We start from the raw sequence: 72089 nt of genomic DNA on the forward strand, positions 1-72089 counted from the left end.
GGGCCACTGCCAGAGATCATGACCCACTGAAGTTGAGGAAGTGCCCAGGAATTTTCCTTTTACCAAGTTTCTAGGGCATTCTAATGTAGGAGGCCCTTTGGCACTTGGAGAAGCAAATTTTTTTAACATACAAGGCATAGGATGAGGTCACAAATGGGTACAATGATGGAAAAGGCTTGTTTTATTTCTCAGGGAATTTTACACTAAAAAGGAGTATGGATTTTAACATTCATGATGAATGATCATGCTAATAGCTATTACATTATAGTAATGCCAGGCCTTATTCTAGATGACTTACCCGTTCAATGAACCTTCACAGTAGTACAATTGAGGGAACCAAGGTTCCCAAAGATTAAGTAACGTATCCAAGGATGGGAGCCCAGGCCTGCCGCACTCCATAGCCAGCCCTTATTTCCTGTCCTGTGTTATCTCATCACCTCTACGTAAGCAGTAATATAAGGCAACACGTGGTCAGTGTTGTGAGAATGACACACCCAAGCTGGTTTAATGAGCACAATGAAGAAGGAACTTACATTTATTAAGTATTTACTGAATGCCATGATCCACATTTCTAAAAATTTAATCTTCATCACTCAGTGAGACACGAATTATTTCATTTTCACCTTCGGCTTCCCTCATATATAAAGAAGGCATAGTAAAATGCCTCGTCCCGCGGGGTTGTTAGGAGGGTTGAATAAAACAAGTGTTGTACGGTATCTAACATAGTACTTGACAGCAAGTTCTCAACAGATGTTAGCTTCTACTGTCTTCACTCTCACCATTCACTGTTGAGAAGTCTGAGGCTCAGAGAAGTTGGGACACTTGGTCAAGGTTACCTACGAGCAAAACCTGGGATCGAAACCCTTCTCTCTCCTGCTCGCCTTGACTTGCTCTGCCAGCACTCAGCCTCGGGGAGAGGAGAGTGCCCTTTCAGCCCTGATGACCTGGGAAAGCTCCGTGGATGAGGTGGCTCCAGGATCAGGCCTTGCAGGATGGGTAGAGAGTTTCAAGGGCAGAAATGATGGGAGGGCACTCCAGTAAGTTTTTGCCTGAGCTGTTTCACCTTACTGAAGTTATGTCTATAATTGAACAAAACCAAATCTCTCAAGACTCCAGACTTCAGAATGCCTGCCAAGACAAATTTCAGGCAGGTGAAAGAAAAATGTCCCTGGACTCCTTCAAGATACTCACGTGAAATGTGCAGAGAAAGCTTGTGTATTTGGAGGAGAAATAAAGACTGGACCACAAGATTGCTGCAGCAGATGGAACACGGTGTCCTCCAGCAGCAGCCACAGACCTGCTTCCTCACCAGCCGAGTGTTAACAGCAGCCTGCAGAGGCCACGGCCCCGAGGATGTGGCCCTGCTCCACGGGGCAGGGTGGAGGAATTTCTGCTGCCACAGGCATTTCTGGAGGAAATTCATAGGCTAAAAATGTAGCTTCTGAGTCCTTGGAGTTACACCCACAGATTTTAAATTGCTTATCGATGAATTGTCCTTTCTGTGCAATTCGCCATGGACGAAAGTCAGAGCCCACTGAAGCCTGTTTCTCCGCAGTAACATCGGGGCCCAAGTGAGCAGAAAGGGCTTCCCCAAACTCATCCAGCTTGAGGCAGAGGCAGAGTTAGAGCCTGATCTCCTGGCTCCCTGGCCTGTGTTCCTTTCCCATCACAGCTCTGTCAGCTGCAGGGTTTCCCTACAGAAGCACAGCATACCACGACAGTCTTGCCCCCAAGGATACCCTAGAAGGAAAGCGGCTTTACGGAATTCCTTTTATGCCTCCTCAGAAATCCCCTTTACCTTTTCTCCCTCTATGGGAAAACCTCTTTTATTTTTTCATCTATCCAAGAGCTCTTCAGTTCAACCAGTTTGTTCATTTATTTGTCGCTTTGACCAACAGTCACGAAGCACCTAGCACTGACTGCGGAGGAAGCAGTGAGCAAAGGGCATGACAACTTCCACCTCAACTGAGGTTCCACTTGAGGGGCTGGGGAGGGACAGTCTAAACACGATAAATGGATCATTGGAAATAAGTGCTAAGGAGGAAATAAAGAGAAAGGTGGATAGGAAGTTGAGGGGGGCATGCTTGGGTTAGTGAGGCCAGTGAAGGATTTACTGAGAAGATGACATCAGGGAAGAGTGGTACTCTAGGCAAAGAGAGCATCAGAGCAAGGGCTGAGGTGATGGGTACCCTGCACGTTGGAGGAACAAAGGAGCAGAGTGGCAGAGTGGGGACTGTGGCTTTTCTCTGAGTGAAGCGAGTGAGAAGGGATGTCATTGGGGAGTTTTGAGAAGAAGAGCACCTTGATGTGCCTTAAGTTTCACCGAGTCAGTTTTATTATTGTGTAGAGATGAGACTGAAGGGGGCCAGGGCAGCGGCAGGACGCCAGCCAGGATGCTGTTGAGATTACTAAGAGTTCTTGAATCGACTATAGCTGCTTGGTTTTTGCTGTTACTTTTGAGATCCTGTAAAGGCTAACGATTGGTCTGTTTCCTCTGCTCTATAAATTTTTCTCCCTGGGCGTGAAACAAACTCTGCTCCATATGCCCACTGCTGCACGTCCCCACTAATTCCGAACAATGACAGCTCTGACACAAAGAACCACAGGTAAAGCTGAGTTGACAGAGTGGCAAATACTTCACACTGCTTCTCTCAACACCCACTCCGGTCTCCTTCTCATGTGTCTTCCTGTAATTCAGAGGCTGGAAAAATGGAAACTATGAAGACATTTTCCAGACTTCCTTATAGCTACAGTTTCCAAGGTGCTTTGAGTTCCACCAAGGAGAGACACTGTTGCAAGACTTGGAGGCAGAAGTGAGCAAAGGGAGGTGGTGAGCAAGCACAGAAATACGGGCTCTTCTGGGAATACATGATGAAGGAGGTCACAGGTTTCTTTGGGGAGAGCTGCATTCTACTGTCACAGGCGCCAAGTGCTGAGCAGTAAGGCAATGGCAGGGAGGCCCCCAAAATACCTTTTGTCTTGGTTGCACTGTCCTTGGCTAGTATTCTCAAGCCCTCCTAGAAATTCTGTAAGCTTTCAATATCCTGTATAAGCCTTTCTGACTGAATGAGTCCAAGATGGCTGCTGAAGATCCAGCCATCAAATCTTAGTTTCAGGCTTCAGGAAGGAGGTGGAAGCAAAAACAATTTCGTCAGTGTTCTGCCCCAATTGCAAAGAGACTTACTGGAAATCTCTCACAGAAACTTTCTCTTACACCTCTTAGTCATAAAAACTTAGTCACATGGCCACACAATTTCATGAGGGTTAGGAAATGTAGAGTTTAGCTGGACGCATTTCCATCTCAAAAACAAAGGCTTTCTGTTAGTAAAGAAGAAGAGGGAAAAAAAGGTATTAGGTATTTAAACTCACTAAGACTTTGGGTACCCAAGTCAGCTGGCAGTCCCTGTCACAAAGGGTATGAATCCTTTTAGAGTTCTTGATACATATTGTTAAATAGCTTTTCAGAAAAGTTTATGCTCTCCTCATCATAGAAAATGAAAAATTTAACATGGGGAAACAATTAAATGTACGTGTCCAAATGTTTAACTGTGGCCATAAAATTGTCTCTTTGTATCAATATAATTTTTCCACAACTATCTGAGTGCCTAAAATATGCCAGAGAGGGAAGAACTGGGAAGAAAGCATGGGACAAACATGCAAAGATCCTCATTCTCAAGAGAACCTGGCTGCAAAATGTGTCACAAGAGAGACCGTGCTATCCTTCATATGGTGTTCTTAGGGTTGGCCAGTTCAATATCAGGGATTGTTGATGAAAATCGTGATTTAGGTTTTGGAATGGTTGATCTGAAGCATTCCTTTTGACATAGATTATTTAAATATAGAGTCTGTGGTCTGTTGAAGGCACTGAGAACTTCTGACGATAAAGTTACATTGCCAGCACGTACTAGCTCATAGTGCGATGCTTGTCTTACTGTTCTCCAAGGCGTGCTGTGTTTAGGGATGGGGAAAGGACGGATCACAGTGAAACAGGCTTGTTTAAGAAAGTGATCCAGTTAGTGAGGTACAGGAAATTAAAAGTGCGTGCGGATACGTGCAGCATGTCTGAAAGCAACAAGACATGAGAGTGTGGAGGGACCTGTGAGGGGTGCACTATGCAGGGTCGAGGATGGGTCATGGTGGCAGGAGAAGAAACATGGTAAGTAGTAGACTTGATCGTGACACGGTATAGAAGAGTTGCAAGTTCATCCTATTGGAAATGGGAATCATTAAAAACCTGGGAGAAGGACATGGTGTTATCAAAGCAAATAAAAGGAGAGAGGAAGAGCTATTAGCATGGTACCTGGCACTTAGGAAACCCACATTAAAATGCTAACTCCAATGATACTTATTATTATTCCTTGATTAGGAGCATCACTCTGGCAGCAGTGTGGAGGATGGGCAGAGGGGGGCAAGATTAATAAGGAGGCTTTTGACAGTTGACAGTGGTGAAAAGAAGGTGGAGAAAAGGGATATTCAGGAGAAAAACAAAAAGACTCACTGGGAGATAAGGTGGAAAGAATCTGGGATTCCTACATGGGAGCCTGGGTGTACGGTGGGACCATTCACTCATAAAGGACACGCGGGCGAAGGAATCCATTTGCAGGGGAGAGGTAAGGCGTTTTGATGACATCCAGATAATCATGTCCTCCTATGTTCCAATCTTCTAGTCCCAGCTACAACACTGATGTCATGCCATTTAAGGGACCTGCTGGATTCAGCATCTCTGGTGGAACAAATGGGGAACAAGAGCACTTGTCACCTCACTCTTTTCTTGCAAACTGGGCATTATTTCTTAGTGGCTTTCACACCTCTTAGCTAATGTCCTAGAGGAAAAAGGACATTTGCTTGGGTTCCTTTCAAGTGGTAGTCATGTCAAGATGCTCAGCAAAAACAAGGTTTATGATTTATTTTTGCTCTGAGCATGTCAAGAATGGCAGGTGAGAGAGTGGAACAACAGTGAAGGCTCTCCCTGAGCCTCCGTGGTGGACAGCAAGGTGGGCCTGGAGGAGCTCCATGTGCCCGCCTGCCTGGACCATTTAAAGTCAGAGCTGAGCAAGGTGCCAAGGGCTCAAGGATATATATATATATATATATATATATATATATATATGCTAGGTATTTTGGAAAAGTGGGGATGGATTTAGAAATTAAGTACACATTATTAAATTCTGTTTTACCTGCAGCCCAGTTATTTTTAGGTCCAGCATAATTGCTTTCAGACCTTGAGCCTGCTGAGTTGGTGATTTTGTTTGGCTCTGCAGAGTCACTGAAACTCAACTCCAAGCCCAGGGGTAACAGTGCCCTACCTCCTCCAGCGCCTGGGAGGGTCGCAAGTGGAGCCCACACCAAAGAGAAGGGAGATGAATATTTTGGTACCTCTCTGAGTCTGTCCCTGACTTAGCCAGGTCACCTGATTAAGTTCAACCCAATCCCATCCTCTTCCCTTGCCCCCATCCCCAGGTAACAGCTTTTAGTGTCCTTTAGAAATATCTGCATACCAGGTAGTATACATATAGTGAGCCATCTGGATTGGAATTTCATTTCTGTTCATTGGGAGCCCAAGTTAACTTGATCCCTCTGAGCCTTCAGCATCTTCATGTGTAAAATAGGCTAATAGTAGTAGGATTTATCTCATAGGATTGTTGTAAGATTGATTAATGTAACACCATGCATATAAAAGTCACAGCACACTGCCTTGCATTGCAGTGTATAAACAATACAGATGGTGAGACAGATCCAAAAATGCATGTTCAATATGGTCAGGGCATCGAGACACACAGGTTTCCAATAACAAAGCACTGAATCTTAACTAAAGACTTTTAAGCAAAGCTAGTGTTCCAAACAAAGCAATGACTTTGGTCTGTCATCTACAGTCTTTCTGTGAGGGGGGAAACAAGGCATAATTATTTTTACAGCAGTTCCCATCAATTATTTTCAAAATACATAAAATCTGATGTTTTCATCAGGGAAATCAATTTGTGCATTCTGGGGTCTTGTCTCCAGCAGTGACAATTAAAGCTGGAGACACCACTGAGCCCTGCCTCTATCTTTCCGGAAATCTTCCTGTTCATGGGTTAATTCCTCGTTATTCCCTGAAGATTAGACCTGTAAAAACTTTAGGACTTAACACAGGAGGTTCAGTTACCTTTTTTATTATTCACTTATCTTATGTTCCCATGTTATTATACTAGAAGAATTTTAACCACCAAAACACCATCTAAAACCATGTAAATGTAATTTGCAAGAAAACTTCTGATGGGTCCCTTTGGGCCTGTTTGATATAAGCTTAGTAACAGAATGTATTTTAAGTAAGTCTATTTTTCTGGCTAAAATTTTGCATTTGCTCCGTGTTTATATAAGAATGTGTTTGCTCTCTCCTGGGGATTGGACTTCAACCTCTCTATTTCCTCTGGGGTGTAGCTCTGAAATGGACCAGTGGTTTTGATGACTTCCCGAAGCTCTTGCTTCTGGAACACACAATCTTGAGAGACAAAAGCAGGGCAAAAGGCAAGAGAAAAATGCCTTGCGAACACTGTTTTTTGATACTAAGGATCTAAGGAGTTGGGAGCAGCAGTACCAAGAGAGTGTAGCAGATGTGGTAAGACATAGAAATTAAATACCCTTTTTCATGAGCAAATGATGTTCTTAAGATGAACAGAGCATGTCACACACAGGAAGGACTCCAGCCTTTCCCCTTTCCAGTTCATCCTTCACTCTACTAGACTTGCCCTTCTAAAATGCAGCCGTGATCAGGCCAGAGCTCTTCATAAAATCCCTTGGACTTTGTAATGAAGGCATTAGCTTGGCACATGAGCCTTTAATCTTGCGCCTTCTCAGCTTCACCTGCCATTGTCACTTCTCACACCCTCTCCGGCAGCCAAGACGAACTCCTTCCCCAAATTCACCAGGATTTGCTCTCTCCCAAGTCTTTGCACTGGCTGATTCTTTTGCTTGCTGAAACCCCACGCACTCGTCAAGGCTCAGCTTAAATACAGTCTTCTCAGGAAAGATTTCCAAATCCCTAAAGCTACCATCATCACTTTCTCTGCAACAGACCTCTGTTAAAGCTCCGGAAACACTTGTTAGTGATTTTTTTTTTTTTTTTTTGCATGTCCCTTTCCCCTGTTATATAGTGCTATCTTCAAAGGGTAGGAAACACATTTTACAAACTTTGTATATGCCAGTGCTTCAAAAATAGTGAATAAATTAAGGAATGAATGCCTGACCCAATCCAGCACAAGGATCCAATGATGGATCCAAGAGAAGAAAGGATGTTAAGCAGGGACACACCTTTTTCTTCTACATCTTCTGGATTATTCTCCAAGTTACTTTGTAGAGGGCATGCTGGGAGCAGATAGCAACAGATCCCCAGGGAAAGACTCTCTGTTCACAGTAAGGCAGGTTCACCTTGATAAGACGAAAAAAAAAAAAAAAAAAGGTTTCCAGGTTGCTGACTTTCTCCATCATGAAAATTCACCAAAGCGAGGACAGCATAATAAGGTAGCCTCCAAGAAAATGGAGGGGAACTGTGTGGGAGAAAACAGGGCACAGAGATTCCTTGGCAGAAAAATCACAGCTCTGTGGGCTGGGAAATTCTTCCACCTCAGAGTCATATGCTCTGGAATGTGTAAGGGGAAATAGTCTCAGTAGGGTCTTGACTCAGCAAGGCCTGGAATTGATGTTTGGGGCTGTACTGCAAGGTCCTGGGGCATTTAGAGTCACCGTGGTCCGAGCCGAGCTGCACACGCCGGCATGTACCAGTACAAGTCTTAAATCAGAACCACCCGTTACACCCCCTCCCCTCTCCCCGGCTCCGAGTCCTGGCCCCCGCCCTCCCCCTTCACTGCAGGCTCATTAAGGCCTTTCCCAGTGCAGAGACGCTGAATTTGGGGGACTGGTGGAGTGTTTGATATTTTCCACTCTGCGTGTCAAGGGCATTTACAGTCGGCGTCAGAATGTTATGTCGGTCTGAGGAGGCACTTTGAAGTGTTTGTGGTAGAGGCCACATGTGCAGGCAAGATGTGCCTCCTCCCCATCCCTGAGGTTCCTGCTCAGCTCTTTCCCAGCATCATGTGACAATGAACAACATCGCTTAACCCTTTACTTCTTGGCGTAGCTGGCTCTGATTACTATGATTACTGTTATTTGAAAAGGTACTTCGTCTTCTGCCTCCATCTCAGCTTTGGAGATGGTTTGGAGACCCCTCTCCTTGTCTCCTGGTCACCCCTTACCAGAACCTTTTGGTGGCTGTTTCTGCTACCACTTTGCGTGAACTTATGCATAGAAATGTGTTTCCCAAGAGTATACACAGAGCAAATGCATACCTTCTAATTCTGCAGAGATGGTAAAAGCCACGGGATTCCTGGCACTATGCCGCCCACCCAGAGCCAATTCAGGGATGCTCAACTGCTGGGAGCCCCCAAACAGAGCCGTAGTTTTTTCACTTGACTAAATGATAACTCACAGGTAACCCTTTAAAAGTCACTCGGCCTATTCCATGAAAGTCGGGGGATCTGAATCCTTGAAAGAAAAAAAAAAAGAGACTTTGAGAGGAAACTAACCTACGTGTCTTATGTGGTTTGGCTCATGCAACGGAGCAGGCCTGAGATTGATGACCTCCAAGGCGCCTTTCAACTCTGAGGTTCAGCGACGCTCAGCTCTCAGCGAGCCCGGAGAGGTCTTGGGTTTGGCAGGATGGGCTGGGTGGAGACAGAGGGCTCCTCTCAGAGATAAGAGGCTTCAGTCTCTCTTGGGATCAGTTCATATTCACAAAGCGCTTGGCAATCGGGTGGGAACAAAAGAGCTTTAATGAATATAAGCCACTTTCAGACACCCAAAGATTGAGACCTCTTGGCAAAGGTGCTTTGGGCTTTACTCCATCCACCTAGAATGCTCTCTGGAGGTGTTTATTAGAGATGAAATTATTCTCTGCAGTAATAGTACTGTGCTTCTTTATCTTAATTTAGGGATCTGAAGAAAGGAAGAGATATGCCTTCCTATTGGACTATTAAGTATTGGACCATTAAAACCCTGATAGCAGTTCCAACGTGCCAGGCAGTGCTTTAGGCAATGACGTGCTAGGTCAAGCATTATCCCATTTAAGGCTCATAATACTCCTACAAGTAAGGACTATTATTCACATCTGAGAAAAAGACAAGTTAATAATGTGCCCAAGGTCATACAGGAAAATGGAGGATGTAGGATACGGACCCAGAATTTCCTGACTTCAATTAATATCTGTATTATTATCCTCTATAGCATAATTGTGCCTGTACAAGGTCAGAGCCAGTGACCTTTTCATCTCCTTGGACAGCTCCGACGATGTTCCTTAGCTCACATTTTCCTAGCTCTGAGTCAGGGGTGCTGAATGAAGGAATGAGTGAATGGCACTTAACAAGCCTGGGAAAGGCACTGAACCCTAAGGCAACATCTCTCAAGTTCTGCAGTGAAATCCGGCCCTGGGACATCTCCAACACAAACAGGACACTCTCCCAAAGCAACCAGGGATTCAAACCCTTTGGAGCCAGGAATCCGAGTTTCCCTGTCCAGAAATCCCTCCCAGATAGCTGGAACTCACAGGCTTCCTACACATCTTTCTTCTTATGCCACAGGCCCTGAGCTTCTCCGGCCTGCCAACAATTAGGCACAAAGAAAGCAGATTGACGAGAACACCAATTTACATAGTTTGTTAGAATAATTTTGCTGTTTGTATTTGCTCGGGATGGGGTCAAGGTCTTTCCTAACAAATAGGGCGTTTTGCAGTCCTGTAAAGAGCCTTACTGAAGCGAGAAGAATGAAGTGGCCAAAAGGAGAGAGTTAATAGTGTTTTGTTGCAAAGTTTTATCTTGCAAGTTGTTCCCAGCAGTGCTGCTGGCATGGGATTAAGGTAGAGGTGCGCAATGTTTGTTTGTTTGTTTGTTCACGTTGGTTGGAATGAGAAACCTTTCCAATCACTATGTCCTGAAAGTAAAATGTTTGATGTGCAATAATGTCCAAGACATGTGACCCCTAAAAAGCTGACTTGGCCCAATGCTTGAACCATGAATTCGATCAAGAAATGCTCCTTGAATCCTCTCCATGCCTTTGACAGTGGAGCCCCCAATCCAGCCGTTCCCTTATAAGGCTTCTGCCTTTCTATGCCTCTCTCTCCTTAACAGAGCTAATTAATTTTGTCTCCAGTGTACCAGAAAGAAAGAGATATGTTTTTCTGTTGCTGAATGGATTACTCCAAGTATTTTTATTTGTTTTAGAGTTGAGTTGGCAGCTGATTCTCACAGGAGAGGCGATTGGCAGTTAAATCAATTTTAAATTAGGCATTTATCATGATTCAGCCTACTCATAAACCTAAAAAAAAAGAAAACAAAAACCAAAAAAAACTTAAAGGTCAAAGCTACAAAACTAACAGGGCTAAGATCTGCTTGTTTTTCAAATTAATGAAGACAGTTGGTGGTCCTTTGCCTGCTCGTCCGTATCACTACCAAGAATTTAACTTTGTCTTTGTTCTTTTTTGTCCTTCATCTTCCCTGCACTTTTCTATTTGTGTCTTCTCTTTCTTCCTCTGGCTTCTATTTTCCCCTTGCTCACTGACTCATATCTTTCCTTGTTTACATCCTCTGACTTTTTCTCACTCAACAGTATCTGCTTCAGGCTTGAAGGCGGATGGGAAGCCAGTGGGAGATAAAGCGCGCTGTACCAGAGAATGTTCCTGTCACATCTCAACCTGCAGCGTCTTGGTCATTCACTTTCAAGTCAGAAAACTCCCCATGAGCTTTTACCTGAACACCCACCTTTCCTTTGCTGTTTGTTTCCCTCTTCATCTTCATTGTTTTTCTCCTTTTTCCTCTTTTTCTGCTTTTTACATTTCCTCTGCTTCCTCTCCAGAAGGAATAAAAATAGCTATTAGTCACTGAGTACCGAATATATGCTAAATATAATATTGAGCCCCTTAAATTATGTCATGGAATCATAGCTGGAATTTTAAAAGGTAAGTGATTCTCTTACCATTGTACAGGTGAGGGATCGAGTGCCTTGCCCCAGCCCGCCTCTTTCTGCCCCAGTCCATGCTGTCTTTGCAGTCTCCATTCTCCCTTCTCTCACTGACCTCAGGTCTCAGCCCCTGGGGGACCTGAGTTTTCAGGTGAAGGTCTGAATATTTAAGACTTGAGACCTTGATACTGGGCTCAAGTTTCTTCTGGGTATGGTTTTGGCGAGATTGTACCAAGGTCAATGGGAGAGTAATGTAGGAAGGAATCCTTTAGTTCTCTTTTATCAATTGCTATTTATTTAGATAATTTTTCATCCTTCTTTTAAACGCATTTGTTTTTATCATGGCATTTTAATTTTATCTTAGGGTGTAACTCACTGAAAATGAAACTAAAAATACTTTTCATTAGGAAAATGTTCAGTTAAAAAAAAATTAGCCCACATGAAAGACTTAAGCATCATAATTATCATTGAAAACCCCTTTTATTGCCAGAAATGCAAATGAGGCCATGAATAAGAACCAACTAGCACTTTATGCCCTAAAGAGTTTTTTTTTTTTTTTTAAATAATGATCATTTCAAGTTTAAAGGCATTAGGGCAAACACTGTAGAATATGGCAAAGATTAAATCTTAGATCTAGGAAATAGTTCAGCAATCTCCTTTGTTTTCATCTTGAGGTTTCAGGGAGCAACAAAAATGTCTAAACAAAGGATTATCTATTCAATCCCCTTTAACAAAATTTATGTTGATAATAGCTGTACTCCTACAGATTTGGTGATGACTTTGCTTATTATAATGTGATATTTTGCAAAAACTGAATGGTATGTTTAGTTCCCTTCCTAGCTTGAGGCTAGTTATGTTCTATGATTTCAATGCTGATAAAGAGAACTTAAACAGGAAAATGAAATTCAAATTTTCCAAAGGATCTCAAATATTTAATATTTATTTTTTCTTTTATTATTTTGGTGAGTCAACTGAATGTGCATGAAAAATTTTTTAAAAATTTATTTTATAAACAACGGAAAAATCAATTTATACTTCCCAATTTGGCTCTGAATCTTTTTTGCTAGTTCTACCAAGGTCAGCTAATTCAAGGATGGTTCATTTTAAGGGTTCTACCTAATACAATATGTATTTGTGGCTTGTTTTAATTGAATCATCCATGAGGGTTCTCCTGACTACTTGGGAGAAATGCACATCCCTAACTGTTTGATATGTCCTCCCCTGAACAAAAGTTATGAACAAGAAAAGAGACATATATATGGGGAAATTTTCACCCTTACTATTAACCAAAGCGATACAACTTAAAGCAGCAATCAATTACTTTTCTTTCTAAATAATCAACCATAAAATTTGAATTCAAATTCCCTGTGCTTGCAAGGGATCTATATCAAGTTTCCTTAAAGGCTTGGATATGGTTCTGAGTTACTACATTCCCCATCTGTCTGTTTGTCCATCCTGCACCATCACCACACTCTCTAAGACAATTTTTTTTAGTAAAAGTTTCTGAATGATAAATTCTTTGTTTTTGCCTGAAAACATTTTATTGTGGTTTCACTCTTGCATGAATAATTTGGCTAGTATATAGAATGTTAGGTAGAATCAGTTTTCATTAGTACTCTGAACATGTTACTGCATTTTCTTCTGACCTGTGTTGTTGATGTTGAAGCCTTTCTTCTCACTTTGATGGCTGTTGCTTTGTAGATCATGCCGTCTTTATCTGGATGTTTTAAAGATTTGGTCTTTGTCTTTGATGTTCTGCAAATTCACCACAGTATGTGCAAGTGTGATTTATTTTTATTTGTGTGTTGGAAGTTATTGTGAAGTTTACAACTGAGGATTTGTTTCATTCATTCATTCTAGAAAATTTTGAAACGCTGTCTCTTTTATTATATTTTCTCTCCACCATTTTCTTATTATTTACTTCCAGCACTCCAATCAAATAAATGCTGGACCTTCACATTCTATCATCCACGTTTCTTATCTTCCTTTTTATACATATGGTATTTTGTCCCATTAATTATCGATCTGTGCTGTATTTTGGAAATATTCTTATTTCTTGTGTGCTCTAATTTCTCTTTAAATATTTCTTATCTATTGTTTAAACTATCACCAAGTTTCAATTTCAGTCACTTTTTAAAAACAGTTCCTGAAATGAGCCATGTTTTTTCAAATATGTAAATTTCTTTTCATGATGTTTTACTCATTTATTTGACCTTTATTTCTTTCCAAATGCTTTTAGCATAATCATTTTATAATTCATATTTTTATTCAATTAACTCAGTTCTTGGGGATTCTAAGCTTGCTGTTTGTCATATTTGCTAACTTTTGCTCATCGAAGATTGTTTCTTTAAATGTTTTATAATTTTTTATAGGAATGTATCTTTATTTTTAATTTTTTACAGATCTTTCTCATTTTTTAGGAATGTATCTTTAAATAGGGTAATTTTTTTTTCTATGAGAATCTTTGTATCTGTAGATAGAATTTCAGAGTAGTTTTATGTTTGCATCTGCCAAGTGACCAAAGAGTATAGACAAATTTTACTATCTCAATCACTTGCCCAAAAGAGTACCATATTTATAAATTATCAGGAGAGACTCCATTCTCTAAAAAATAGTGGCATATAAGCTTCTTTGCTATGTTGTATATCTATGGTAGATTTTTTTTTACAGTCTGTCCTTTAATTAAAAATACGATGCATTGGGATTAAAGATCTGTGTAGATGGTCTTTGTTTTAACTTCCTGCCTTACATTGAACCCAAGGCATCATCTATGTCTCTATAAGATCAATAGAAACTATGTCCTTTATTTAATTAAAGATGCATTCCATACACACATATTCTACCATTTTTTCTCGCCCACTGGTTTTCAGTCTCCCTTCTGATTCAGGCACCTATGGATTGTTTATTCTCAACCATGACTTCAAAAGAACACTTGCTCTATTTTATCTAGCATTTCTCCATTTTTGTATTAGATGGGTTCATAGATTATACAATCCATCAATTTACTAGAACTGTAAGTATATTATTCAATGCATATATTTTGAGAAATGACAAGAAATGTCATGAATTACATTTTATATTGACTTGAAAAACAAAGCAAAAGCGTCAAAATTTCCTGGACTACTTGGTTCTGGCTGTACTTATCTTTTATAAAAGTCAGGCAGACATAATTAAGCCACTTGATTCACCACTGTTTAAAATGTTTCAAGAGTTTGGATTAATCACTATGAAGATATTTTCTAGGCTATCAAACTGAATCCCACTCCATGTTGAGACCACAAGGGTACATAGTTTGAATTTTAAGATCTTCTACTTAGAAAATTGTGTAATCTTGGACAAGCAACTTAAATTAGAAACAAACTCATATTTATCCCAAAGGGTTGTTGAGAGAGATAAATGAAATGAATAAGTAATGCACTTAGAGCAGAGCCTGGTCAAAGTAAGCACTGAGTAAAATTAAGTGACGATACTAATGCTCTTAAAAATAATATTGGAGTAGTATTTGGTCATCAGATCCCAGATGATCCTGAAACACCACCTACATTTGGTTTAAGAAAGGATATTCTATGGCACCAATTTTTTTACACATTTTTGTAGAAATCCTGGCCGTCATGGTGAAGAATAAGAAAATCAAACTCCTTGCTTTGTCATCTTTTCTAAGGCCAGGCTAAATCCCCAAATCATTATGTATGTAACCCTGGAGTATTTCTTAGTGTTTAAATTAATTGATATAAGGGTTAAACACTGAGAACAGCACTTGGTCCTTTGTGGGCATGTGTCATTTCCTTTCTGTCTTCATTATTATGCTTCTTGTCACAAATCTAGATTTGTTACCAGATTGATCTGTATCTTCAGTTAGGTAAGGAGAAGGAAGTCAGTAAATAAATTCAAGCTACTCAAAACTAATCACTGTGAGTTATTTGATCATAAAGACGCCCTTTCACGGAGAAATTATGCTGATCCTCCAGAAAGCGGTCACCACATTTTCTTGGCCATGCTACATACGGCACATTTGGGAATTGTTCACATAAAAGCCTTGGCTACTAGCTTTGTCCAGCGGCCTGGAATTGATTCTGATATTGGAAGGATTATAAACCAGTATTGTACATGCCAGGCTACTCAGCATAACTGAGCAAATACACCTACTCTTCCAGAGGCAAGACTAAAATTCTTGGGTAATAACCCATATTGATTTTTATATTTTATCTCATGGATAATATTGAGGGCAGTAGAGTTCACCTGAAAATACTTTGTTAAGTCCTCACTTTTATCTCACGTATGATGGTGCAACTAGAATATCTGTCTGCCAGTTTTTTGCAGTAGTAAACTCTAGAACATTTGTGAAGGGAATAATGAAAATTGGATGGGTGTCATGTCCGATATTAAACCTCACTGTCCTTGAAAAAACAATAAGGCCAAAAGAATGCTGTGTACAGTATGCAGTTTCAGATCCAGCGATAAATGTTTTGGAATCTTTTCTGCACAGAGTCCGAAAACATTATATTACCTAAAAGTTTTAAATATTTTTATGCCTTCTGGAAAGTGGAGGTTTGACATAAAGTTTGAGGCAGTGCATCCTTTTGACCTGGGCTAATTTTCCCAAAAAAGATTTACTTGAGCAAACAAAGAGCAAATCTTGCCTGGAATGAAGATGTTTGAGTCAGTGTGACTCTAAGGAGTTAAATTACTTTCCTCAGTAATGAAAAAGTTTGGAATTAGTGGAGACAACAATGTATTTCTGGAAATTATTTTCTTTACAGGAGTATTTCTTTCCTAAGTAGTATTAGATTATAGTGTTTAGTCTTAGAGTCATGAATGTGTGTTTATGTTTTTAAACTGTCCTTTCCACATTGCTGGCTATGAGTGACCAAGCCTGAAGCAAATTAATAAAAAAAAAAATCAACTTATACTTTATTACCAGTAGGCTGCCTTGCTTTTTGGAGGAACTTAGCATGAGCAACTTCTCCAACTATGTCAACTAACACCGGATAAGATTTGATATATATCACTCTCTATTCTAACCTTTATATCATTTATCCCACCCTTCTATTTCTTAGTACTTCCCCTGACTCTTCCTCTTTTTAAGATAACATGAGCTTTTATAACACCCAAAGTGACAGAAATTTACAACAGTAAGTCTTAAAGAGGTGTTCCTAAACACTGGCCAGTTCTTCTCCAAGATGTGATTCAAGGTTCTGGGATCCCTTCATCTTGTCACTCAGTGATCTTCATCGTGTAGCTTCCAAGCTACCACTTTCATCTGCATCACACTTTGCAAAGAAAAAAGTCATGGAGGTTGAAGCACAGGAAATTTCTCTGGCCAGACATTGAGGTAGTGTACATCACTTCCACTCGGATTCCATTGGTTAAAAACCAATCATAAGACATAGATTTAATGGAGGCTGGAAAACATACTCTAAGTGCATGCCTCAGAAGAAAAGTAAATGGGTTTGGCTAACAGCTGGCCAGTGTTAAGTCACACTGTCATTGTTTCTTCATCAATCAATTTTTTTTTTTTATTGTTGGAAGTTTATTGCTGTCCTTGGGAGGCTACAGTTCTCCTCATGTCTAGCTGAGGGAGGTAGAGGATTTTTCAGATCTAGAAGTCAGAAGAATTAACTTGCATGCAGAAGTTTCTTATAACTATAGTCTCCCATTGTAGATCAAGACCAAAAGGCACAAAGAAAGAAGGGGCAGCATACTCTTCACCACATGTTCACAGTGGAATAAAGAAGGGAGACAGATTGGGGTTTCTAAAGCCCAACCTGGACTTGGCGTTTGATCGCTAACTCACGGGGCATGATAAATAGACTCAAAAATAGGGCCAGTTGAATCATTACAAACAAACCTCAATTATCTCCATGTAGACTGACATGATCACTTATAATACTTACAAACTAATGAAAAATTTATTCTGGATTTCTGTTTATGTCTACTCTATTCTTGGATAATTTTTTTTCCTGCAAAAGTCAGTTTTCATAATGATATGGAGCTGGACCAATGAGGCTTCCTGTCAATATAATCAAGCTCATTGGGGCTGGGTCACATACATTTCACAGCACAGACAAGCTACTTAAAGCATCACAGTGTTGAAGATTCAGAGCCTGGAGGTGCATCCCACTAGTGCTACCTGACATGGACTTTTCAACTGCACCTTCTGATGACTCTCAGGAGCTACAAAATGAAAGAGGAAGTATGCCCTTACTTTCCTGCAAAGGCAGGACCTGGACTTTTTACACACATTACTAGTGTATGAAGACAGATATTAAAATATTTTAAATGACTGAGAGAGATGAATCTGTCTATCTGAGCAGTGACTTAATGCTTATCTTCTTAAATGTAACAAAGCGCGTTGACAGGCTCTGTGAAGAGGTGGGGGAGGAACAGTGATGAATAAGTAGCCTACGTAACCTTAGTGGTGTTGTGGGAGGAGGTAAGAAATATATATACGTCTACAAAGGTTCAGTTGTGCAGAATGAATAAATTCAGGAGATCAAATGTACACACATGGTGACTATAGTTAGTATTGTACTGTATACTTGAAATTTGCTAAGCATTGATCTTAAAAAAAATCACAACTATGTGAGGTAGTGGATATGTTAATTAATTTGATTGCGGTAATCATCTCACAATGTATACATTGTACATCTTAAATATATGTAATTTTTATTTGTCAATTTTACATCAAAAAAGCTGGAAAAAAGAAATATATACTTCTAACTAAAATATAGGGCATGATAGTGGTGCTGGAAGCAGAAATATTAACAGGGTATACTGGCAGTGGAGAAGATGAATGGATTAATTCTGATTAGAGGATATCTAAGAGGGCCCATAGGAGAAGTGATATTTGAGTTGGGACTTGAAGGAAGATTGGATTACAGATGGTGGTGATGATGCAAAAAAACTTACGTGAGCAAAGGTGTAGAAATAAGCAGGTTCATACACTTGGGGACTAGAGAGCAAATTGTTTTCATGGAAGCAATTCAGTTATTTTTCAGTAAATATTTACCTATCATGTGCCTATTATGTGTCAGATACTATTACAGGCACTTCAGATGCATCAATGAACAAAACAGATTAAAACAAAAGGAAAAAAACCAAAAACCCTGAGTTGGATCCTTAATGAGTATGAAGATCATAGAGAATATAAGAGAAAATAAGAAGATAAGAGTACAAAGGTTGAAGCCAGTATATCGAGGACCTTGAGTCCTTTGCTAATAAGCCAAAGAGTCTAAGTTTAGAATAAAAAATTGGAAATCCTTGCATACATGTGAGAACAAAAGCCCTGGGGTCATAAGAGGGAGAGGGGAGACCCAAGGAGAGAATTTTGAGGAACGTCAATAATAAATGAGGAGGGTAAGGGAAGAGCTGATAGAGTACGAAAAAGGAATTGTCAGAACTTAAAGTCCCTGAAAGAAGGGACAATATCTGTCTTTTCATCACTGGACCGCCAGTGTCCAGCAGCGTACTCTCAGCATAGTTGGCGCACAGTATTCTTTCAAATGAACGCATTATTGAAAGAACCTGGGAGACAGCATTACAGATCTCAGAGCATGGGAACCACTTTAAGAAGTGAGCAGAAAAATCTTCCTAAATATTAAATCAGATAAGTAACTATGCTGGTTATTCTGTTTGCTCCTCACATCCCTCAAATCAATTATCCACCCTTCTCTGCCCTGCTCTCTATCTCCTAGAAAATTGACCTCTACAAACTGCAAATTAAACCCTTTGAATGTGCTGTTTCCTACTGTGACAATGAGTGTTGAAGTAATTAAAAACTTTAAAGAGATGATTCATGATCTTTAGGAATACTGTAAATAAATGGGGAATTTGGGTGGGGAATCTGAATCCAGTTAGGGTAAGTCAATCAGTCAATAGGAAGTCGGAAAACTGGAGCTAGATAGAGGAGAATTTCTTTACAGTAATATGAGTGTGAATAGAAAGAAAAAAATATCATAATGCGAAGAAAAAAGGACAAGGGAGGCTGGGTTTTTTTCAAGGATGGTAAAGAATTCATATATAAACATGTTCAATGGATTGAGCCAATAGAAGAAGAAAAAATAAAAATTTAAGTCTCAGAGATGATAATTAATAGAACACTAGTCCAGAGAAATAAGACCAAAGAAGACTGGTTAAAACCTATGAAAGAAACAGGAACTTTTTCTGGGACAGGAAAAAAAAAATGTGAAGTTGGTGAAAGACAGAGATGGAACTGGTGATAAAAAAGATGAAAGCTAAGATTATATCTGAAGGTCCCTCTTTTCTGTGCAACACATCACATAATAAAGTTTGCTAAGATGGTTTTAAAAGACTGAGATTTGAGAGAAATGGAAAAGGAGGATAAGTTGAAATGTTGTGGAGTTTAATTTTATTCTATAAAATGGCGTTGGGTAAGAGATGATGACAACTCAGCTTTTCTACCCTTGATCTTGCAACAGTGAGTTGGACAGGTTAGAGAAAAAGAAAGGCTCCATTTTAGTGGAGATTGCAATGGTCTAGGGCAAGAGTTACTGAGAGTCTGACCTGGGCAGCGAAAAGTAAGGCTGATGAGGATGCTGCAGAGTTGATTTGTGCGTATATTGGCTGTTGTGTGCACAATAGTGTAGAAAACATACTTTCTAACTTCAAGGAGCACACAGGCTGGCTGGGAAGCATAGATGTGTCACAAAGGCTACAGGAAAGGGAAGACGGTTGAACCAAGAGTCAGACCAGATTCTCATTCCTACATGCCACTAACTCAGTGTCAGATCCTGGGTAATTTTTTTCCCCATTTGCACTTCAGCTTCCTTGTTTAACCAATGAAGGAGGTAAAAACTGGTGGTCTCTTTGGTTTCTAAAAACCATTCTCGAATAAAAGGAATGAGGGCTCCTTGGAGAAACACCATGCTAGAGCTGGGGCAGGCAAAATAGCAGATAAGCCTGGAGCAGCTTGTGGTACCAAAAAAGGAAGAAAGTGCTCAACAGATAAATAGATGGGAACATGCCAAAGCGACGCAGAAACCAACCAAAAGGAACTACCAATGGCCAGATCTGGAGGAATTTGATCAACAAAATAAATAACATAGTATGAAATTATAACCCAAAATGTAAAATAAATAGACATGAATACTTGATATAAATGATTAATTGAATTTTAAAAATTGAAGAGAAGAGTCAAATCTTCCTTACACAAGAATTCTAAATAATATGTGTAGATGGTGCCAACTCCAAGAGGTGAAGCTTGACTCTGACCATATACCTTGAGAATGGCCTGGGTTTTGTGACTCACTCCCAACGAATAGAATAAGGAAAAGGTAAACAGTAACTTTATACTGGAGAAACCTGCAAAACAGGACATTAACCAAGTGATAAACATTAATATCACAATAACGGCATGTGGTTATATGTACTCTCAATATGATGTGGTAAGACGAGCATTTCATCTCTGTGATCTGATCTTCTTCCCTCAAACCCACAACTCCAGTCTACTCAGGAGAAAGACATCAGGCAAACTCAGACTGGAGGACATTCTACGGGATCCCTTGCAAATGCCCTATAAAGACTGTCAAAGTCATTTTTTAATAAAAGAAAATACTGAGAAGTGGTCATAGATCAGAGGAGACGGGAGACATGACAAGTAAATGCAATGTGTTTTCCTGGATTGAATCCTGGAACCAAAGAGGAACTTAATGGAAAAACAGATGAAATTCAAATAGAGTCTGGAGTTTAGTTAATTAAAAAAAAATTGATGGCCTCTATAAAGTCTTTTCCAGCTGGTAGCTATAAGAATAGCATTTATTATCTAATTGCTTCATAACTGTGCTCATATTGCTTACAAAGTGCCAAGAACGCAAGAGGTAAGGGAACCATTAAAGCAGGATGGAAGGCTTTAATCAACGTTTTTTTTTTCTCTTCTAACTTCCTGTAGTTGTGTGTCTCAGTGATATAAAGTGTGGTTAGGGCAAAGCAATTTTTGAGGCAATAAAGTAGTGTTTTGGTGAAAGTCTCTTGTCTTTTAGTTTCCCAAACCAGCACTCACTCTCTCCCCTAGTAAGCACAGCCTTGAGTGAACCAGCAGGTTTCCATCTTTTTGCAACCCTGGGTGTTTGAGTCTCCTAAGCTGCGCCATCACAAGGAAGTGCGCTAGGAAACTGTTGCTATGGTGACGGTTTTGGTGGCAGGGCTAACTTTGGCTCATTGGATTTTCCTGGACAGTTGCTTTACCTGAACAAAGTTTATGGAGCCCCAATGTGAAATCATGCTGGCTCTGATTCACGACATTTTCCTGAGACTTTATTATGTTTCTTTTTTCTAAATAAGCAATTTCAGGTCAGGTAAAAATGTGAGTAAATCATGCCTGGTTCTCGTTCCAGATGTATCAATTTCTGTTCATTCCCTTTTTCCCCCTTTCATGGCTTTGGAGCAATAAAAATAAGCAATGCCTCCACTCTGGAGCCTTTCTGAGTATGCAATATATAAACAGTATGCCGTGCAGGGAGCAGTATTTCCCTACCTTGGTTATTACTGACCGTAGCGTTTTCTCTGGCAATTATCTGAAACAGAGCAAGATCGTGGAGTAACGATTTTGGCACACTCAAGACCCTGGGAGGATCAAAGAGGCTGATGTGACAGTTCATGAAACAAGGAGGAAGCAAACCGTCCCCCACTGCCAACACTAACACAGCCTTGTGCTTGAGAGTCTGGGAGAGCCCAGTTGCCAAGTGTCTGCCTGCATTTTCTTTGAGGGGGCCAGGCCCAGAGCAGGTCAGGAAAATTATGGCTTTTATCAAGCAGACACTGTGACTCTCTTTGAGGATGGCCAACATCTCAGTCACTGCTGGTAACTGCAACACATGTGGTCTTTTCAAGAGAGGACATGAATATTTTCATTAACTGGGAAAGAAGGTACCCACATGAGACTTCATTTATTTGGAATATTAGGGTAAGGCTGAAAGAGCTGAGATGTTTGTAAAGAAATTAAGAGTGAGGGCTCTGGGTTTTCATCCTGGCCCTTCCACACACCCTTCCTTATAATTTGAGCAAATTCCCTAATCTCTCTTCCTCAGTTCCCTCAACCAGTAAAGTGAAAATAATAATAGTATCCAAGCCACAGGATTGTCCTGGCAATTTATACATGTGAAATATTTGTAACATTTCTGGCACATGGTAAATCCTCAATAAATGTCAGTTGCTACTATTATTTTGATTTTAATCATCACTATTCAGAAAAAAAGTAATCAGGTTTTGTGATATCCTATAAGCTGCCTTTTCAGATTCTTTATACCCCAAATATTCGCCAAGGGTTTAACATGTACTGGGCATTGTGCTAAGCACTGTGGTCAATTCAGGCACCACCGAATCCAGCTCTCTGCTGTCAAGAATTTATTTTCGGGTGAAAGAGATAAGAAAAGTGTGCCCAAAGAACTATTTTACATGATACAAAATTTTCCCGTCTGGTGGGGGCACTGATTATAAAGTCCTTCGGGATTTCAGAAAAAGAAGTGACCCATCACTAGCCTAGTGAGCGGGATGGGGCACTCTTTATGGAGGAGGTGGCACATTTGGCCAGAACTTGAATTACAAGTGAAATTGTTTGTTTTAATTGTGGGTATTGGCGTGGGTGTGGGTGGCAGGCAGGTGAAGGGCAGGATGGGGAGGACTCAAGGCACATGAAATGACAGAGAGAAGATGCTGACGCGGTACTTGAGACACAGGAGACTGATGTCCAAATCCAAGGCTTATGCCAGGTGTTCCTGGGAGAGAGGAATCCACAAAGGTAGAAACGGCAGTCAGTGGAGGTCCTTGAATAGAGTTGGCCAAAGAAGTTTGCGTTTTTATTTCCTTAAGAAATTGGAGAATATGAAAACAAATATATGTATGTTCCTATATGACTGAAGAATTGTGCTGTACACCAGAAATCAACACAACCTTGTAAATTGACTACACTTTAATAAAAATATTTTTTTTAAAAAAAATTGTACCTCTTTAGGAATCAATTGGTAGTGCTATGAAGTTTGGATTAGAGGTGTGCACTAGCAACTGACTCTGAAAGAATATCCTACCGTATTATTAACCCTTTCCCACACAACACAGAAAGATCCATCACTTATTGCTGTTTCCAACGCAAGTTTTTTAAATTAAAAATATAACAAAATATCTTAACAAAACTCTGGTTCCTCAAAGATTATGTGTTATGAATTTTACAATTACAGAGAACTTTTACCGAAGGTTTTATAGCACATGTTATAATTAATCTCAATGATTTTCATGACAAATGGGATTTGCCAACTGAGATTTCACTTTTAAGAGGGGTCTCCTTTCCACAGGCCCATGTGCTTTATTAATACAGTGCCAGCACTTGGGTCTATGTAGCTACATATAAAATAATTCTTACACAGCAGTTTTGATCAAAAGACCAAGTTATTTCAATTATGTAAATACTAGAAGAAACTTCAACAAAAATAAGTTTTTCAAATATTTGTTGAAATTAAATTCAAAACTACTCCAAACGTAAGTCACAAATTCTGCAAATAGAACATTTTTTAAGAGGCCCAAGTGTATCTGTATGATCTTTCGGACACTAAGCAACTTGAATTTGGGGTCCATTCTTTTCTGTTTTAAAAGCTGTTTTGAAAAGCCCTTCCCATATTTCCACTCTCCCTCCTTCCTTTTCCTTCTTTCCATCACTCATCTCTTCTCTGCAAGATACCATACCAGATGCTTCCATGTTAGTGTCCACCAGCCCAGGCGTTAGCTTGTTCTTCCAATTAAGGCTTCACTGTCAATGATGATGGGGAAAAATCCTAAATCAAGCACCACGCCAGTTGTTTTATGAAGTTCTCTTATAAAAGCTCACTCTTTGATTGGAGAGGCACTACTGCAAGGCTTTTCAGGAAATTCTCCAGGCACTCTTTGAGACCCTTATAATCTGCCTTTTCATTGCATGCAGCCCCTCCAAGCAGAGGCTGTAGGGAACTGTGACTTTTGAGGTCAATTAGGAGTTTTTAGAACTGGATTCTGGTTGTAATTCCTGTACAACCTGAAGGTAAGCCAGTAACTCAACCTATCTGACCCTTGGTTTCCTAAACTAATATTTTATTATGATTTTGCTACATGTGGCAAGATAATTAAGGCACATATATGTTCAAAGCATTTCAGGCTCCTTCAATGAAAGAATTGTATGGAATATTAAATAAAAATAGCAGAATTGGCAATAATGCCAAGATGGGAGGAAACTGTGGGGACTGAATTCACTTCATCCTCCACAGAGATTTTCCACATCCTTAAAGGAGCTATGAATGAATAATTTTTTTAATAGACAATGAGTGACTGGCATGTAGACCATTAAAGAAGAGTGATACAATTCTGTGCACCCAATTAGTTAATTAGAAAGAGTGTTTCATAGCAGAAAAGTAATACCTAAAAATTATCAGGAGATAATGTGGTCTGGTGGAGAGAACACTGACCTCTTTGCACAGCTATGAGACATTGAACTTTTTTTTTTTTTTGAAGTACAGTCAGTTACAATGTGTCAATTTCTGGTGTACAGCACAATGAGACATTGAACTTCTATGACCTCAGTTTCCACAGCTATAAATCGAGGAAGTTAGAATGCAAGATCTATTAGATCCTTTCCAATACAAAACGTCTAGAACTCTTGAAACTTCTTTAATGATAACCTCCAGTGTAAATTTCCAACCACTAATTTGAAAGTTCTTAGAATTTAAAATAGTCCTAACTTCTCCTGATCATCTGTTCTAGCCCACTCCAAAACACATACCTTTTGATGGATTAGCCAGAGAACATAGTGTTTTCCCAGGGTTCTTTGTTCTGAGCAGAATTATGCTCCAGTTAGACTTCCGCTGGTTTACTTATTCCACACTTTACTGAAGTTTGGCATCCAATTTCTTAATGAAACATTGCACCACGGTTGAAAACTCCAGGTCATTTATTACCTTAGTTCCTCTCAAGTTTATTCCCAAAGAATGAGAATCTGAGAGCAGCTGAAAGAAACAATTCTTAAGCTGAACTCTTCTTTCCCATAGGTGGCTGAACTCAAGTTCAGGACTCTGGTCATCTTGTCTGTTATCAGAGGAATATATGGCCAGGGTCAAGTCTATTACAGTTCTCAAATATCACCCCTACCTGTAGTTAGGTTCAATGAGGTTGAAATGAATAAAAGGGGCTGAATAATACTTTTTTCATGGGGTTGGTGTGAGGTTTTAAGATAATATATGTAAAGCACTTAATCTAGGGGAGTGTTGAGACCTCATTACACCCATTCCTCACTCTAAACCCTTTGCCAAAAGAAACCTGCAGTTCCCCATGATTATTATGCTTTCTGTTGTCACTGAGTCACTGCATGTGCTGCTTCCTTTGCCTGTTCCAACACCCCATTCCATTTCCCTATTCAATTTTAATTTCAAAGTGTGTTCATAAATTCAACAAATATTTACTGGGCACCTGTACTATACTATACATACTATATCCAAGGCACTGCCTTGGATATTGTGAAAGTATCACCATGTGTCTCCCTAACCTGTCTTGTAATTACCAGCATGCTCCTCTTTATCTTCACTGGACTGTTTGCTCCCTGGGAGTGAGGACCATGCCTTTCATGAAAACACAGTACTTTTTGCCACTTGCAACAACATGGATGGACTTGGAGGGTATTATGCTAAGTGAAATAAGTCAGGCAGAGAAAGACAAATACTGTATGATATCACTTATGTGTGGAATCTAAAAAATAAAACAAATATATATAACAAAACAGAAACAGACTCACAGATACAGAGAACAAACTAGTGGTTAGCAGTGGTGGGAGGGGCAACATAGGGGTACAAAGATATGTTGTACAACACAGGGAATATACGCAATATTCTACAATAACTATAAGTGGAGTATAATCTTTAAGAATTGTGAATCATTGTGTTGTACACTTGTAACTTATACAATATTGCAGGTGAACTGTACTTTGAGAAAAGAAATAAACACAGTAACATCCAAATGTCTGGTACAAAGTAGGTGCTCAATGTTGAACAAATAAAATATTGAGCAACTAAAAATTAAGAAGAACTGAGAACAACTGGAAACAGGAAAGGGATAAAATGTTAGTCATATTGTCAGACCATTCATTGTAACAGCATCACAGGGAGAAGAGAATTTTCAGTTCCTGATCAACTGAACCCTAGAAACTTTTTTGTTGGTTCGTATTCTCAAAAAAACACAACTCCCTGAAAGGAGAGTTAGACATCTGTTTGATTCCAGGCACACGTTTTAATTTCCCCTTCCTCTAAACTTCTGCGTCTTTTCCCGAAGGGAAAAACATTCTTTACGATGTTGGTACAGAAGCGGACAGAGCAGCTGAGAAAAAAGAATGGGACAGTCTCAAAGGAGCTGAGGTGTAGACTGACTGCCTTTCAAAATTGATTTTGAAGAGACCAGTGAAGAGGGTGCCACTTGTGAAAGAGGAGCATGAAAAGAATATTATAGTAAGAAAAGGAAACTTAAAGACCAGGAAGAAACAAAGCTGTTAAGAAAGAAGCACTGTGGAGGAAAGACATTGACAGTCAAAGGCCATGAAAGCAGGAGAAGCAATACAAGTAGTAAATGCGATGATTATAAGTCACTCATCAAGTTGCTTCATTTGACTTAGCGGCTCTGTAAGCTCTGTTAGGGAGGTGTTTATTCCTCCCATTTCATAAATAGGGAAACGAGGGCTCAGAGACCTGCCTAAAAACTACGTAGCCCATAATCAGAGTTCTCTGATTTATGGTCTAAGAATTTTCCCACAGAAAGGAGAAAGATAAGAGCAAAAATCAAGGAATAAAGAGCAAGTAGTGCTCACTGAATGTTTGTTGACTGAATGGGAAACAGACATAGGACAGGAAACGGAAGTTGGAGATACAAACTTCAGCTTCCATGAGGACTGTTTCTACTGTATAGCACAGGGAAATATATACAAGATCTAGTGGTAGCTCACAAAAAATAAACGTGACAATGAATATATGTATGTTCATGTGTAACTGAAAAATTGTGCTCTACGCTGGAATTTGACACAACATTGTAAAATGAGTATAACTCAACAAAAAAAAATGTTTTAAAAAAAATGGGGACTGTTTCTCAGGAGTCACTAAGCTTTTGGCTCCTGGCACCCACGGTTATCAGCGTGATGTAACTAAGAGGAAGAAATGACTATCCTGAGTTTATAAATTAAGAAATTAATGAACAGTAAGTCATTAAGTTGAGAACAGTACCAGTCAGGGTCCAAGCAGGAAACAGAGGATACACTCCAAGGGAGAAAAGCATTTAATGACGGGACTATGTATAGAGATGGAGGCTGGGAGAATAACTCAGGAACTGGCCACAGTGGGAAGCGGTATCTCCTGTTGACCTGAGGGTCAAGGAGAGGGAGCCCCGGACCCCACTGAGAGCTGCAGCCGTGAAAGAGGGCTGCTCGTCGGGAGTCGAGGTCCTTGAATCGCCGACAGAAGAACACAGCCATGGTAGCGATGGTGACGAGAGGGAGGCGGTGCCAAACATCTTCTCCAAAAAGCTAAAATCAAGAAATAAGAACGAGAATAAGAGGAAGAGAAGAGGGAATGTACTTCTCCTACAGGATGTAAAAAAGGAAGAGAAAGCATTTTTAAAGGTGTGTGAATTTAGGAAATGGATTCTATGTATTATTCATAGAATTTGTACATATCCACACGTGTATACATATATGCTTTGTTTGCTTATCTTTTAAATTTTTACCCACTCATTCTCATCAATAGTAATAAGCGTCTTACGGTGGCATTTGGAACTCCTGGGGTTAATACGACAATAGTACAAGACCCCTGCTCCAAAGGAAATCACATTCTGCAGGGGAAGAAGACATGCAAGTGCTCAACATGAGCCACAACAACAATACCCCAACACGGCGGTGCGGTGCGTTGTAAAAGAAGTCCACACGCAACCCCACGATGCGAACAGCAAGCGCAGCTCTGCCAGTGGGGGAGGAGGGAGGGATGGCTGGCGAGGGCTTGAGAATGGGGTGACTTCCGAGCTGCATTTGGAAGAAGTGGCTTTGGAAGCAGGCCACTGAAGTGAAGGCATTCCAAGCAAAGAGAGTAGCCTGTGCCCAGGGACAGAACTCAAAAGGACCTGATGATGTGGGGGGCCGGAATGATTCGGCAAGGCTTGCGTTCAGGTGTGTGAGATCACGCTAGGGACCATTAACCTTATTCTACACATGGTGGCAAGCCACTGGAGGTTTTAAAGCAAGAAAGTGATGTGGTTAGATACATAAACTAGTAGGACCATTACTGAAATATTGCTTCCAGTTTAGAGAACGGAAATGAAGTGATGAAAGGGGGAAAAAAAAGAACAGTCAGGCAGGAGTTTATTTCCACTGAATTTCGATTTTTTAGGAGTCAGGCTTTTACGGGTTTATTATATTTCCTTGATAGAAAAAAAAAAAGGCCATTTTTATCTGAGATAAGAAGAGAAAGTCAAAGCGAAAGGTGGAATTTATTTTCACGTTGGTGTCTTTGGCTTTGCAGGCATCTTGGAGCAGGAGAAGGAGATCTTCTGCTCAGGCACTGACCTGGGTAGAACCTCAACATTTAGAGAATTTCCCTTTTGCCTCCCTTCACAATGTGGCCAGCTCACCAATGAAAGAGAAATGGGAAGGAAGCCTCATCCTCTACCCCGTGCACCACTGCCTGAGAAATGGAGCTGAGAACTTGAGAGGCAACCCAGAGTCCCAGCTTCTCTTCATTGTTCCCGACAACAGATGGAAAGAGGCAAACCCTCACCATCTGTGGTCAGTGCTGATGCTCGACTAGGAACCTCATACTCGGTAGCTACAGATTTACCTAATCATTCATCTTAACATGACACTGGGTTCTGTTGCCTTTCACGAGAAAGGTCTTGGGAGGCCGTAAGCCTATGTGGTTGGGAAAAGAATGTAGCTGCGCTCAACGGGGAAGGAGAGGAGCTGCAGCTTTCCAACTTTCACAGCTTGTCCGCCTTTGGAAACTCTGCTGCAACGTGCTCTTGAAATCATTTGGGTGGGCCTTGTTTCTGAGGAAATAAAGAGGCCCCAGAACCTCCCAAGTGAGTGGAAGAATGATTTCCAGATAGTCAAGTGGAACAGCCTCTGGCTACATGAGCTGGATATGCTTGGCTGTCTTTCCATGTGGCTGGCCAGTGTCCTGAGGTTAGCAAACCAGAGGCAAATCTTTGGGGAGCGAAAAGATGTGTGCACGTGCCAGCATTTTTGACAAATGCTCGGTTAATTATTTTCTATGATTCTTCTCTTGAGACACAAACCGTGTACACCAGGCACCAAGAATTACCTCCTCCCACCATCCCACACCCCAGGGGAAACTTCCATAATTACACACATTTGGGCCAAGCGTCTACCCCACAGGAAATGGACAGATCAGCCCCTGCGGATGAAAGAATGATGCAGGGCATGGGAAAACAGAGGAATCTCTTGAGTGAGAAAGAAGATAAACTCACACAAGTAAAGCCAGAGGGTTTATATACCAGCATGAGAAACTCAGAATTTCTGATCAGGATACCAAGGAAAGGATGGTCAGAAAAGGCTTGGGTAAATTGAGGAGAACTTTGGATTGTTCCATAACTGGTAAATAATTTAGTATTTGGAAACCTCAGCATTCCAGGATGGAATTCAATTTGGGATTAGTTCCTGGAAATCGTGGCACGTAGAGTGGGTCCAAAAACAAATTATGCATATGTAGAAGTGAAACAGGGACTTCATCTGTAAAATCCATGAACTTCATGGCTATTTTCTTCCAGATCAAGCACTTTTACAAATTTGCCTTTTCCCCCCCTACGGAGTTTTCTAGTTACGCATAGCTCCTGCCATTTGTTCATCAAATATTTATAGTTGTTCACTGTGTAAGCTGCCTACGTACTTAGCTCTTGTTGAATTGGAAAGGTTTAGGAGATGCATCGCCTCTGAATGAAGGCTAATTGGATCAGAATCTTGCCTGTAACACAGTAGTGTTTCCTCTTCAAGCAATAGGCTGGCATGTTTAAAGGCCTCACTTCTACTGACACTACCTTAGAGACTGGCTTCAGTGAAAGATAACTCAGTTTTGATTTATTTTTGTCAAAGGCTTTGATTCAAGAGATTTATGCATTAGATATAAATTTTAACCTTTCTCTATACTCTTGTAAAGGTACTTCTTTGGTGCTTCCATTATAGGTCGATTTTATGAACAATGACAACAAATACCATGATAAATCAATTCCACAACAAAATCTGGACTCTCAATTAGTTCCAATAAGAACACAAAGCTGTTGAGTTACTGATTTAAGGATTAGTTATTCATTGTCTTTGAATCCAAAACTCTCAAAAAAAAAAAAAAAAAAAAGGAAACTTCCTTGAAAAGAAGTTGAATATAAAAGGCATTGGAATTATAAAGGTGAGAGAGGTAAGGATTGAGTAATTGGTTGTAAACATCTTGGGAAATCTGTAAATAAACTTCAACAAAATGTTAACTGAGCAACCTAGAAAACAAGAGAAGGAAATATCAACAATAAAAAACTAATCAAACATTTGCCACCAGGAAATAAATGAGTTAAATAAGAATTAGTACTGGTGAATTCAGATTTTAAAATTTGACCAAGACACTTAGTATCAGAGGTGGAATAGAGCAAAAAAAAGGCAAAAAAAAAAAAAAAAAAAAAAAAGTCTGAGAAGAAGGGGAGAAAAGGAGAGAAATGGACTGGTTTTTCCTTTACCAAAAAATAAAATAAAATAAAAGATAAAGAACTTATCTTGAGCAATCATATCGACTTCTTCTAGGAGGGAAAAAGGTGTTTTATTTTGTTTTAGGTTTTGTTTGTTGTTTTTTTTTAACTAGGAGACAGCTGGGTCTGTCTGAGATAGAAATAGTGACTAGAAAGGTTTGCTGGATGAAGGATCCCACCGCAGCTCTGAAATGAGTACAAGGCGATTTGCATACAGTGTGTACTTTAAGAAGCCGTAGTAAAACATTCTGGTATGCTTTGTTTGGGGAAAAAAAAAAACGGAAAAAAGCCCTCAATGGAGCCTCTTTCAGACATGTGTCATGGGCTTTTTGTTGCTGAACTCTTCCATATTAACAAACTAAATTGCTCTTCCTTTCATTCCTTTGCCCACAGGACAGACGAAATTCACCAAAGTCTTTACCACAGACATTCTCAGATGGTGCTAATAAAAAGAAGAAACCCACACCAGAATTGGTGGTCCACATTGTGAGAGTCGCTAAATACCATCACAAAGCAATAATTAGCCTACAGCGTGCTTGGTGGCGCAACGTTCTGAAATTCAAGTGTCAAGAACATATAGTTTCAATGATGTTGCTAACGGGAGCTCATGTTTTGTGTTGGGTGGTCTTTGGTTCTGCCTGGTGGTCTTGTTTTTGCTTGCTACGACAGCATTAATGGTTTCATGTAGTCCCCCATCCTACATGATATTCACTTGTCTCTCTTTAGTAATGCATGAGAAGTCATAAAATACAGACTACCCAGAAATGACACTGCAAGTATTCCAGACATTTTCTCTCTTGGTGGTGACAGTTCCAAATCAAGTTGGCTCACTACTTAAGTCAGAGCATTTTTCTAAGTGGTGGCTCAAAACGCAGACTTAGATCTGGAAAGTCAAACTGGGCTCTTCTTGCCTCTTCAATCGTTGCTTGTAATAAATATTCAACTGTTGGACCGCAGCTCGGAGTTTATGATAGATGATGCAGAATAGATTCCAACTCTCTCTTTCCCAGATGCAAAGAACTCATCTTTGGGTTAGAGAGACTTCACTACCTTTTAATAAGCATAGGAAGATCATTTTACAGGCTTTCTTGCCACACTCATTTAGAGTTTATTTCCCAAGATCCCACAAAGAGTAGGAAGAGAAGGTTCATAGCTGCACAGGATGCCAATATAACCTCTGTTCAGAGAGTCAGAGAGTCACATACCCCAAAATTCACCTAGGCAGCTATCCCAGTGTTAACTCTGAAAAGGGTAGCAGAACATTCTTCATCATAAGCTGACCCACAACTCGGTACTTATAGGACTATAGACCAAGAATTTTATCTCCATAGATTTTTGGAATTGTCTATTGGATTGGGTTTGGGGAGTCAGTCCTAGTCCCCATAAACCACCCATCCCAAAGGAATCTCCCTGCAAACCCTGTCAGTACTCACTGTCTCTAACCTTCACTGGCTATTTTAATACACTTGGCTTTGCATTGTGGTTAAATTTTCATAGTCATTCTTTTGTTGAATAAACACATATTGAGTTCCTACTAACACTTTTTAAGATCTAGGAAAAACTTCCAAAAAGAAGTGAAACCTGAGCTGGCCATTCTAGGTGTTTCCATCACATCCTGAAGGAATCTTTGGCACAGAGCCTGTCACATGCTTGAAGTTTTCTTCTTTGCCTGTCTCTCCTCCTTTGTTATAAGTTCCTTGAAATCGGATACCAGACATACTCATCTTCATATACTCAGTGCCTAGCACTGTGCCTGGTAGATAGCAAAGAATACAATTTATAATGAGGAGATTAAATTTGGTCCTTTTGGACTAAAGGAAGTGATAATAAGGATGAATCAGTCTTAATCCCTTGAGGTCTTTCTAATTTCGTACGTGGCTGGAACAGAGTAGATGCTCAATAAATGCTAGTTGGTTAGTCAATTCTCAGACAGTTACTTTTCTCCAAGTGGAAAGAAAAGGCTACCAAAGTGAATGTATGCCAGCAAAGCCAATGAGTGTTTAATTTCACTCTTTCTGGTGATATGAAACATTTCCTCCTCTCACTCAGGACCCCATGTACCTAAGAACAAGAAGGGATCTGAACATAGGAACTGTTTATACCACCAACCATAATATCTGAAGTCAAAAACTTGTACACATGTTCTTATACCAGGAGAGGATATTTGAAAATATGACCAAACATGGACCATCCAAGATGATTGGTTTTTAGTATGTTTGATCACCAAAAGAAATCAGAACACACTCGATCCTTTAAGAATTTCCAGTTGGACCTTCACAGTTGTGTGAGAAATTAAATATGAGCCCACTTTGAAACTGCATAACACATAATGCAAAGATTAGAGCTATAAATAGAATATGTATTTTTGCATTTAGAAAAACTACATTAACTAATTTGGTGAGTGTATACATGAGGAAATGATTTGGGGACTTTACTAATTTATGTACATTCCTCACTGGATAGCTTAAAGCATGAGATCTAATGTGAAGTCGAAGCCAAAAAGTACCAGAGAAGGAAATAAAGCAGATGGCAGAAGAGCACAGTGTCATAAGAGCAAAGGGATACAAGGAGGCAGTTCAGAGTTACGCAGTCTGAGAAAATTGGAAACTTATTCAACATCTATTCAACAGATTCATAACTGTGTGCCTCTGAGGTGCCAGGCATGGAGCTAAGAACTGTGGAAGACACCAAGATGAATAAAATCCAGCCTGATGAGGGAGAACTCACTCTAGGGGCAGTGTTGGAAGAGGAGCTGACAGAGAGAAAAAAATGACAACCACACATATAAATAGAACTGAAAGCAGAGGTGATCACGGCCAGAAGGGAAATTCAGATAAAGTGCTATGGGTGGGGGACGGTTAGTGAAAGGAAATATCTCTTCACTGAAGGACGCTTTTGGGTAATTTTATAAAGGAGATGATACTTAAGCCCGGCCTGAGACGGAAGGAATTCAAGAGGGCACTCCAAGTGGAATTAACAACATGAGAAATGCATGAAAGCAGGAAATGTGCTAGATCTGTTCAATGAGTATCAAGTGTCCCATTTGGTCTAAGGTTTAAGGTGTGCATAGGGACATAGTGAATAATAGGGCTGGTAAGGTGGACTGTGGCTAGATTATAGGCAGCCCTAAAGAGCAAGTGAAGGGATTTGGAATTTTTTCATCAGTCTTTGGGAGCTACTCAAGGGCTTATGAAAGTAGAGCTGTATTTTCAGAAGCTTACAAAGAGTAAGTTAGATGAAGAAGACTGGGGTTGGGACATAAATTTGGACCGGTATAAAACTTAAACACATCTTCAAAATGGAGGTTATGGCTAGAATGCCATGATACTACTAAATGTGACAAATACTGCTGCCTGGTGAAGACAGTGTGGTCAAATGTGTCATCAAAGACTTGGATGGGAGGCTCACATCAACTGGAACTGAGTTGGGGAATGACACCTGCGGGACTTCAAGGTCAGGTGTGAACAAATAGGCAGGATCAAGATGACCAATGGCTTTCATGGTTAAGTCATTTGCAGGGTCTCAGGATGGATGGAGGAAGATGTAAGTAGAAGATGTGAGTAGAGGAAAATGCCAGACATGTGGGGCATATTTTAGGACTGGGGTCCTTTCCAGTAAGGGTTACTCTGACCAGAGACTTTAGGCACATGTAGCCTATCAAGGGGAAGTGATTCAAACCTTTCCTTGAAAGTTCTGCCTTCAAGGTGGTCTTCCCAGCTCTTAAAGAGCCCATGAGTGTCCTTATTTTTTTGTATATATAGATATTTTTTTTTATTGAAGTGTATTCAGTTTACAATGTTGTGTCAATTTCTGGTATACAGCATTATGCTTCAGTCATACATGAGCATACATATATTCATTTTCATATTCTTTTTCACCATAAGTTACTACAAGATATTGAATATAGTTCCCTGTGTTATACAGTATGAACTTGTTGTTTATCTATTTTATATATAGTAGTTAGTATCCATGAGTGTCTTTACTGATCCAAATTAGTGACACAGATCAGAGAAAGATAATGTCTTCCTGATGATGTGAGAATAGCTCAAAGGATTTCCTCCTCTAGAGGTACTTTTTCTCAAATCATCCATTTATTTATTCGTGTATTTACTGAATAACTACTATTTGCCATCACCTAGTCTAAGTGCTTTGTGAACAGATTAAAAAGAAATCACTACCCTCCTGGAGCTGACACTATAGTAGATAAAAACATGAAAATAATAAACATAATCATTGAGCAAGTTACGTAGTACACTAGAAGGTGGTAAGTTCTACTGAATCGATAAGTATATTAAATTGATAAAAAAAAAAAAATAGGACAGAGTCAGAGAGATCACAAAGGTGGAGCTGGGTTTGAGGCAATTTATAATTTTAAAAAGGTGGTCAGGGCAGGCCTGATCAAAAGGATATGACTCGTGCAAAGGCACCAGGGAAGGGAGTGAGTTGTCCATGTGGGTATCTGGAAGAAGAATGCTCCGGATGATCCCACTAGCTCCGAAGCTTTGAGGCAGGAATGTTCTCGTTTGAATGTTTTAGCAAAATCCAGTGAAAAAGATGGGGTGAGTCTACAAATGAATCTTTCCTAAAAGATTATATTTTCCATGAACAGTTTTCTTACTACAAAGAATTCCTACTGCCACACCACCAGTACCAGCTCCTTTTTTACAAAAAAGAAGGCATGCAACAGTTATCAAGGCAAAGTCATTGAAAAAAGTGGTTTGGTAAAGGGAAGTTGGTTAAGAACAAGTTCTGTTTGGGGAAAGGAAAATGACTATGCTGTCTTGACTTCTTCAAGATGCTGAACTCTGGGCCTGGGACAGCATCTGAGATAAAGGAAGCAACATCAGGACTGTTGAGCTAGTGTGAAGGAATGTGGATCTTCTTACAATCATGTCTCACAGTATTCCTGGAAATCAGAAAATCTACAAATACTAGCCCCATTCTGCAATGATGGGAGAACCTTGGCATACTTGAGGCTAAGAGATTATATTCAAAATAAACGTAATTTGAAGTGGTCCAACATGTCACAATGAATCAGTTCCAAAATAAGGACTGGAACCCAGGACTCCTGGCTCCTAGCCAGGACTCTACCCACAAAACTGTATTTCCTGTGTTTTTATTTTTGATCTTGAGCTAATTCTCCATCTCGCTCGCTCTCCAGCTCTCTCTCCCTCCCTTTCTCTTTCGCATACCATAGATGACCCTTATACAGGTCCTCCATAAATCACTCTATAATGGAGTGCCTTTGTTGCTCTCTTCCTTAGGTACCCAAAAGGAGACTATGGCGGAGAACCGGGGCTCAGCATTAAGGGAGATAATTGAAGGTCATTCAGCTGAAAATAATTCATATTTATCCATGGCTTCCTTTTCCAGAGCATCTGGTTTCCGTTAGCCAGCATGGTGTCCTCTGGTTCTGACTGTGGTGGCCTACGGTAACCACATTTTTGCTAAAAAAGAAAAGAGGGCTTTCTTACATCTGCTCCCGAGATGTTTTTCCATTCTTCCTTGTACAAAGCTGTGCTCTGCACTTAGATGAACAAAGACTAAAACTTTGTGGTGTGAGGTACTTGTGGATGGCCTGCCCCGGGCAGCTTCTCTGTGACTTTCTCTTTCTGTCAAGATCAATCATAGACTTAAAGATTAGGGAAGCTAAGGTCAACCAGTTCATCTTACTAACTCCTGCCAGAACTTCACAGTACTAGGCAGGTTTAGATTTATTCTGTTTGTAAAGAGATTTTCTGTTCTTATCTCCATAGATGGAGACTATATTAATTCACTCACTAAGCTACCAGTGTTTCAGTGCACCTGCCCATAGTAGGCACGCATGTTTATTTTTACTGTTTTTGTCCATGACTGTTGTATTAGCAATAGGAACACATACTTAATTTAAACCAGAATCTCTTTCAGCCTGTTTATAAATAAATGATTCCTTAGCATTACCTACTAGTTATCTTTTAAAAAAACATATTACTTAGTTGAAGAGACAAAACATGAGAAAGGAAAGATGGAAATAAACATTTCTTACCACAGGATAATGTAGGAAAAACCCTGTATGCATAAATATTAGAAAAACAGAACTTGGAAGTATAATTAATAGCAGGTGAATTTTGACCTTAACCTAAAATGAATGATATTGTGACAATTAATAGTAATGGCTAAAACTTATCCAGTCAAGTACCTTCTGTGTGTTATGCTTAATGCTTTAGGTCCACTGTCTCATTTGATCCTCACAACAAATCCACAAGTAAGTAATAGTCTTATACCTATTTTTATATTAAAAGTTGAGTGTCATAGATATATTTGTGGGGTCCAAGCAAGAAACAGAGGAAGCACTCAAAAACAGATTAATTGGAGGGGGTTTTAATAAAAAGCTCCCTTTGCCAAAGTGTAGGCAGGGTGTAAGGAAAGCTTAAGGGATAATGCAGTATCCTGGTACTCGTAATGCTGGAGCATCACCATCCCTAAACCTGGGGAAGGCGAATGATTGCCAGGAGCCAGAAAGAGAGCCAAGTGAGGCATCCCCTCTTGTAGAAGGATGCCGCCAGCCTAAGGGAAATCCAAGGGAGGAAATAGGGGAATAAATACTCCATCTTCATTCTCTTCCCATCATCTAACTTAGCTAAAAACAACCAGAAGTCCCAGATCCAGAGAGGCTGGGGATAAATCTGCAGAAGTCAGACTTCTGGGGAAGAGAGAATGGTGGAGAAGGTAGAATGTGGGTCTGGATAAGCATAGTCACTTTCTAAGGTCACAGTGATAGAGCAGGTCACTGTGTCAATCAAGGTCACTAAGTGATGGAGTAGGATTTCTAATCCATAATTGTCTGGCTTTAGAGCTCTGGCTGTTAACCGCCATGTTCTACTGCTAATGGTTTTGAAATGGCAAAGAGAAGCAAGGTTAATTCAGGCAGCACAGAGTATCGGAGATATAGAGAGGTGGGAATATGCAAGCTATGGCACTTATGAGATGTGAACCTCTGTCAAGGCTTCTCGGAGTTCTGTTTTCTTCTCTGCTAAATAGGTCTATAACACAAGATGCAGCTCTTTTCTCTCAATGCTGTTAATATCATCCATTTCATTATCAATGTTCTGACAGCCTGGAATAGAAATGAATCACCCAAACTTACGCTCAGAGACAGTATCCCTGCTGTGGTGGAGTTTACCGCATCGTGAACAGCTGTCTGCTTTGTAAGCCACACATCATTAACCCAGGATCTGAAAGAAAGTGGCCATGAGATCTTCTGTCATTTTTCTTGCTGTTTTAACCTCACCTAACAGAAGTACCCACTCATTTCACCAAACCTGATTGGGGAAATTTTGTATCTATTGCAAAATAAAAGTTAGGAGAGGGGATTTGATTTCCAAGATGTTCCTTACTCTGTAAAAGGAGTCACTTTAGCACAAATGATCAGCTGACAATACATGGGTCTGATAGTAGCAGTATTCATGGAAGTCCACATGGTGCCAAGCCCCTATGGTGTCTACAGAGATGTCTCTTAGTGGCATACAAAGTATCATTCAGGAATCTCCTGTGTCAAAAGCAAAAGTAAAAAATAAGACTGCAAATCAGAGGGAAAGCCAGGAGCAGGAGCCAAATAAAAAACCCATGACAGGAGCAGTTTGAAAGAAATCCAGAGTTGTAACAGAGAATTCAGTTTCACTGACATATGATGGAAGACAGTATCAGATTGAGTTAAAAATCAAGTTTCCAGAATAGAACTTCAGTGGAAGGATAGGAAGATATCATCTAGTTTGTTTCCTAGAACTTGGAAGAAAAAGAAATGGAAAACATGGGAAAAGATAAGAGACCTAAGAGATAAATACAGAAGATCCAACATCCAACAAATATGAGTCTTGAGAAGAGAAAATAGATAGGGAGGAGAAATAATCAGAACAATAAAACAAGACTTTTTTTTTCCCCAAACTGAAGGGTGAATTTAAAATGGATGATTCTACCAACTGCCAAGTAACGTAAATGAGAAAAGAGTCACACCTAGCAAAATCATTCTGAAAAATTTAAAACACAAAAAATAAAAAGAGCAGATCATAAAACCCTCCAGGGAATTTGTACCTGGAGGTTCTGTTAGCTAACGCTACGGTGGGACTCATTTTGCAATACACACGTGGAATCAACACTATGTACACTTTAACATTACACAATGTTACATGTCAATTATATTGCAATTAAAACTGGGGTGGTGGGGTGGAGAATAACCTCCAGCGAGAAAAGCAGACTTCATGTCAGTAAAAGCACATGCTACAGAATATCCTCAAGTTCAAGGATTGTTTTTTTCAGCCCAGAATTTTATATTTTTCATGATTTGATACATATATATAGCAAAATGGTTACCACAATAAGGCAGGTTAACACCTCCATCTTCTCACATAATTACCTGTGTGTGTGTGTGTGTGTGTGTGTGTGTGTGTGTGTGTATGTGTGTGTGTGCGTGTGTGATGATAAGATTTAAGATCTACTCACCTAAAAACTTCCAAGTATACAATACAGTATTGGTGGTTATAGCCATCATGCTATACATTAGATCCCCAGAACTTACTCATCTTGTGCTGGGAGTTTGTACTTTTGATCAGCATCTCCCTACTTCCCCCAACCCATAGCCCCTGGCAAGCACTGTTCTACTGTCTATTTTTGTGAGTATGGCTTCTTTAGATTCTGCCTATGAGTAAGAACATGAAGTATCTGTCATTCTCTGACTTCTTTCACTTAGCATAATGTCCTCAAGGTCCATCCATGTCCTCCCAAAGACAGAATTTCCTTCTTTTTTATGGCTGAATATTGTTCCATTGTATAATATACCACATTTTATTTATACATTTATCCATCAATGGACACTTAGATTGTTTCCATGTCTTGGCTATTAGGAATAATTCAGCTTAGAATTTTATAACCAAACTATCAATCTGAGGGCAGAATAAATATACTTTAAGACCGGAAAAGACTACAAAATTGTACCTCACATTCACCCTTTCATGAGCTATCATTTGCAGGAATTAAAAAAAAAAAAGAAAGAAAGAAAAGAAAGGATCCAGCAAATTGTGTATTTAATGCAGGAAGACACAAAAGGAAGCCCCACATGGTATGTCTAACCAGTCCAGGTAGTTAGACAAAAATTCCCTGTGGAAGGTCTCTGTGGTGTAAAACAAAGTGAAAGGCATTGGTTTATTGCTTTTTTTTAAAAGGTAGGGAAAATTACATACTATAGGTATTAAGAGGAAATTTGTAAAAACTCAAGAGTATGATCAATATAAAACACACATACAAAGCAAATAAAAAACCTCAAGACTAATAATTAAAGAGAACTATATAAGAAAGGCAAACAGTAACACAAGTAAATAGTGGCAAGATTTTCATCTGGAGGTTTGGGTCAGGGAAAGCCTGGAGACAGAGAAAATTGCTAGGGAGTTATTTCAGTTACCCAGGTGAAAGATAAAGGGGGTTTGGTCCAAGGTTGTAGCAGTGGGGTGGAGATGAGTTGGGCAAATTTTAGAAATATTTAGGAATTAGAATTGGCAAATTGGGAGGTTGATAACAGAGAGGGAAGAGTCACAATAGATTCCATGGGTTTAGTTTAGAAAACTAGGCATGGAATAGTACCATTGACTGAGAAAAGAAACACTGAAAGAGACAAGGCTTTGGGGAGTACCACGGCAGGCATGTTTGAGCCTGAGATGCTGAAGGGATAGCCAAGTGAAAAGTGGGAGCTGGGTGTACTGTCTGGAGCTCTGGGGAACAGTCTGGTTTAACATGTGGTATCTTAGGCTGTCTGAGAAGGTGGGTTGATAGCTCACAACTGATGGTTCCCTGGGCTTGAAAATCAAAATTATTAAGAAACAAACTTCTAGGGAAAATGATTCACAATAGTAAGCAATAAAATTTATGTGAAATTTTTCTAAATCTATATTTCAGTTGTTTTGATCCTTATGGGTGTTAAATTTAAAAGAAAGCATTCCAACATGAAAAGCTGCTCAATATCGCTAATCATCAGAGAAAAGCAAATCAGAACTGCAGTGAGATGTCACCTCACACCTGTCAGAATGGATGTCATCAAAAAGACCACAAATAACACATGTTGGTGGGAATGTAGAGAAAAGGGAACACTTGCACACTGTTGGTGGGAATGTAAATTGGTGAAGCCATGGTGGAAAACAGTATAGAGATTCCCTAAAAAACTAAAAATAGAACTACTGTATGATCTAGCAATTCCACACCTGGGTATATATCCGAAGAAAGTGAAAACACTAATTCAAAAAGATACATCCACCTCAATATTCATATCAGTATTATTTACAATTGCCAAGATATTGAAACAATCTAAGTGTCCCTCAACAGACAAATGGATAAAGAAGATGTGTTACAAATATACAAGGGAATACTACTCAGCCATAGAAAAGAATGAAATGTTGCCATTTGCAACAACATGGATGGACCTGGAAGGTATTATGCTTAGTGAATTAAGTCAAACAGAGAAAGACAAATACTGTATGTTATCACTTATATGTGGAATCTGAAAAATAAACTAGTGAATACAACAAAAAAGAAACAGACTCACAGATACAGGGAACAAACTAGTTACCTGTGGAGACAGGGAAGGGGAGAGGGGCAAGATAGGGGTAGGGGATTAAGCGGTACAAACTACTATACATAAAATAAATAGGCAACAAGGATATATTGTACAGCACAGGGATTACAGCAAATATTTTATAATAATTATAAATGGAGTATAATCTGTAAAAATTTTGTATTATTGTTGTACAGCTAAAATGAATATAATATTGTAACTCAACTATATTGCAATATAAAAAAGAATTTAAGTAGAAAGAAAGAAAAAGAAAAAATGTATGGATTAAAAAAAGGGAATGCATTACATTTCATCTAAACAAAATAATTTCAAAATAACAAGTATTTTACTTGTGTTTCCTCTGACTCCATGAAGTTGATACACAGCCCTTCAAGACTCTTTCTTTCTTCCTTCAGTCCACTTTCCTCAGACTACAGCTAATTTCCTTTAAGTCCCTACAAAAACATAGCTTGTCTTCTTGCTCCCCTCTCCCCAGCTTTCCTCTCAGTCCTCCATCACGAAATCTCAAAAATCATTCAAGCAAATCAGGACTATGGTTGCAGAGTAGGGAAAAGAAACAGCTTTAGGTAGGCCAAACCGGAGTCCTTTTTAGTGTCAGGGGAGGAGGAAGGTTGGAAATATGCATGAACTGATAAGCCTTATCCCATCCTGCATGTATTGTTTCTAAATAATGACCCAGCAGTGTTAGGTATTCAGTGTGGTTGGCAGCAAAGTGCTTTCCAGGGGAAGGTCAGCTCCCAGGTCAGGTGACACAGCTCAGGATCTGGCCCTTACCTGGTCAGTGTGGCTCCATTGTCATCAGTCCTGGGAAGCCTTTCACAGGAGACTGATGTTTATCAGTCCAATTAGACTGTCTCTTCCTCCACTTATTCTGAGAGAGGTACTCCTTCTAGGTTCTAGAATAATTACACTCTCCCATTCAGGGTACTACCATCTCATTAGCAGAGCTGTTCATAGTGAAAATGCTACTTAGTGAGCAGAAAATAAAAAATAAATGGAAATGGGCAGGATCTCAAGCAAAATCTCCTCATCATGCTGGAAGCGGGGCTGTGGGTGAAGATTCATTGCCCTCAACACCCTGCAGTAATTAAGAGTCTGTGTCTCCTAATTCCCTGTCTCTGGACTGCCCCTTTATAGTTTCCTTTTCTATTCGTCCAGACAGAACTGTCTTCTGTGCACTCAGCTCTTTCTCCGTATGAAGGACAATACAACTGGGTTCCAATTACTAAATAAAAATCACATTCTAGAACAGCCTGCTTGAAATTACACCCAGGTGACCTTAACTGGAGTTTTGTGTGTTCCCAGACACCTCGGGCACTTACTTACAGACGGTCTCCCGGCCTCCCACAGACGCAGACCTCATTTCTCCAGCTGAGGAGGAGGCATCCCACTGCTGTCCTGACTGTACCGCTGTCACTCAGCAGAAGAAAAATCTATCAATATCTCTCAGCCGTGTTTCATCCCTCCCTCTCTTCTGTCCTCTCTCCTGTCATCTCTGTCTGTCTGTCTCTCTCTCAAATGTACTTCCTTTAGTTATCCAAAAGCCATGGAAATGTAAAAACAAAGAAGTTTACATTTTTGGCAATGAGAGTCACCAGCCAAAGTAGAGATTAGTTAAAATATTTGAGGAAGGGTAAACTCTGATTCAGGTATTAGTAGAAGCTATGCATTACATAGATTTTGTAGATTTTTTTTCTCTTAATTTGTTTCTTTTTTTTCCCCTTGGTCAAAATTCTTGCAAATTTTACTTTGATACAGCACAAAGAGAACTTATATTCCACAATTCACATAGCTGATTTCTTTGATTGATTTGTTTCACGTTCTACCATAATTCCAACTGTTATTTTATCTTTTATCTCCTCTTGGTTGTTAGTCTGTCTCTTGGGGACACTGGGACCAGGGCGTGGCTGTATTATTACACAGCACATGGCATGTAGTCAACATAGTGATTCAACGGGGCAGGGCAGGCATTTGTTCCCCGTGCCCCTTGTCTAGACCCTGCTCCCACCAGTCCTCTCCAGAGCTCACAGCTCTTCCCTTCCTCTTTAGAGGCAAAAGCACAGAACTGTTTAGAGGCAGAAACACACAAATAATCATTCAGTGTAGTGACCCACAGGCAGAGTGAAAAATAATTCACCTGGACAGATAAAGGATGAAGTAGAGATGGCGAGGAGGCTCTTAAGACTAGAAAGAGAAGAGGAATGGGGGACATTGTGGATTATTCATTCCATTTCCTGGCTTTTCAAGCCTCCTAGTTAAGATATCAGTGGGGAGACGGTATGGATGGGTGGGTCTAGCTCAGTGGTAGAGCACATGTTTAGCTAGGTTCAATCCCTAGTACCTCCATTTTTTAAAAAGAATTAAAAAAAAAGATATCAGTAGCAAATTTCACTTAAGCTTCTGACAGCATTTTCACTCTGAGTCTTGGGCTCTGGATGTTAGTCTGGGAAAGCTATCGAGAAGTTAGCTCTTCCTTCCACACTCCCACATGGACGCAGAGACACCCCTGCACAGACAGGATGGGCACACCCACAGAGAGGCCACATGTGCACCTAAGAACACATGGACAGGCAGACAATAAAAACACGCAGTGGTAGCCAGAAGCACTCCGTCACAGACTTCTGCTTCAGACAGGACATGTGCTCACATCCTCTCACCCACACAGACACAAAGACCCACACGCAGATGCCAGAGCCACACCCACAGCCCTGACTTACTCAGCTGTGACTTCCCCCCGACATGCCCTATTTGAACACAGGACTGTCTTTAATTAGAGTTTCCTAAGTCCATCTTTGTTTGACGACTCAAACTTCTCTCTGCGCAGCCTCCTGAAAACTCAACTTCTGAATTGCTCAAAATAACTGAGAAGGGAAGAGAAATAAAGTACAGCTCACTAAATACCTGGGGGAACTGAAATTTGGAAAGTTAGGTAGACAGGACGTCAGAGCTTGTAGTGCCCCACCTCCCCACCAAGATACCTATCTTGGTAGATGGAAATGTGGGTGATCTGGAAATGGTGGACAATGGAAATGGAGATGGTGACAATTACCACGGAGATGACCACTGATACTAAAAGGAGAAGAAATTATGACCTGCAATGGAGAGAAAATGAACTTTAGAACCAAACAGACTTAGATCTAAATATAGCAGTGTCATTTACTAACTGTAAATTTGGGCAAGTTATTTAATCTCTGAGTAACAGTTTACTCAACAATAAAATCTACATTCCAGTATCTTTACGAGCATTAAGTGTAACGATATATGCAAAGTGGTTATTACAGCAACTAGCTTCATAAACATGTGTTTTATTTTTGGTATCGAAGTTGTCCCCAAATATCCTGTGAGCTCTCCAGACAAAAGATGACGGCTTTGGTTTTCAGATTCTCTAAGCCAAATGAGAAAGGTTACATGCTCACGCTTTCCTCAGGGGTAGGATGCCATTGGTAAGTAATATTTGATGGAGGAATAAGTGAATGAGCAAATAAATGCATTGTGGCTTAAAAATAACATAACCAATTTGTTATCATTTTGGAGGCTCATTGTCTTAGCTATAAGGTTCTTGCTCAAGCTTCTCACGCGTTGCCGTCAGATGGTGGCTGTGGCTGGAGTCATCTCAAAGGCTTCCTCATTCATATCCTTGGAGGTTCAGACTGTGAACTGGGACCTCACTTGGAGCTGCTGACCGGAGCACCTGCATGTGTCTTCTCCACGTAGCCTAGGCTCTCTCACCACATGGCAGCTGGGTTCCAAAAGCAGGTGGGCAAAGAGAAACAAGTGGAAATGAATGGAATTCTTATGACCCTGGCCTTAGAAGCTACATAAAGTCATTTCTGCCACCAGTTGCGTCACTGGTCAAGGTAGTCCACCAGGCTCAGGGACTCTGGACTTGGAATGAAAGGAGTTACAATGTTACAGTGAGACACCTTGTGGCAGCCATCGTAGGAAAACACAATCTACCACAAGAACATAGAAAGAAGAGCAAAACTGAGTCCCGTTTTAAACGTGTTAGTTCTGAATGTCCTGCAGAACACCCAGAGGAAGAAGATAAATGGGAAATAATAAATTTTGTTTTGGAGTTCAGGAGATTTGAGAGTTGTCAGAATTTATGTGGTAATGGAAGTCATGGAGCAGATGTTACGGTCATCCAGGGACCAGGCAAGAAAAGAGAAAAGAAGGGAAGAGACAGGGGAGGGCAGAGGTCGGGAGAGGAGACGGGGAGTGGTTACTAGTTTCCGAGGTCTGCCAAAACAAAGTAACCCCAAACCGGGGCTAAGCACAACAGGAATGCATTGTCTCAGAGTCCTAGAGGCTTGAAGTCTGAAATCAAGGTGTTGGCAGGGCCACACTCCCCATGAAGCCTCTTGTGGGGGAACCTTCCTCACCTCCTCCAGTTTCTGGTAACCCCTAGTGTTCCTTGGTTTCTGGAAGAAGAACTCCAGTCCCTGCCTTCCTCTTCACGTGGCCGCCTTCCCTGTGTATGAGCTCTGTCCAAATCTTTCTTATCTAAGGACCCAAGTAATCCTGGGCCTAGAACCCACCCTCCTCCGGTATAGCCTCCTGCTAACTGAGCTGATTACACATGCAGTGGCCCTGTTTCTAAACAAGGTCACATGCTAAGGCGAGGGCTCTAACATGTCTTTTTGGAGGGGACACAATTCAGCCCATAGCAGGAAGGAAGGTGAAGGAAGGGGAAAGGATGACAGAACCAGGAGCCCAGGGATGCCACACTGTGAGGATGAAACAGAAGAAGAGCAACCAGTTGGAACAGGAGGAACAATCGGGAAGGAATACACTGCACAAGGATTTGGGGAGGAAAGAAAGCAAGATGTGGTCAAAATGTATTCAATTAACAACAGGACTGAGCAGTCCCCATCTGAGTCATGAACGAGGAGGCTATGAGAAACTTCTGTGGGGCCAGACTTAACAGAGGAGCAGAAGCTAATTTGTGAGATGCTAACGAGTGGAAGGAAAAGGTAGGAGTGGCAATTGCGGGTCTACATCATGGGGCGACAGACACTTCATAGTGACTCCGCTGAGAAATTTGCTCCAAAGTTAATGCTAGTTATCTCTTCTTCCTCTTAGCTAAGTTCCATTTGCAAAACTGAAAAGAAAACTTGAAAGTGAGAGGGGGAGAAAAAGAACGTAGTTGTGGGGAGCAAGCCGGGACCGCCATTTTAGGAACTTTCTTGTGGTTTTCTCATAACTGGGAAAGCAGCTTTCTGGCAGGATCTGGTCCAGGGACGGCTGCTTCATGGGAAGAACCCAGAAGCCGTTCACAAAAGTGAGAGGGGCAGATGCAGGGACAGGACGCTGCAAAGAGAAAATGAGTGATTCACTTAAGGAATACTATCAAAGGTTGGGGGAATGGAGAGAGGGTATAAATGCCGGGAGAAAAAGGATGTGGCCAGGGCTAGGCTTAATTGTTTATTTCCTTGATGTCTAAGGAGCATCCAAGCAGAGAGCCAGTTCTGAGCAGCTTCCTTTGAAACTGCAGTTTCCACACATGAGACGCTGTGGGGAGCGGACTTTCCCTTCTCCAATAATCTTCACATATCTGCTCCATACCCACCAGACGCAGACTTTCTCACTCCTCCCTGAATCTCCTGCTCCTCTTCCACATTTTTTTTTCATACTCTGTTCTCTTCTCTTAAATACTTCTGCCTTTTGCTTTTTTTTTTTTAAATCCCTTTCTCATGGTCAGCCTAATCCTGGAACAAGACAACGGATGGGGTACTCTGCCCCTCTCCCTAAAACTTTTGTTTCATCTGTAAGATCAGTAGTCCTCATCTTTGTCCTAAGTCACAATGACAAGACAGAAAAAGGAGGAGATGACACTCATGTGGTTCCCCCAGAAGATGGAATAAATATCCACACCCATGAAATGCAAGCCATAAACCGAAAAGAAATGGCAGAATTTGAGCTGGAGTTTTACAAGCTGCATGTGGTTAGTACAATGGTTCCTAATGCGTCCCCAAAGGGCAACTGGTCCTTTATTCTTAAGGCGGGTGAGAATTTTGGCTTAGGATTCCCTTCAGAGGGAGTTTTGTTCTAATTGTTTGAGTGCACAATAGTACCAGTGTTCCACCTCTTAATTTCTTAGCTTACTAGGAAGAGTAAGGTTAGAAAGGGTGGCAAATCCATTTATTCCAAAGTGTGTGGGATAATATATGAAAAAAAAATTCTTTAAATTCCCAGATAAAGGAATGAAGAGGAAATGTGTTGAGAAATGTAGCTTTGCCTAATTTAACAATGTCATGTGACTATGCTTATATGAAGTCTGATACATAATACAACTTTGGAGGCTATAGCGTGTAGAGGACAAGAGAGCCGAATCTACAGCCAGGCTCCCTTGGTTCACACTTTAGCTCTACAGGGACGAATTATTCTGCATCTCTGGGCCTCAGTATCCACAGCCATAAAATGGGAATGACAATAAAATGGTACCAAATCCACAGAGAAGACGAATAAAAACACTGAATGAGTTAATATAAAGATTTTATAACAATATCTGGCACATAGTAACAGCACATACTTTTTTTTTTTGATGAAAATTAACTGTTAATCTAAGTACCTCAAACTATATTATTTTATTATCTTAAAACTTATATTTGATTTTATTTAAATTTAAAATATATGTATTATATTATTTTAAAATGTTAGACCCTAATAATATATTTCATATGGCAGGATGTATTTTATATAGTACATAGTACAATAGAACATTTTTAGTTTAAATGTCAGTTTTATTTTAAGCCATTTTTCTCATAAACACTTTAAATTTTAAAGATCTAAAAATAATTTTTTAAATGCAGAATTCTGTAAATGCTGTTTGTTCTTTACTCAAATATCCAAAAATGTAAACAGAATATATTTGATTTTCATAAAAGGAAATAAAATGAGATTAACATTGAAAATAAAAAGCAGATTTCTTTTTAAACTTGGCTTTAGATAAATACACATGCAATTGTTTTCCACAATAAAATGTTGCCAGTGTTTTTGAGGGACTGGTATCCTGAGTATCAACTTGACTGAAATTTAAAATCCAGATCTTTAACCTCTACCATATTTAAGGTATGACCTGAAATAAATTGGCAACCCATCCCAGCTTTTACTTGGTAAATATCCAGGTGACATTGAATCAGCTAACTTTGGGTACCAGCAACATATATCTCACTACTATTGTCTTTAAATGTTCTACATGCCTACACGCACATGTATACATACGGACACATATATGTTTGCCTCTGGTAGAGATGCTTTCAATAGCAGGCGACCTGACAGTGGCTTAAGTAAATATGGGATTGTTGTTTTCCTACAACAAAAATGTGGGCAGGTAAGTGGCTTCTGGCATTGGTTCAGTAGCTCAAAAATGGTAAGGCTGTCTCTTCAGGTTGTAACACCATCATAAACCATCACTTCAACATTCATGGCAGGAAGGAAAGGGGGAGGTGGTAATATACCGCACCACGGATATCTGTCCTTGTATCAGAAAAGCAGAAACATCGCTGGAAACTCCCATCCCCCCTTCACACACCCACACAAACACAGCCCGCTTCCCCTTACTTAATTCTGTCACCAAGGTCTGGATCACATGACTGCCTGTAGTTGGAGGAGGCTGGGAAAGTGGGGAACAGGTTACTCATGGTTGTCTTAGATTAGACAGTATTTATCATGTGGGTCGAGGCATTACCACCCCGAACAAAATTAGGGCTCTGCTACCAAGGAAGAGTGGCGTATAGCCATGGGGTAGGTAACAATGTCTGTCACAATAACTTACCACCTACGGGGAGCCTATATGTGGAAGGCACAGACCTAGTCACTTTACACATATTATATCATTTAATCTTCACAACACTCTGAAACAGTTACTTGTAAATGCTGTTTGTTCCCTACTCTTTATAAGTAAGCAAAGTGAGCCTCACTAAAGTTGCAGGTACCAGTACCTTGCCCAAGGTCGCACCACTGGTAAGAGGCAGGCTGAGATCTGAGCTCCGCTCTGATTTCAAGCTCATACACTTTTCTACAATATCACATTGCCCACGGTCTTACCATCTGCCCCTTGGCCATCCCTAATTCTACCTGGCCACAACATAGACCTCTGGCTTCATGTAATCTTGATCACAAGCCTACCTCCAAAAAAAGTATGAGCCATCTGGAATCTTGATTTAGAAGACGACACGCTGTCTGTATATGTCAAAATGCTGGCAGTGAACAGAACAAACAGGCTTCTGATCTTTGGGTTTCCATTCTAGTGGGGAAGAAAGGCATTAAGCACATAACCAAATAAATATAATGTCAGATAATGAGAGTCATAAAGAACATGAAACAAAACGATATGATAATGAGTAATCTGCAGACTACTTTTGATGACATGCCTAGACAGGACTGAGCCCTGATTGCTAGAAGGACACTAGCCTGGTCAGAATTGGAGAAAAGTGAACTTCTAAGCCTAAGAAATGCAAAGGCCCTGAGGCAGGAATGTTTTATGGGTACAGAAAGTTGATCAGTGACGTTGGAGAATAATGATTGAGAAAGGTATGATAAGAAATGAGATCTGAGAGAAATCTGTATTTTATTCAAAATGCAATGAGAATTTTGATAAGTTTTAAATAAGAAGGGGGAACATGATCCAGTTTTTTCTTTTTAATTACCATGGTAGCTGTGAAGAAGCTTGACAAGGTAAATGAGAGGAGGTAAAGATCTCAGTGAGGTGGCTTGGCCAGAGCAGCACTGATAGAGGTGGGGTAAAGGTGGATAGTTCAACACAGATAAACATTATGACCCAACTTACCTTTGGGGAAAACATTTGTTTTATCATTCATTCCATTTTATCTTGGCTTTGCAAGCCTCTGTGTTTATCACACTCAGAGGTACGTGCTCCACTGAATTGTGTCCACTACTTTCTTCTGAAATGCTTTTATATATATAAAAAAAAATGCCTCAACACATTGACAAAATTCATCCAGATATTTAGCATTTTCTCCCACTTGAATGGACTGTATCTACAAGGCAGTTCGGAAGCAGCCAGTTCATTCAGCATCTGAATTCAGAGCTCCTCCATCCTTCCAGGAAAAAAAAAATAATAATGGTCGGTCATATCTTTTTATAGAGACAGCCTGTCAGAGGTTTCACTTTGCATAATTTGCCATAATAAATTATAAGTTTCTCCCTCTTTGTCTGAGTTTATGAAATCAGTCAGGATAATAGAAGTAAGATTCTCCCAGAAATTGTGTTCTGGGGTTAATCAGCATGTTCCTAATTGGAATTATGAGTGGAGTAAGTGAGGAAAAACACATGTCACTTTTGGAAGCTTCCATTGTAAATTTACTATGGCTGCATGCTAACTCCTTCTGGAAAAACTATCTTAATTTCATTGCATTGGGAGCTGATAATCGTGCTGGTGCTGCTCAGTGTGAAATTGAGATGATGATGAAATTGAGCCTGTCCTGTAACTGCTCTTTTGTCATTTAAGCCCTTCACCACTGCCTAGCCAGTCAGCCTCAGGATGAGCTCCGTGTATCACGTTTAAGATGCTTAAATTATGATGGGAAGGAGATATGTAGCAGCAGACTGAATCCTGGGTAAATAATTTGAATTCCCATTTTCATTAATGAGGGTAAAGATGACTTTATGCACAAGGCATGAGAGGAAACCAGGGTCTGGCTATTATCTGGGTAATTGAACAATGGAGAGAACTAAACTGGATGACCGAGGCCAAAAGCACTCCAAGCAGGAAATCTTGGGCTCATGGATCTTTACAGGCTTAAAAACCCTGCCGTCAGGAATTTTAAGGGGAAAGCCTGCATTTGGGAATCTTCAGAGGGTTGAAAACAGATCTCCAGGTGATCAATGCAGAGTGAACGTTTTCGGTTACAATACCCAATTAAAACATTCTTGTACAATTGAAGGAAAGGAAAGAAATCAGAAGATATTTAATGCCTTTTAAATCCAGATAAGTTTAGTTGTAATAAAAACACATGCCAACTTTTTGACTTCCTGGCCTAATAAGTCCCAGGTATGGTTGTGAAGCTGGATCCAAACTGCAGGAACAATGAGCGGGAAAGCCTGGTGCAACTGCAGAGTTGCTATGGTCCCACATTCTGAGTTAGTCTCAGTGGCCGAAACAGTGATTTATAAAATGTTGGGGGAAATGGTTTTTTACTTCCAGACTCTAACTTCCAAATAAATATTAAGCACCACCTGGTTATTAGGGGTTGCTAATTGGGATTAGCTATATCACATCTTGTTAATTAAATAAACAAAAACAAGAGAGAGCTATTAGTTATCCTGTGTGTTTTCAATAGCAACACGCTGCATTAGCCTCTTTTTATCACAGACTTTCCTCATCTAGGGGGGGTTCTCATTGCATGGCTTTTAGATCTGCTTCTTGTATCTTCAGTACTCAGAATCTCAAATAACTGTTAAGATTTTATTTCCCACCCAGTATGACTATAGCTCATCTCACTCTTAATCACGCAATTCCTCTTTCCTCCCTACCCACGCACAGCAATGCTGCTTACGTACTTTGTCGATCTGAAGGCAATATTTGTAATCCAGGCATGCAACTTTCTCTTTTTGGCAAGCCAAACAAATTACTGCATAGTTCTGTGCTTCTCTCTCCTTTTATCAGTGATTTGGGTGTAATCATCCCGACCTCCTACTTTGTTTTCATGGGTTTGGAGAGAACTGACGTTCATGGAACACTGTGAACAAAGAGGAAAGCTGCTTACAAGTGCCTTGAATTACTATTTTCGCATGTCTTAACTGCCATATCAGGGAGGAAAATCCTCACAATTTGGAAGGCTTTCTGAAAATTAGCCCCACTGCACCAAACCTTTGATCTTTTGGTCAAACTGTCAATCTCTTGAGAATTCAGCTCTCTTGTGAAATTTCCAGGCTGTTCCCAAAACAATTGGTTGCATGAGTTCTGAGAGCCAGACCCACAGAGCGTCTCTGTGTTTTGGAAAGTTCCCCAAATAGATTTAGGTAACGAAGTCACTAGCAGGGAGACAGAGGGGTGGCGCCGCCCTGGCCTCTCCAATCACACACAGCTCTCTTTTTTCTCTCACTTGACATCTTTTTTTCCCCTCATATTCCCCATATTTCTTTATTTTCCACTCCTCCACTTTCCTTTGCTTCCTTCTACCTTCCCTTTCCCCCCACACACTTCCAAGCCTGGGATCAGGCTCTGATGTCACCAGCTTCGCTTAGGCAAGTCTGCTACTTGACCTCAGGATGAAGGATGTTTCCAGGTTTAACTAAAACCCAGGTGGGACATCACATAACACATGGAGTGAGGCTCTGGTTGCCAAGTGCTCCGAGGACAATTTTTCTCACAATGTGTCAAAACTTTTGCTACAGGGTGCTCCAACAGGAAGCTTTTGGATTAAAACTACGTAAGATCTTGTGCCAAATCATTGAAAACAAATAGCTGGTTTTCCAGGAAGACCTCGCTAGCTTACACTTTTCTGAAGTATGAAGTAAAAAGTCTGATTCCTTGGTTTGAATGGCAGGGTTCATCTGCTAAGTTGAAATGAACATAAATTGAAAATAAATGGAATAAACTAAAAAAGTACATTATAAACTTAAATTTATTATAAATTTATAATTTAGTGTAGACTCCCTCTCAATTAATGTTAAAAGCCTTACAAAAAATTAGGCATGCTACTCTATTTTTTTATATCAGTAAATAAGTTTTGCTTGCCAGTTTCATATGCAATTATGAGGTGAAGTTTTTGCACTTTTCTCTGTTTTATAAAGTCTTATTTAGACATTAGTCCTAGCTGCATATTGTTTACATTCTCATTGCCCTTGCCACTGCTGTAAAATGTTTCCTATGTGCCTTTATAAATGTGAAATCATTATTCTAACCTCTTTTGTAAAAGCTATCTATTGATGTCCACATGTATATACCTTTTTTCAGAGAAAAATAATAAGTGAGTAAATAACATCTTATTTATTTTTAATTATACATTTGTTTATTAAATATAAAATTAATAATAAATATAAATAAAATAAATTTATAAATTGAAAAAACAGATTAAAATATATTTAAAAAGTGAATAGGATTATTGAAGTTTTTCATCTATTTAAGGCTTTTGAAGTAAATCGTGAACTTATTCTAGAAACAATTTTAAGTGGGTGACATTTGTCAGTATGAGTTAACCTGCTGCATTTTGTTTGGAAGTTTCCTCCATATTTTCTTCTCTTGTTTGTAAGTGACAATCCGTGACATTTTATAATCAGTAGGGTCTCCTGTGTGAGCATAAATTAGGAGAAGCCACTGGAGCTGAGATTAGTAGCTTCAGTTATTACACAAAATTTAAATAGAATAATTTAAAAGGCATTTACTTCTCCAAAAGCAGAGAATATTTGGCAACAGAAATCAAATGATTGTAATCAAAATGAAATTTGATCAGAATTCCTAAAGATTAAAACTTGTCTAAAAAGAGGCTCTCCCACTGTGCTGTTTCCCACTGCAAAGGCCTCAAAAAGGTGTCTGTAATCATCCCCGCTTCCCCTCTTTCTGCACTCTTATCTCTTATTCGTCTGGGGAAAATGATTGTGGACTATTTTAAGAAGTATATAGGATAGCTTTTTCAAATAGATACACTTACTCTTTGGAATACACATAGATTTTCGGAAGATATGCAAACACAGTTTTAAGGAAATCAATTTCCAGATACTCAGCTTCTGTATCTAGCCTTTCCTAAAAGTAATTTGCCTAGTTGATGTCTTCAATGAAACATTTATAGCCCTTCTCCTTCCCACTTCCTCTGGCCATAGCCTGTCTCCCACTTGACAAAAGAAACCTGTCTCCTATCCCTACTGGTGCCAGGTATGGTTCTAATATGTAACAGTCTCTGGGGTGTCAAAGGAACAATTTTAAGTATTTGTGTCACTTCCTTTGATCAAAATACCATAAACCTCCACCACCTATCACACAGTGAAATGCATTCCCAATGCAATTTTATTTTTCATATGCAATAATTATAAAAATTTGAATTCATGTATGGTGGTTTTGATCATTTGCATATGCAAAATAACTGTAGTGATAATACAGGAGAAAATTTTAGCTCTTAGAAGTCTGTTACCGAAAATTTATCTTCTTTTTTTTTTAATTGAAATATAATCAATTACAATATGTCAATTTCTGGTGTACAGCACAATGTCCCAGTCATGCATATACATACACATATTCATCTTCATATTCTTTTTCATTAAAAGTTATTACAAGATATTGAACATAGTTCCCTGAGCTATACTGAAGAAACTTTTCTTTTAAATCTATTTTTATATATAGTGGTTAACATTTGTAAATCTCAAACTCCCAAATTTATCTTCTTTTTTGCAAACTTCTAGGCTGAGTTAAAATTGTAACAGAAGGAATTTAAACCTAGACATGAAGTTCTTCACTATGGAGATTATTTAAGAAAAAAACAGAAATTGTGTTATTTTTGTTGCATAAGCATATGAAAGGGTAACCAGTAAAAGATATTTAAACAGAAAAATAGATTAAATGGGTATAAAATTCTGTGGAGGAAATAGAATGAAAATACAATTTCGAGGAGAAAAGAGAACGGTGAAAAATGTCTAACTGTTAAAGAAGTAATTTATATGCCTTTAAAAATGTATCTCGAAAATAGACACATTTAAAAGTGAGGTAACAGTTTCACTTTAAAATTTCAATTTAAATGTGCCTGAAATTATATCCTTTGAAACTGTATGCATTTATGATTAAACATTTTAGCATGAACAGTAAAATGTGCAAGGGGGGACTGGAATCAAAATTATTTTAAAGGACATGAGGAAAACAAAGAAGCCCCGATAAGGAGAACGTGCTTTCCCTGTGAAACTTATGTTCCTAACAGAAAGAAATCAGACAGGTAGGGGAAATGCTATGTGGTATTTTTTGTTCTTACAGGAAATACGTCTTGTCCTTCCATTTCCCACCTGAAGGTTCTCACAAAAAATCAATCAATCAATCAATCAAAGTAGCCTCTTTTCCTTCTGGTCTAAGTGGAGCTTAATTTCCAAAATGGCAAGAGAACATAAATGGATTCCATAGGGTACACTTCATCCAGAAGAGCTTCCAGTAATTCCAAGTGACTGGATTAACCTTGTGCGTCCCATATGTTCAACCAAATGCCAGTAGCCAACGAAATACTATGCCTAGCAGCAGAGTACCAACATCCTATCTAAATGAAATCTGGTTAAAATATACATCACAGGCAGATCTGAGTAAGAAAAAAGAAATACAGAAAGTGGTCGAAAGAGTATTTATGAACAGAAGAGACTCAGACCCTGGGAGCTGATGGGATGCGTGTGTTATCCGTGTGTGTGTGTGTGTACTTTCCCCCTGCATTGCCTACCTACGTGCTAGGGACCAAGAGTTTGTGCTCACCTTGCTCATATGTGAAACCCCTAATCCTCAATGTGACCATATTTGGAGGTGAGGACTTTGGGAGGTAATTAGATCAGGAGGGTGGAGCCCTTATGATGGTATTAGTGCCTTTAAAAGAGGGACAAATGATCTGAGTGTGTGTCTCTCTTTTTCTTTCTTTTTCTTCCTTTCTTTCCTTTCTTTCTTTCCTTCCTTCCTTCCGTCCTTCTCTCCCTCTCTCTCACTCTCTGTCATGAGAGAATACAGCAAAAGGACAACCATTTGCAAACCAGGATGAGAGTCCTCACCAGAAGCTGACCATGCTGGCACCCTGAGCTTGGACTTTCCAGCCTCCAGAATGGGAGAAATAAATGTTTGTTTAAGCCACCCAGTCTACGGTATTCTGTTACAGCAGCCAGGACTGACTGAAACATTACCTTAATCTCTGCAGAGGAGCGTGACCCAAATCTCAGTACCCTAGTCTACCCGATTTGCTCTTCCCTTCCCCAGGTTTTACCTCATCTGTCAGAAACATAAAACCAAGAACTAATTCTCTCAGAATGTATTTTCAAACCAACACCATTGCTAAGAAACCCTAATACCTTAGAAGGGAACAGGAAACAGTAAAGATGAAAGAAAAAAAAGTGAAAAAAATGCAAAGAAAAAAAGATGAAACATGGGGGAAAGTGGGGGAAATGAAAATTAAAACCATGAGGGTGTATTATATGATGTCCATGGAAAGGAATTCTATCATTAGTTAGATAGATAGAACGCAAATTAATTTTACTCTTCCCATGGTTATTTTAGCTCAGTCATTCAATTCTCCCTAAAAGTCCCTATTGCATTTTATGAATAAACTATTGGAACAAAGTTATGGATAATGTCTGATTTCATTAGCTAATTAGAAGTATTACCCACTAAATTCCAGCGAAGAACTAGTTTTGCGTAGACTTGGCTCTTCCTAGTGCCCTTGTAAATGTAAGGTGAGAGAGTAAAACCCTGTATTTATATTTCATCTCTGGAGAAAGAGTTACACTGAAGTTAATGACAGAAACTTCTAGGCGCCGGCTCAGCTGCATGGGCTTCATCCAAGGGCCCTGGGAGGCCACATATGCCTTTGTGAAATTTGCAAAAGTTAAGATATTTTAACCACAATCTGTTAATGCCACTGTCTCTTTCCATTCCGGATTTTCCTCCCATACGCTTCCCCTCCAGTGGAGTGGCGTTAGCGGGAGCATGAGCATTTGGGGGGTTCCGCCAAGGGGAAATTGAGTTAGAAATAGATTTGGTTTGGGTTTAGGGGGCTAAAATGATGGGGTTTGCAGTCACTTCCATATGTACAAAGTTATTTCTAGCCATGCTGGTGTGGAAACAGTATCCAGGCTGCCCTTACTGACATTTAGGCCTTCTTCCCAGTGTTACTACACAAAGGCACAGGGCTGGAGATCCTACTGCTGTGTGAACACGTCCTGTGGTTCCAATGTTGGGACAACATGAAGAATGGAAGAGAAAGGGAGTGTGAAATGTAAGAAGCCAGAAGCTAGTCTGAAGAAACCAGTTCTGATCACCATGGTATAAACTTTTAAGCTTCTCTCCTGACAGGAATATAACACAGCAGATATGGTTAGAGACACATCATACATTATCTTCTCCAATTTAATGGAAATTGTGAGAAATAGAATACTAGAATTGTTAAAATTCCCGTGATTGTAGAGCACAAGCTGGAAGCAATATGGAAAACAGTGAGTATGTCTGTGGATCAAGCCACCATTGTATTCATGCAAACCAGGAATAACAAAAAAAAAGTTTCAGTCAACTAAGCTAAAAAGAGAGACAGATATTTTTCTATTCTTTCTGTAGAAAATGTTATAAAATCATTTTAATATGAAAAGGCAATCAAAGAGTATGCCATCAAAAAAATGTGAAGAAAATATAGTGGTGTGGCAGGCAGTCAATTATTTAAAAAGAGTATGCTCTTTTTCTTGATTTTGTGATGTTTGTAATATGGTCTATCTTTAAAAGTTACGTGAAGGAATTTCTTTCCTATTTTTAAGTAAATCCTCAGCTTTTGTTTAATTTCTCAACTTGTAGACGCTTCATGCTTCTCTAAACCCCATTTGCTCTGCTCTCTGAGTCCACACCTCACCAACAAAACACAAATGACAATGCTCCCTCCTGTCCCCTGTTCAAAGTGACACCATGAGCTTTGCCTCCTGAGTAGGAGGGGGGCAATTGTAGAAATGCTCTAATAATAGGTCAACCTTATGAACATGTATTTCTTCTTCTTCAACAGAGCTAAACAAGGACTCACTCTGAATTTCCAGATGCACTTGAAATGAAATAATAATGTTGTTTCAGTCTTGCCCTGCTTTAAATTAATTACTCCAGGAAGAGACATTAAACCTGCAGACCACCAGTGTGCATAAATGCGTCAGTACCCCCAGACCATACACCGTCTCTTGATGGTTTGGGACACAAGGAAACGTAAGCTCAGTAAATTAGGCTATTTTATGATCCATTTAAATAATCTGAAAAGGAAATTAATACTTTTTATTACTTTCTATACGTGAAAAACTTCCTTAAAAATCTGCGAGAGTTCTTTATGTTAGAGTGATTAGGTCGGCCAGAGTCAGAACACGGATCCAGAGAAATAATGGGAGGTTAGGGGGACGATGATGCCTGACCACACAAATCAAAATGGAATAAACCAGATAGTCTAGAAACTAATTTGGGGCTGAAGAAAATCATCGCTAACAGAGTCAAGAAAATTCACTTGATTAGAAACTAGGCTGTAATTTTAAAATAAAATATTTATTTTGTCTTTTTGTATAATATGAATTTTTTGCTGGAGCTATTGGAAGGATGGAGGAGGAGTCTGGAGCAAACATGGAGTTTGTGACCCCCACCCCACAGTGCTACCATCAGTACTTAGTATGTGAGAAACAGTCTAGTAATCACTTTACAAACACTGTGCTCAAATTTTAAGTGCTCACAACAACTGAGTAGAGAAAGTAAAAATATCTTAATTGGATAGGAAAGGAAACTAGGATTCTTTCTCTTATCTTTTACCTGTTTCTGGCTCAACCAGCTCCAGCCATGCTGGCTTCCACTCTGTTTCTGAAACACACCAAGCCCACTCCAGTCTCAAAGCCTTTGACCATGTTGCTCCCTCTGCCCAGGACACTCTGCCTTAAGTTTTCACAAGGCTCACTCCTTCACTCCAGTTAAAGATCTCTGTTCAAATATCACCTTATCTGAGGGCCCCTACCCCCTAACTCTTTGTCCCCTTACCCTGTTTTATTTTTCTTCTTAGCATGTCACAGATATTTTGTTCCTGCTAAATATCCTCAAGAGCTAATGGGCATTTGAAGATGGAGCTTAATCACTGGGTAGCTGAAAAGGAACACAGCAATTGGCTTTGCTCTACAAATGGTCATACAAATGCTGGCTTCCAGTCTTATGCCTTGTAATGAGAGATCTTCAAACAAGGCTCACAACTGACTCTTAACTGGCTGTACTACGTCAAATTCTTCTCCTAGGTAGACATTACTCTAATAATTTATTTACTTATACAGTAGCATTTATATCAGGGTCCTAATAAGTATCAGTTGGTATAATCTAATATCAATATTTCATAAAATAGAAATACTTTAATTATAAAATAACTAAATAAATGAATGAGTAAATTTGTTTCCTCTGACTTTTCACAGAACCCAAAGAAAGGAGAGAAATGATTTTGTCTCAATTATGTCACTTTTTAGAGTTCACTAACACTCTCAAACTAAAGATTTAAGTGCCAATTTCATTAATGTTCTATTTTTTGTTTGTTTCAGAGAAGCAGTAAAAATGTTTATAAGAAAGAGATGTAAACCATATTGCTTTCCAAACTCCAACACCTTGATTTTTTCCCTTCTTGTTTCTTCAAGCAGCACCCTTTGAAATATAATATATGCCAATGGAAACTAACTTTCAAAATAGACTAAAAATGTAATTTTGCAATTTCTGAACCAAATAGTCTATAAAAATTCTAACAAATTCCACTTTTCCTTTTCTCCACTAATAATATGAATTTATTCTCAAAAAAGTAATATAATCTCCTTGGCATAATTTTCCTGCAAAAATGCATATTCTTTCTGGCTCATGATTTTCTTACTCTTTGGTATTTCCAATTTTCTTTCACAGAATGAGTTCTATTATTCTTTAAAACTGACATTAAATTATCTAAATGGCTTAAGACCATTTTCTTTCTCTTGTTTGGAGCTGGGTCTGTAATTTGTAATATTAAATCTTTTTTTTAAACCTTTTTTATCGAGTTTGTAATATTAAATCTTAATCATCATAGTCCTTCTTATAGATACAGAGCGCTCTGCTGAGTCATTTGAATGTAATAATCAAATATTCACATTTCCCATTTTTCACCTATTGCTCATTTTTACCTTCAGCTATTTTTGCCAGTAATTCTTACTACCAAGTAGTTCAAATTCTTCCTTTCATTTGATTCAAGGATGTAGTGAGAAGCCAGCCTGTGGTGACATGTGTAACAGTCTTCTTGGCCTCAAAGTACACTTCTGCCAGCTTCTAGACCACTCTGCCTCTTTCCACTAACTAATCTATCCTATAATATTAAGAAGTAAAGAATACAATATAGTCTGGAGAGTGTGGGATCCAAAAACTTGGGCATATAGTCTTGACACATCTTTTGTTGCTGTGTGGCATTTAGTGAAAGATTAACTTCTTCAAAATTTACTCAGTTTATTCAACCTTAAATGACAGTGCTGTCTTCCTGTTTTCTAGAGATTGTAAGCAAATAAAGAACTTTAACTTCCTTAGATAAAAGTTGCAAGGTGTCCTGCTCACAGAACTAGCAAGTCACAATATTTAGTCTCCTAAGTCAAAGGGATCACTTATAAATGGCACTATTCATTCACCATCTCTACCCAATGCTTTTATTTGACTCTTTCCTAATACATTGACTTGGACATATAACCACAGTGCTGGGTGCCTCAGATCCACCATCTATGAAACAGACTTACAACAGATCTACCTGGTAGGATTTGCAGTGATAATTTAATGAGTAAATATGCCACATATATTCAGTAATGCTTGGGTCACTGTAAGCCCTTAATAAAAATCAGCACTCAAGAAAAAAAGTTGCAAGGTGAAGTGACAACAGAGCAATTCTTTCCCTCTCCATAGAATGACAGTGGATATCCCCCGAGTTGAAGGGCGTTCTATTCAGCGTCTGCTTTTGCCCACCTGTGACATTCAACACTGGTCGCTACTTACCCTTCCTCAGATGCTCCCTGAGTGTACTTTCTGTGCTGGTGTACTCTCAGTTTTCTGCCTATCTTTTGCATTTTTCCTCCTCCTTCTCTTTCTTCACCACAAGTACTACCAACTTTTTGCACTTTTATTCCCACACTCAACAGGCACAGAGGTGAGGATACAGGCACCATTCTGGTCCTCACGTGGCTTTTAGGCTGGTAAACAGAGATGAACGCGATGTTAGGTAAGTGAACTAATGTGTGATCAGTGACTTTGAGTTCCCGAAGTATGGAATTACTTACCTCTCCCTCACTACTAAACTCTTTGGCGGTGGGAGGTTCTCGGGGTGGGAGGGTGGGTACTACTGTGGCTACTGTGTATCATTGGTTAAAATATCTCATAGCAAGATTTATCTCCCCCTCCAACCCCAGGTGGGTTGATTTCACAGAACTAGAAAATTTCAGAGCCAGCCCTTTGTTTTGAGATCAGTGAACTGGACCTAGAGAGATAAGAACTTGCTGATGTCCACACAGCCTGTAAGTGGCAACGCGGGACCAGAACCACACCTCCTGGCTCTTACTGCTCCTCTTGTTAGACCCCGTAGCAGCTCTTCGTGGGCTGAGTTTTCCGTGTTACTCTCTAAGTAACTCTATACTCAAAGGAGTAATGGTCTGGCATTTCCCTTCTGCTCCACAGAGAGTGACGGCATGCCCTACAGATCTGAAGAGGGACAAAAATCCACACCTCTCTTGACAGTTTATGGAAGATTTGCTCTGAAAGCCAGTGACCTCTGGCCCCCCCCAAGGCTGGAGAAGCGGTTCTGAGTCCATTAAAATTCGTGCTCAGTCTGATGGATCATATGGGAGCTGCTGTAACAGAAATCATTCCTGAGGTCACACGGTGTGTTAACCCCCTTGCTTCTCATCACAGTGATGACGGCTCAGATAAACATTCATGGATTTAATGAATCCTCAGCTAAAGAGAAAAGTCTATCTGGGAAAAGGATGAATGATCTTCCCCCCCACGGCTGCCTGATGGGAGAGACAGTAAAGGAGGACAAATATTGACAGAAACCTGATAATGTTGCCTTTCTAGTGGGCAAGACAACAGCCAGACGTTCTGTGGCCAAGTAGAGAACTCGAAGAAATAACAAAAGGAAGGGAAGGGAAAGAGAAAGGAAGGGAAGAAAGAAAGAAAAGAAGAAAGTGGCAAAAAGGAAAACTGTTTCACCAAACTGATGCCTGTCAGATAAAAGAGATTGAGGCTGTAAATTCTTCCCAGCGTTTCTAATGGGATTTTAATACCACATTGGGCCATCATCTTTTTTTCATTCCTCTAATGACACACATGCCCAAAGTGCAGCCATGGAGCCTCTGAACTCTGTATATTTCTGTAATACACAAAGAAAACAGCCGTCACATCCATTTTAAGAAACTTTTAAATACGTTACCGTGAGGTCTACGGGCCCCGGATCCAAAGGGACCTGCACAAAGCCTGTCTGTACATCATGTGTGACGGGCCTGAATTCCAGCCAAGGCAGGTTTTTTTTTTTTTTAATAATAAAATAAAATACTGTGTTTTTTTTAAAGGAACATTATATTTTTAAACTGGAAATAATTGTATTTTGTATCTTAGGTGGCATCTGAAAGCGATTTAGCTGAACAATGTGGTTTCTGATTGGTATTTGAATTGGTTCCAGAACATTTTTCATAATAACCATCTTAAAGATCCCAATTATCTGATCCTCTTTCCCCCCTTCACATGGTTCCATAGGAGGTTTCCAGAGAAAGAGAAACCTGCAGGGGCAGACAAGCCAACTCACATCTAGCTAAACGGCGTTTGCCTGCTAGGCTCAAAGGAAAAGGCTGTTTGTTATTCCGAGTTGTCCGCGAAGCATTTACGGCTCAATAAAGGAGGCCTTGGCATTACCAGAATAATGACTTACTCAACAAGCCTATAAAACCAAAGGGTTGCCCCAACAAAAAGGCAAACAGGGGGCTTTTTTTTTCTTTTAGTGTTAACATGTAAATCTAGTAAAGTGTATTTAGATTTCTGTAAAATCAGCTCTTGGTGCAAAATGGATGGTTGATTTACCAGGTGGGCAGCAGAATCAATTCCCTGGGGTACAGAGGGGCTAAGGGAATGCAGTCCCGTTAAATATGAAAGAATGCTCATCCATAAATGGGCCCAGCCTCATTTGTAACATGCAGGAATCAGGGTGTGGTGATGGGGAAAGCCGGCCCTGGAACCAGCTGGATCTGATGCAGTCTCCACCACTACTGACTGCAGTCACCACCACGGGGCAGTGATCCCAACTGTCTGTGTCTCATTTGTAAAGTGGAGATAATGCAATACCTTTTCAAGGACCATTAGGAAGAAGTGACTGGAATAATACACTGAAGGGCTTTGAACAATACCTTGTATATAGTAGGACACACAAGAAATAGTAGTACTTATTATCGCAAGTAATGGAATCCTATTGCATTAAATAGTACCTTTTATTCTTACATGTACTAATAATGAGAATAAATCCTTTTGAGTGCTAAATGTCAGCACATAGTGCCTGACACTGTACCACGCATTTCAAATGGTAAATTTCCTTTAATCCTCTCAAGGTAAAATTCCTGTCTACCGTGAAGAATCTGGTAAGTGGTAGAACTAGAAATAGGATACTAGATTTAACAAATAAAATTAGGATACCCCAACTAAACTTGAATTTCAGATAAACAAGAAATAGCTGTCGTAGAATAAGTCATGTCCTAAATATCACGTGGGATGTACTTATATATCTGGCAACCCTAAATTAGAAATCAAGTGCTCAGATCCACTTCAAGTCCATGCTCTTTTTTTTTTTTCACCATACAAAGTTATATTCAGAATATAACTCACTCTTTATCTATTTAATTCTCCACTGTTTTTTTTTCCCCCAACCAGAAGTTTCTTTGGTTAAAAAAAAAAATCCAGTAGCTGTATGTAGTTACCAACCATCAGGGAAAGCAAAAATGTTTAAGGCAAATAAGCTAAACCAGGGCAGCTGCCTGGAGGGCTGGCACAGCAAGATCTGTACACCAAGCCCTGTGTCCCCTTGGGATTATGATCTTCAAGTATGTCAGCCATTATTAAAAACACTTAAAAGCAAAGTAGCAAAATAACATTTAATGTTGAGGAAAAAAAGTTTGCACCATAACTTGCAGCTATCAATTGTCCTTTTAAATGTTTCATTTTTTTTCTTAATGATACGAACTAACAAACTGATTCATTCATTCATCAACAATTATTGATTGGCTGTATGTCAAGGCACTGTGTGGATGCTGAAGGAACAAAAACAGACACTGGCCCCACCCTCACGGAGTCTAGACTCTAGCAAAGGGACATAAAGTAACTAAATAAGCACAGAAAAACAAATATAAAGTTGTAGTCATCACAACATCTATGAAGGAGCAGTACATGGAGGGCTACACCTGTAACAGGGGGACTTGAGTACAGAAAGGACTTTCATGAACTAGTATGACCTGAGCTAAGATGTGAAGGATGAACAGGAAGTTTTCATGATAGGTACCCATGCACATTACTCAGGAATTGCCTTCAAATGTTTATGAGAGAGAAATAAACGTTTACGGTTTTGAGTCATTACATGTTTGGGTCTGATTGTTGCTGCAGACTAGTCTACTGTAACTGATACCTTACATCTTCTGCCTCACCTACCCCCATACTGCCCACGCCGCCCTCTGCACATCAGCTGAATAGATCTTCCAGTACTCGCCATGCTCCCTTCCTCCCTGCAATTCCAGGACAGGAGTGGTGATGAGGGATCCTGGAGAAGCCACTGTCAGAGATTCATTCTACATTGATACTACTCTGTCATCTTCAACATGTGGCTTTCAAAGTCGTCATGAGTATCGCCACCCCAGTCACCTGGTAGGATCATGAATAGCATACATGGGAGGCTTTTTTATGGGGCCAGGCCTGCAAGCAGCAGAGTACCCTTTTCAGTCTCATTCCATTAGCCAAGCTCAGTCATGTGGTCACCCCTCAGTCAGGGAGTCTGGGAAATGTAAACCATCTGTGTCACAGGAGAAGAGAAATGGGCATTATTAACAACTTGTGATGTCTACCAAGAGCAGGGGGAGCCAGGGGACACAGGGTCTTAGAAGCCTTGTCAAAGACGTTTGGTTTTATCTCAAGACCAGTGGAAATCCAGTAAAGGGATTTAAGCAGAAATGAGTGATGTGGCCAGATTTGTATTTTGAAAAGATGACTCTGGCTACAAATTGGATAACAGATGTGGGAAGTATCGAGTGGTTGTAGGGAAATCAGTTAGGAGGATATTAGAGCAATCCAGGCAAAAAATCATGGTAGCATGGACCAGAGTAGCTGGTGGTGCTAGAAATAGAGAAAAATAGATGGGTGCAATGATAGCATAGGATAAAGCATTGACTACAGAAGGATGCGCAAATACATAGTGTCTATTTTCTTCATTAAACTATTTTCTACTTCTTGTTATCTCCCTGGCTCTCCTGAGTTTCTTTTGCACCACTAGGTTCCTTGATCAGCATCAGTAAGAATGAAGACATAAGAATTATCTTAAGGAATTCCTCAGCCGTGGGAAAAGTTATCCAAAGGGCTTTCAGGTCCTCTATGCATGCAGGGTCTCTAGGGTTCAACACAGCCTAATATTTTTTTTTAATACCAAGCATATAAAATGCTTTAAAAACAAGAAACAAAGAACACTAGCATGTGCATTCTGATAGGGAATCAGAAAACACAGGATTCCTGTGTTACTTTCTGATTGTTTTCTTGTGCATAAAATGAGGACACTCATACCTGCACCTCTTGGGATTCGATTGTTGTGAGAACCAAATGCCGTGGAGATCACATACACTGAGGTGCACAGAGGTTCATATTAATGGGGCTCCCTGGTGTTCGAAGTTTCTATAATTGCTTACTCTGTTTACGGAGATATGCATTAAAGTGCTTGCACATAAAATCAAGAATTGCATGTTCAAAAGCCTGATCATTCTTGTTTTTACTGCTACCTAATATAAGAGTAAGTGAAAGTTGTTTGTTTAGTATAATAGGCTGGAAAACACAAGATATATAAACTTGTTATTCAGTGGGCGTTTTAATTGGAGATTTGAGAGTTTTGGTGGTTGTTTTTACTGATGCAAAAGAGGAAGGCTGCTCAGCTCCCTAGTTAAAAGTGACCTTTCTCGTGGCTACTGAACCTTGCTTTTCCCCTTAGTCGTCTAACAAGCAAAAAACAGTAAAAGGTAGTACTTTAAACACCAAGCACCATTCTAGGTAGCACATGTGTGTGTGTGTGTAAATAACACACACACACAGACCTCTGTACATTCACATATATAAATATATCCCTCACCACCATCCTATCTGGAGGATACTATGATTACCATCCCCATTTTACAAGTGAAGAAACTGAGGCACTGAGAGGCTAAGAAACTTGCCAGCGTTACAAAGTTAGGCAATAGCTGAGCCAGACTTCAGACTCAGGTCCTCTGACTTCAGAATCCATGTTCTTTAATCCCATTGGGCTGCATCTTTCTAATGTACTAAATGCTGGATAAAGTGCAACACCCTGCCCTTAGCAAGGTTATCCTAACTTTCAATATTGCTTTGTTTTCTCTAGAAGAATTTTCACTGACAGTACTCTGACTAAATTACTCCAAGAATTACCACTCACTTGGCCCCATGGCTACTAAAGTAAGGCCAGCAAGATAGTCCCAGATGGGTGGGGGAACTGGAAAATTCTGCAACAAACTGCAGCTAGCTAAAGTCTTGCCCAGCTAGAAGCAAGTTGCTACCACAAAGTTATTCCATCAGGGTGATGAATTCTAGGACCCGCAGAGGTGCAGAGGTAAGAAAGTAAGAACTTCTTTTTTCTAGAGTCCAGTGTCTTGTTGGATGATGGTAGAGAGAGCAGTGCTTGAACTGAATCTTGGAAGCTGTGTAGATACTCACTGAATTGACAAAGAGGAAGTGACTTCCAACTAGAGCAAAGGAACAGAAAAATAACACAGGATGGAGGAACAGGGAACATCAGGAGCGGGGAGAGCAGAGGTCAAGTAAGAGGGGAGCTGGCAGGAGCCAGGTCATGGACGGCTTTACAGAATTTAGGAACTTGATTCCGTGTCGCTCCAGGGAGCCACTGAAGGGTTTTGAGAAGACAGGTGATACATTTAAAAATATCAGGGAAGCTATCAGCTCCAGGGGAAAGATTGTGGTTTCAGCTTTGGAGTCTCTGAGTTTGAGAAAGTCAAACTGAGGGAAATCCAGAGGAAATGTTCTGTGGACAAATAGATATGAATTCTCATTTAGAAGGGAGATGTGGGCTGGAAATAGACTTGGGAGATGACTCCAGTTAACTAGCAGTTGAAGCCATGACCATACAGGAGATTTCCCAGGTGAATATATACAAGAATAAGGAAAAAAAAAAAAAAAAAAGAAGAAGAAGAAGAAGAAGAATAGAGATTAGGACCCTGAGGTCGACATCTGAGGGTGGGGACAGATGAAGGATGAGCCTGAGGAGAAGCAACATGTCAGGAGAATTACATGAGCAGGGCATGAGCCAAGGGAGGAGAAAGCATCATTAAAAAGGGTGTGGACGGTGATGTCAGATGTCTCAGAGAGGTCAAGTGAGGTAAGCGCTGAAAAGCCCTTCCTATTTCAATAGAGTGGCGAGGCCAGCTCCTAAAAGCAGGAGATGAAAAGTGAATATGAATGAGATCAGGAGATGAAATGAGAGAGGAGGTGGAGAGGACTCTTCTGAGGAAGGAGACAGAGGCAGCAACCTGGCAATCATTCTATGCCCTGTTCCTCAGTGACCCAGTTTCTCCAAGCGACGAGGAAGCAGCATGAGGTTATGTAGCCCTTGTTTCTCTGACAGTCCCTTAGAACAGATCAGGGTTTAGAGACATCCTCCCAGCTTGGAATTTCATTTGGGATCCCAGTAACCAATGTATAAGATTATCTTGCAAATCCTTAAACTGTGCAACCTGACACACTGGACTCTCCTTTGAGACTCACTTACCTAATATACAATGAGAACAGATGAATGTTGCAAAATGCAGGTCTCAGGTGTGGTCAGGGGCGCACTGACTGAACTGAGAGTCCTTCCATCGTTACAACACCCTGGTGATTTCACAGGCTAAAAAAAAATTCATTGATTATTTTTATTTTCCTCTAGGGTTTATTAGTGAGTTTAGTTTGTAATAATCATGTAATAATCATTGGAGGGGTATTATTTAAGACAAAGCTTTTCAAAGGAACCCAACTCTATAAAGATTTCCCCACTAGCCTTTCACCATGTTTAAAATTCTGTGGTTTGTTATCTTGACCCCCTCCCCTTACTTTTTATGTGATCTTGGACATGTCACTTAACCTCTCAGGATCTCAGTGACCTCATCTGTCTAAAAGAGGGGATTGGACAAGATGCTCAATAAAAGCATATTATTGTACACCAGGGGTCAGCAAATGTTTTCACAAAAAGCCAGACTAAATAAGGACAAAAATCCCTCCTCCCTTCAGGAAAGTGGAGTTGGGATAAAAATCTGGGAATATAACCCCAAACCCTTCCTTCCCTAAAGAATATTCTGCCCATTCATTGTTACACTGTATGTAACCAACTTGTCAAAGAAACTCAGGGCAGCTGCCCACCAGAGCCCGCCCGCTCTCCCCTTGAGAGCGTACTGTCCATCCCTTAATACATCCCCACTTTACTTTCCTAACCTCCAAGTCCCGTCTTTGAATTCTTTCTGCAACAGGAAAAGAACCTAGTCACCAACGGCAACAGGAGGACATAGAACCTCGTTCCGAAACGGGGTAAATTTGTTTAGTTGACTGTCCGTGTGTGGTTCCCTTGACTATGGGACCCGACTCAAATTTCAGGAAGTGCTAATAGTGAAGGGCCCAGGAGAATATTCCAAGGAGAACCAAAGAGAACAGCTCAAGAGAACCATATGTGAAAATATTTAGCAACTGGATAGAAAGTGTGTACTTTACTAAAGGTTGGATAATTACTTATGGTCAGAAACGGATACCTACAATTTAAATGTCATCTTGCTGACTACAAAGCCATGGAAAATATATAGTTAATTTACTCTTGTTTTTGAAGTGTATTATATAATTCTAGAATTGATAGAGCATTTCTTGAGCATGCACTGACTAGTAAAGAGATGGAAAAGAAGTTAGTAAAACAAGCCAACCTAGCATTGGAATGCTCCCCAGAGTGTGGCATGTGTCCTGCATTATTACACACGTAGGATGCACAAAACAATCCCAGGCACTTGGGGATACAGAATAAAGATTACACTGATTCTTATTCTCAAAGAGATTAAGGTCTAATGGGAGGGAAATAAAATATATAAAATTAACATAAATACATACAGATGTGCACAACAATTACCAGAGTGAGATGGTCATATGGAATCAAGAAATTAGGCTGATTAGTTGGGGGGGATGATTAGGTAAGCCCAAAAAAGATATATAAAGAAAATCAGGATACAGTTTTCAAGGTAGCTATCAATGCACTTGTACAGAAAAAAAAAAAAATGTAGTTTCCTGGTACTCCTTGTTGTCTAAACCTGTAGCATACAAACCTCCAGCATCTGAGAAATCTTTTTTTTAAGACTTCCTGCTTGGTACCCTAAATAACTGCAGGGTTTAAAAATCCGTTCCCAACCCTCACACGTTGCTATTTCTCTAATAAAAACATCTAAATTAAATCTGAGAGCTTGCTACTGTGTGATAGCAGATAGAGGCATGAAGATGTAGATCAACAACGTGAACCTGTCAGGTACCCACATTACGGGGCGCTGTCTGGGTGGGTTATCTCCAGCCAAGGGGTCAAAAATGCTTCCTTTGGCCCTGTCTCCCTTCACCATCACACAACGTACATTCCAACTAGCATATATCTGGGTACGAGGACAGCTGCAGAAAGCAGTGTACTGTGACCTGCTCTGAAGCCTGATCTAAACAGGCTTTTAACTGTCTACTCCCTGGGATCTTCCGTTTCTGATGTTCTTTTTGACCTGCAAATAAACATGAACGACAAGCTACTAAGCCTCTGGCTTCCAGGTGGAGAGTCTGCAGGGTGTGCTGTACTCGACCGAGGGTTGGAGGGCGGCGGTGGGGTGGAGGGTGTACCTCGGCTGCAGCCCTGCCTCTTCTGTCTCTTTTCCCGTTTGGCTGCATCTTTCTGCTCCACTTCCGGTTGCCAGGAAACAGCAAGACGTGCCGTTGCTTTTAAATAAACGGAACGATTTTTGTATATGGGTTTTGCACGAAAATTTCTGTGATTTAACAATAAAGTCTGTCAATTTGAAAAAAAAAAGCATACAAAAAATTTCCTACTAAAGAAAGAACAGAAAATCTATGCTTTGGGTGTAAGGTATCTTGGGTTTGTTTCCTTCTTTTTAGACACAGATGGATGTAGCTGAGTCAATGAAGGAGTGTACTTGCACCAAAATCATTTCTTTGTCCAAAGAGGGAAGCAGAAAAGACGTCCCATTAGAGGGGGAAAAAAAAAAAAGAAAAAGAACCAGAAATTTAAAAAAAAATTGATATAGTGGAGTCTAGAAAAAGCTTAGAGAAGTGCTCTGGAATCCGACAGGCTGTTGCAGTCATTTGCCTTGCCAAAAACCCACCCAGCAGTTCTTTAAAAAAAAAAAAAATAGCCCATTGGGACTGAAAACATTGACTAATAATTCTTGAATCCATCTCCACAATATTATTCATCCCTGCCAAGGTCAGGCTTGGTCACCGCATGGCTGGAGGTCTGGGCATGCTGTTCCCAGTTTTATTTTTACAGTAGTTATGGAAGCCTTTATATTTTCAAGGGCCCTCCTGTCACTTATTACCCACCCGTCCAGACCACCCACTCATGCTCCCACACACAACACATCCCGACACACCCACAACGACCCAGAGTCTTTAAACCTGATGGTGATTTGAGCTACAGGAATATTGTTTGTTCCAAATGACTTTGGTTTCCCAAAATAGATCTGTTTCCCCTCTCTCGGGGGACCCATCCATGGCTCCTTCCACTCAGCAAACATTTACAGAGCACCTACTGTGTGTGGAGCACAGATGGATGTAGGAGCTAAAGGAAGCGCACCGGGAGGCGGAGAGATGCAAGAGGTCCAGGCTGGTCTTTGTTTCCTGGTAACCAGATGGGTGTGGGGGAGGGGTGGGAGAGGGGGAGAAAGGTGGGGGGAGGGGAGGCCATCACTGACTTTCTTTCTCTCACCTACATTTCCTCTTTCCTCCTTCCTTTTCCTTTATTCATTTTCTTACTTCGTCTCTCCCTCCTTTGTGTCTCTCTCACTCTCCTCTCCCCTCTTCCCCTTTCTCTTTTTTTCTGCCGAGACAGCACCGCTCAGAGCCTCTGTCAGCCTGGGGAAGCTATCACTGTGCTTCTCCTGCCTCTAAATACGCCACTCAGGAAAGTAGGCCCTGTGGCCATGCAAACTCTAAAACCAGAAAAGGAGGGGAGCGTCCTTGTCCCAACGCAGAAAGACTGAGGGCTTTGAGGAAACTGCATTCCTCCACATCCCCACGTCGGTGCCTGCCGATCAGGAAGGCCAGGAGGGAGGCAGGGGCTGTCGCTGCGGCCGCAGGGCTGGCGGGACTGGAGCTGGGCTTCCCGCCTTCCCCAGCCTCTCAGCCCTGAGCCCTTAAGATAATTTATGAGGTGTCAGGATATTCTGACCACAAGGTCGGAATAGAATGGTTTTTACACTTCAGCTGCCGTGAAAGAGAAACAATTTAATTCTGTTTCGCTCTGGCACTGTCTGTTTTCCCAGTGAACAGGGGATTTGGGTCTCCTCGAGATTATTTGTCTAAGCACAGTCCACGACTGACACTTGAGATGTCTGATTTGGACTCTGGCTTCTTTCTCCTTCCTTCCCAGCTAAGGAAGGAGGCACTCGCCTTTCCTGTTGGACCAAAGACAGACAGGAATCCGTTCCACCTGGGCAGTTGTTCTGTGCTAGTGACTAAACCAGATTTCTCCAGTCACTCCATCCTCCTCCAACCTTTAGCGGGAAAGAGTGGTTCGGGTAAGTAAGGGGTAGGAGAGAGCCCTCTCCAAAATTC

General features: G+C 40.1%; 1 long non-coding RNA gene across 1 annotated transcript; it reads right to left on the reverse strand.

Annotated features, from left to right (window-relative positions):
- Positions 1-27266: 27266 nt before the first annotated feature.
- Positions 27267-50375, reverse strand: LOC116658805. The gene is made up of 4 exons (XR_004314112.1): positions 50121-50375; positions 49460-49577; positions 37859-37946; positions 27267-27520 (listed from the first exon to the last, which is right to left on the reverse strand). It is a non-coding gene; the product is annotated as an uncharacterized LOC116658805 (long non-coding RNA).
- Between the last annotated feature and the right edge of the window lie 21714 nt (positions 50376-72089).

This window comes from Camelus ferus, chromosome 21, assembly GCF_009834535.1.
Source record: "Camelus ferus isolate YT-003-E chromosome 21, BCGSAC_Cfer_1.0, whole genome shotgun sequence".
NCBI lineage: Eukaryota > Metazoa > Chordata > Mammalia > Artiodactyla > Camelidae > Camelus > Camelus ferus.